The sequence below is a fragment of the Pleurodeles waltl genome, chromosome 7 (genome assembly GCF_031143425.1).
Source record: "Pleurodeles waltl isolate 20211129_DDA chromosome 7, aPleWal1.hap1.20221129, whole genome shotgun sequence".
Taxonomy (NCBI): Eukaryota; Metazoa; Chordata; class Amphibia; order Caudata; family Salamandridae; genus Pleurodeles; species Pleurodeles waltl.
In genome coordinates, this window is record NC_090446.1 from 75,080,665 (window position 1) to 75,152,753 (window position 72,089).

Below are 72,089 nucleotides of genomic sequence, written 5' to 3' on the forward strand. Positions count from 1 at the left end.
CAAATTTATACTTTGACGCACGGCGGCACAACCAACAGGTGGGAGTCATTATTTCGTGACGCACACAGCGGCGTCAAGTCGTAAAGGAAACCAATGTTAACGCGACGCAAATTACTGTGGGTCGATTTACGACAGCGCTACCCGGAAAGCGCTGTTTTTTTGACGCAATAGCGTCAAATTCACCCGTGAACACTGCCCTTTCAGCAGAGGAGAGCCAAAATGGATCCCAGATGCCACAACAGACCCCAGGAAGATGACAGCAGACCAGGAACCAGCCAGGATGATCCATACAGGAACCAGGACATTTATAGAAAAAAAAGAAAGTGTCGCTTCAGTGCAGAGGAGTAGGAAATCCTGGTTAAAGAGGTGACGGACCACCAGCACCAACTGTTCATCACCTCTAAGTTGCCAATCAGCAGGAGAGAGGCCATATGGCAAAAAATTGTGGACAAGATCAACAGTGTGGCTAAAGAATGCAGAACAGTCACCGAGTGTAAGAAACGCTGGCATGACTGCAAACGTAGGACAAAGGAAAAAATGGCCAGGAACAGGAAGGCAGCACTGCAGACTGGAGGTGGGAGTCCAGCACACCAGGAGGCCCTGGACCACATGGAGGAGATGGTCGCAGCCGTCATCCCTGAGGAGATCGTCACAGGGATTCAAGGACTCGACAGCGCAGACTACCACGAGACAACGCACATGCAGGGTAAGTCGCATGGGGAATTATAATGCAAGAATGATAACTGCAACCGGGGTGGGGCATACCTACTACACAATGCATGTAAGTCAGCATATATATGAAGTGGCATGGGTAAAGGTGCACGGCAGGGGGGCATGGCCAGCACAGACAGAAGCTGGGGCACGACAAAACACAGCACCAACAACAGTCCCATGGGGGCATCCTGTTATGACAACAATGGAGCTAAGGGAAAGCAGCGACAGATGGGAAGGCCACTACGTCAAACTTACATCCAGGCACTCGTCAGTCAAAATGTATCCTACATCAACTAGGTCCCTATCAGTTATCCAGTAGCCAAAACAACAACTGCAATGTAACTGCGACAACAGTTGACACTAACACCTCTGATCTCTGTGCAGCTATAGTAGCAAATGGCAGGAACCTCCCCGTGGAACATACATACCTAAATTAGGGGGTGAGGATGACATCTGCAACTATTTCTAGAAAAAGACAAAGGCACCAGTACACTCAAAAGCCAATGCCCATATGTTGACACATACATCAGCCAAAGTAAACAGCAATAGGACCACACAGCACTAAGGACACACACATGCTGCATACGTCAGGGTCCCTCACGTGCCTGGCTAACAAGGCAACATCACTAATGTCATACTGCTCAGACAACAACATTGAGGAGGGGACACATGCAACTGGTCACTGAAACACACCTGCACAGTCTGAGAACCAAATAGGACATTGATACGATAAACAGGGCAATCCAATTAAACACACATTACCCAACATCATCTGGAAACATCAACAATGTTTACATCCATATCACATCCTAACATTGCCATGCATAGGATATGCCACATAACAATTACATTTAGGTCAATGTGAATAAAAAGATTTTGGGGCAGGTCCTGAGAGGCAAGTGTGCTGCCAGGGCAATCACAACACCCACAGCCAGTGAAAGTGTAGTGTGGTAAGTTTTACGTATCCTTTGCGCATTAGCTTCAGGCTTTAGGCCTTTGTGCACTTTGCCCTGAATGTATTTTATTCATTTGCTGACAGCTTAGAGCCTCTGTGCACTTTGCACTAAATGCTTTTTATTAGGCTTCGTACTGTTATTTTTCAAATAGCCAGTTCTACGGTGTTGTTTTTTATTCATTTCACACTGTTTTGCCTACTTCAGCACTGGAGTTCTCCATAACATAATCACTCTGTGCTTCAGTCAAGGATACAGTCTGGTACATTGCCGATAGACGTGGTAGGAGTTTAGATTTGGCATTCCTGCGTAGGGACATTTTGTGATCACAATGACATGTTAGTTATAAAATCACTTCCTTGTCCCAATACACGCAAGAGGGAGTTTCCGAACAGAGAACCACAACTAGATGCTGCCTGCCTTGTTGCAGATGCTGAACAAGATCACAGGCCTTTGCTCAGGTATGAGGGCTGATGTCTCCCCAGTGATTTGGAAAGGCAAGCTAGAAGCTTAACATGCTGTGCTCTAAATAGAACAAGCAGAGGGAGAGTAGAAACTGTTAGGCACTAGGATAGCTTTGTTCTTATGTTTTACTCTCCTGGTGACTATTTCAATTCTACTATGTTGTATTGTTCGGGTTATTGCGGCTCACGCCTTATTATCTAAAATACAGTTGTTTTATGAAATCATCATATAAAACTTATACTGTCTTTGTCATTTGTATATGAGATCATACTGGAAATAAGAGAGTTGGTTTGGATCTGAGTGACCACGACTTCCCTGAGAAGTTCCAAAGATGTCATGCGCTCGGCTGCCTAATCATTTCTTTCCCGAGGGAGACATGAGGCACTGCTAGTTAGCCAGAGCAAAAAAAAAGATTTAGGGTGACAGAGTTCTTTACAAGTGGGTCAGACTCAGTCCCCCACACCGTTATCTATCCTGCTGCCTAGAAATCCAGTAGTCTCATTTAGGATAATGAGAGCCCACACTACAAAATGTCTCTTCATAAGAATAGATATACACGGAGGGACGAGTAGGACAAAAAGATGGCTATTCCCTAATTGGTACAAAGCAACACCTAGAGGCGATTAGGCAGACAAGTCTGAGAACTCTATATCATACATGTGACACACAGGTGGGCCATAGGCCTATAACAATGCCCATATGAAGGACAGCTGATACCAATACCAAACAAGAGCACAAAGTAAAGTCATCAAAAGGCTTGCATGTTACGGCAAAATTGTCACAACACAGGCACACTAATTGTACCCTGTTTCATTGCAGAGGAACATAGATCTCCTGCCGATATGCCTGTCCCTGATTTCCCTGATGACATGGTTGATGAGCCCATAAACATTTCCCAGGAGACCTTCCAAAAGGTCCTTGAAATCCTCCAGACCCCACCTTCAGTCACAAGGAGGAGCACAGAACAAGCAGCCATCACCATAGACCCACCCACCACCCCAATTGTAAGACCTGCCAGCTCCAACACAGCTGAGGACTCTGACGACACTGGCACCAGCTTTGAAAAAACTGTAGTTGGTGTACAGCGGGAGCTGGCCAAGGAGGTCCGGGTGGGGATGCAAAACATGGCAGCCAGCCTTGAGGGGGTGCGTTCGTGCATGACGTCATTTGCAGATCAGGCAGCTGCTATACAAGCCCTAACATCTCTCTTGCAGGAACTTGCGAAAACACAGAAGGAAATCAGCACAGCTGTAATCCAGTTGACACAACACCTACAACTGCAATCCAGTCAACGCGTGCACGAATGCAACATTGAACCCCTCAGGGCCGACCTGGCTGCCTACCATTGTGATGTGGCTGCTATTCTCAAAAATCAGCAGGCCCTCCTTGCAGCAGTACTGCCCTTAAGAACTTCACAGGGAGCAGCCCCCGGGATGTCTGACTCCTAGTCTTCTAACACTGAGGTGTGTGTTGCCCCTTCACAACCAACAACAACAAGGACAAACCAGGCAACACACACATCAGAAGAAGAAGACATGGAACAGATCACATTCTCACGGAAGAGTACCCGGAAGCAGTAGTCCCTGCACCATGGCCTACTTTGACCAAGGTCCTACGTTTTGTCAAATGCCAGTCTCACTACAACTACACTCAATTACTGTTCTGCTATCCACTGTATGACTTGTCACCATTGCCAGTGAATGTCTCTCTCCTACTATTTGCCAAATCCTGTTCCTCTGCACTGTCTGTGACATCACCCCAGCATGTCAGGAGCATCATCCACACCCCTTCTGTAGGATCACCATGTAAGAATGCACCAGAACAGACTCAGCAAACATGGACAATGGACATTTTGCACTACAGCACCTATCAATAAATAGCACTTGCACACCTAATATGTCTCTGTGTTATTTGACACATCAACTGTGCAGTAGATAACTCTAAAGTGCCTATGTGGCAACCATGTAGCTTGTCAATACAACTGTCCTGACATCATGTAGTCTGATACATCTGTGCAGTGGCCAGGATTGCATCATAGCCTTACCATCCTGAGGAGAATAACTGATGAAGGGACAAACCACACACAATCATGCTGTGTTGGACAGAATAATGCTCCATCTATAGCAATTCAAGTCAACTAATGGTGGCTGATAAATGTAGGCACCATGCAATGCTAAAACATGAAATTATGCAGCAAAATCTAAGCAAACAAAAAAAAACACTGCATCAATCACCCATTCCGAGTATACTTCCATGAAGGGAAGTCATGCTGAATTATTACACACATGATCTAGGTCAGCAATGAAGGCAACAAGACAACAGTGTCAACAACACCTCATCTACAAAGATCTCCCTGAACATCACACTGCAGTCCGACCTAATAAATTTCCCACGATAACAAGTCTGGAAGCACACTTTGTGATGTAGAATACCTACTCATCAACACAAATCAAACTACCAATGGTGGGTCTCCCAAATGGTGGATACTTACCAAGTTAGCACACGGGTAGCTGGCATGTTAAACCTCCATTTTCTGTGGTGGGTTGCATAGGACACTAATGTCATAGAAAAACATTCACCTACACTGATGTCAAGGCCATGATAAAGTAGCACTTAACGCATCATGCAAAGGGTTAACTATATGTTTATTCCTATTTATTCACACAAGAGGCAACTAAGGGAAAAGTCATACCTACACTAATCTAACCTGACTACTACTAACCCACAACTGTCCCTAACTAACCTAAGCTAAACTTACTCTACACATATAACGAAACGATCTAAACATCAACCCCCCACCCACCATTATGAGACAGGACACATGCAGGACAACACATACTAACCTACACACATACTATACTATCCTAAACAATCATATATTTTTGGGGTGTTTTTTTATTTTTTTATTCACAAACATGAATTCCAACATTGACCCCCACCCACCCACACAAAAAAGAAAAATAGAAAGAATAACGACCCCCCCACCCTCCTCCCTAACACTAACTAAGCTAACAACCTACACTAACCTAACACTAATCCCCAAAACCCAACTATCAGTACAAAAAGGAAAGAGGAGAGAGGGGAGGGGTAAAAGTAAACCATGGCAAAAGTCCTAGAGGTTGGCCCTCCGTAGGGTCCGCCTGATGGACTGAACCCTTTTCTTGATATATGCCACATCCTGGCTTAGCTTGTCCACCGTTGAAAAAACTTTTTCCAATTTACGGCTTAATGCCAGGAATGCGGCTGGGTCTACAGGAGGGGCTGCTGCAGTCTGTGTGCTGGCCGAGGGGGACGGTGTGGCAGTAGTTGTATGCCCACTGGACTGTCCTGGGTGTTGGAAATGGCTGGGTCCAGGTCTTGCTGACGAGGCAGGGTCAACTGTCCCCGCCGTTGCTGGGGCCACTTGGGGAGACCTGGTGGATGTGGTGGTGGTGGCTGTTGTGGGCAATGTAGGCCCACCCTGTGGTGAGGCCCACCATGCCCGGAGGCCCGATCTGCTTGGTATTTGCGGGCCATCCTCCTGAACCCCGACTGCACCTGCAGGATGTGCCGGTATCGCATTGCACGCCGTTCAAACTGGTGTCTCTCTGCGGCACTCATGTTTGCAGCTGTGAAGAGATAAGGCAACTATTTACCATAGGAAATGCATTGGGTGGAATTGCACAATGGGTCATTTGCACATTACTTGTACTGTATTTGTTACAGCAATGGTCACAACATAGTTCATTGAAAGTCTCAGAGGAAGTACATGTGAAGCCTGCATACAAAAGGCCATCTCACACATTGCATATCCATGTCTCTACATGATGGGTGATATCAGCCTAAACTTCTCATCCAAATAATGGCTAATGCAGCTGACATTATGGCTGAACCTCTTCCGCATACTGACTTTATCACAACCCTCACTCAATACCATTTGTAAATTGTTGTTTTCAAATATTGAACCCATGTGCCATAACCAAATGTGTACACTAGGTTCTAAACTAAGTTGCAAAAGGTCACAAGTATGTGTAACATACTGGTTGCTACAGTCCTAGGTACCCTATTCCCAATCACATGGCAGTCTTTGAGGGTGGGGTGGGAAGAACAACCAACAATCCCAGATTCAATGCACACCCATGAGTGTATAGAAAGGTCAACAAGTATTTGCCTCCACACACAACACCAATGAAGGGCTAGCAACAATTTGGAGTCAGCCAAACATTGTCCTATCCAAGGTCCACACATGTCAAAATGCACTGACTCAGGCCAACATCACATACTACCAGTGAGGCATATTTTACCACACACACAGAGGAGCAAGAACACCCATGATCATGAGTAGAATGAACACCTAGGCCATTGCACTCTAGTCCCACACACTTCTAGTTCAACTTGTGGAAGTACATGCCCCCGGAAGATCCAACCTACAGTGTACTCAGTCCATCCTCAACTAGGAAGCTGCATATTTAATACAAGCCTTTTGCAGAAGCTATCTGGGAGAATGTCAGTCTGAAATGCAGACTCAGTCCAAGCCACGTCCCAGAGCAACTCTTACATTAACCAGTGTATTCCACATGACTCATCCCACTCCCCATAGCGGGGCCGACTGGAATGACCTACAGCCCCTAAATCTGAGAGATGGATAAGCATAGGTCTACAGTAACTGAAGTGATATTTGAAATCCCACTAATGCAACAATACCAATGAACGGGCAGCGCATCAAACCTTGAATTCTGTTGAACACACAGTAGTCCATCATGCATCACTAGCAAACAATAAAAATAGCACTCAGGCCACACTCACTGTAGGTGTCGGGGTCCTCAAAATGAGCCACCTCTCCCACGGTGTACGGTGCAGGTCCACCTGTAAAGCATGGAAGGAAGAATATACTCAGACTCACTGCACTGAGAAACAATTGCAGTTACAATGACAATGTGAGAATATGACATGCGTAATGACACACTTTCACACATGCTCATACTGCATGGAAGAATTCTTAATCAACATTTACATTGGATGAGTCTCCTGCTACAGTTACACACCCTACTACACACATGCAGTGGCCAAGACAGTCATGTGGTGTCAAAGATACACCTCCATTAGTATGCCCCAACAATATCGGGGTGCATTCATCTCATCATGTGCATCCCAGAGAGACATCCAAAAGCTGGTTACTTGAGGACTGCATGACCCCTCAAACTCAAACAGGTTATGTGGTCATTTTCAACACACACCAACCAGACACACATGTGACATATGTGTGGACAACATAGCTAACTTCATGTGACGTGAAGGCACCACTCATTTATAGCATTATCATGGTTTTACTAATTTCTGTCTAGCTATGGCGTCTACATATGTAGGTATGATGTATCAACATCCCTTTTTCACTGGCAATTATGACCTGTAGAGTTCAAATAGAGGCATTAACGTGTTGCTTGTCTGACACAAAGGCAACACTACATTACATACAGCTACAGGCATGCGGTATGTGTTGAAAACATGAGCCATCTGACTGCTAGCATTGGTCTTCCTACACATTGTGCAACAAATACACATTAGGTTTCCCTAGCATTACACACAGTCAGCTAATTATCTAGCAGATTGGGTAACAATCATCACATGTCCCCACACAGCTTTCAATTATTCACATGTAATTGATTTGTACTCACCAACATGGCCACCAATCCTGATTCCCAGGTGGTCCAGCAGATCCTGCTCCCTGGATATCAGATCAGCCCAGCGGTGCTTGAGTTGATGGTCATTCCTCATGCTACCGTAGACCCGGACCAAGTGATGGCGCACCTTCCCCCACCGGACTTTACGTGCCTCCGTGTGATACCCCTGTATCACACGGCCCCCAGCTTCCAGCATGAGTGGGAGGAAATGGCAAACAAGCCAAATGAATCCCCCCCATTCCTCCTCACCCATCCTGGCAAGCCGTGGCCTACCTGACATCTTTACTATTAGAAAGGTGAAAAAATTAGAACAAAAAGTAAAAGGGGGAAATGGGGAAAGGTAGAGTAGTGAAGGAAAAAGAAAACTTAAGAAAAATAGCCCAAGTAACCCCAAATTTAAACTACCCAGAACAGACTCCCACAGACAAAAAAAAGAAACACTGGATTTGACAAAAGTATACAAAACAGACTAAGACAATATTAGACAACAAGACTATGATCACAAAAGCACAATATACAAGGTACACAGGACACAAAAGCAGTAAAACACAGGACAACACTTTTCACACAGCCACACAGTCTAGAAGAATCTGAGACTGCAAAGTGAAAGTGAAAGTAAACTCACAGTACAGATTATGTAAACAGGATATCCTATTACATCACTTCCTGCATAAAATGGCCGCCGTTTTTCTTTTTCCGCTATGCGTCATATTTTCACACATACAGATTGTGCGTCATATTTTTTGACGCATAACAGTGCACATAATGCAGAGTCAAAAGTAATTTCTTCATTGTTCCCTTACATTTGTGTGAGGCTGAGTTTACAGTTCTAGAGTAGAAATGTAATTTGCTGGCAAATATGAGAAACAAATATGAAAATTATATTTGACTCTGCATTCTGTGCACTCCTGTACGTCAAAAAATTATGACGCCCATGCTGTATGCGTGGAAATATGACGCATCATAGAAAATATGGTGGACATGTAATGCAGCTTAATAATCTATTATTTTTTATAGGAACATTTTTGACTCTGCATTCTGTGCACTCCTGTACGTCAAAAAATGATGACGCCCATGCTGTATGCGTGGAAATATGACGCATCATAGAAAATATGGTGGACATGTAATGCAGCTTATTAATCTATTATTTTTGATAGGAAATTTTTTGACTCTGCATTCTGTGCACTCCTGTACGTCAAACAATTATGACGCCCATGCTGTATGCGTGGAAATATGACGCTTTTTGACAAAAATGTCTTCATTTTTTCAAGTTGTGAAAGGAATTTAGTCATGACCAAACAGTGCTATGTGATACACATTTGTGGTTAGCTATGACACATGTCCCTTATTGGATGTATAGAAGGCATTCACACTGTGATATTAATGGTTGCTCAAAATGGTTATTAACCATATTTGTACACATATTTTGGGTAATTGCTGATGGCGATTTTGAAATGATGAATGGGATACCAGGATGTATTCCTTCTCAAAAATGTGTCCACATTTATCACGGTAATGCATTTATCTATAGTCCAAACAGGTAGTGCAATTGTCACTTACACTTTTTATGGGGCTAACCATGTCCTAATTATGATTTTGTGTATCTTATATGTGTTTTACTTTTGACATGTAGGCCACACATGCGCCTTATGCATGTGTTTACTTCACATGTACATAATTATTGTATATTTGGGGGGCGGTAGAGGTGGACTTAGGCCCCCAGCACCCTAAGGTTTGCCCTTCCAGATTTGCTAATTTATCCATGGCTTTCATTTATTCTGTTATGCTAAACCTGCAGCAGCAGGCTCATGGAAGGCCATAGGGTATGAATCACTGTTAGCCATTCAATAATCCCATTAGCCCATTTGACGTTTGCCCTATTGATTATTTGGAGCAATCTGACATACCATTTTGCACTGAAAATGTTTGCTAAATCTCGGCGTTCCTCATGTGCTGATGTCAAATAGGTTGTTGATGTATGTGGCCCTTTATGCATTACCTGGTTTAGTGGCATGTTACATTCTTCCTGCTAGGTTCAAACTGGGACACTACTGTGATCAGCTGCTTGCAAATATTTGGTTGATTGGATGACATATGTTTATATGTGTGGGCGAATGTATATCCACTATCAACTGTCTGGGTGTATGTTATCACTGTAACTTCCAGGTCTCCTCATGAGTTAGTGGCAGCTAATCTTGTTCCAATTGGGCATTGTTTGTAGCAAAAATGGAGAGAAGCCATTGAAGACATGGTCACCTACACATGGATGGTCCTACCCTGTCACTGAACACGTGTAATGAGACTTTCAAATGAGCTACATTTTTGTGCTGAGTGAGAGAATGTCTCAGGTGTCTGGATCAGGCATATGTCATTGCCACATTTGTACTACTGTTGGCCTCTGTGGATGGTAATGTATTATGAAACATCATAGCCTCTGTGCAGACATTTGTGGTGTATATTTTTTGTGTGATGAGTGTTATGTCATTATTGCTCAATGAGACGACATTCTTCTTCAGCACATTCAAACTAACGGTGGGCAGAAATGAATAGGCCAAAGCATGATGTGGTGTTTGTTATCTGTGTTTATTTACAATTGTGCAATAAGTATTGCTATAAGAAATTATGAAAAGAAATTATTTACAAGCTGTTGGCGCCTACGCACTCCAGCAGCCGTGTTTGGTTGTTCCCCCTCCTGTTGCAGGCCAGCATCCTCCTCTTCGTCGTCTTCAGGCATGTCTGGGTCTGGTTCAAGGAGGGGAATGCTCCTTTTTACACAAAAATTGTGCAATATGGCACAAGTGAGTATGATCTTACAGACCATCTCTGGGGAATATAGTAGGCTACCGCCAGTGATGTCAAGGCAGCGGAACCTTGACTTTAGGATCCCAAAGGTCCGCTCAACAATGCTGCGTGTCCTCTTATGGGCGTCGTTGTATGCCCGCTCTGCAGCAGTAGTCGGGTTCCCAAATGGTGTCATTAGCCAAGGCTGGATGCCATACCCCTGATCAGCTGAAAGAGAAACACAGAATGGGATCAATTAGATGTAGGGGGCACTCTTGTACAGACCTTTGATGGCAGTAGTTGTCTTGTGTTGTCTGTGACTCTTTTGTGTACTAATGTGACAACCTATACTTGTAGGAGAAAACTTTTGCATAGAGTTTTTTCCTTGGCTGAGCAAGTGTTTGTTAGCTAACTGTTTGTCAGCAGTATGTATTTGGATTTTCAGTACAGTGTGTCCTCCCTAGCATTGTGACTTGTGATACACGTGTCCGTGTGTCTTCACTGGGGGTGAGATGATAGTTCCATGCAGAGTTAAAACATGAAAGTGTAGTTAACACGTTCATATGAAAGTACCCTGAACATCCCATACCTTAAGACTTATGGAATGTATTAAAGTACAGGTTATTGCGACACTTACAATTTGCAAGGTGACATTTAGGCAACCACACTCATTAATGTCTTCACATTAAGCTGTAGAGTAAATTCCAATGTGTGACAGGTTAAATGGTGACTTCAGAAACATGGCTAGTGATGTGAGGACCTCAGTGTGTTCCTGGCTAGGTGTTGCTATTGTGGTGTATGTGTTGTTTTTCCTAGAGGGTTGCTGTGCAGTGTGTATATAAGTTGGATTTTTGTACTTACCAACAAGTAGTCCATTGCCATACCGTCCATCCTGGAAGTGTTGGTTGATGGTAGAGTGACGGAAGATGAATGCGTCATGTACACTCCCAGGATATTTAGCCACGATGATGCTGATCAATCCTTGGTGATCGACTATGGCCTGCACGTTGATTGAATGTGTGTGCTTCCTGTTGCGGTAGAGGTGTTCTGTTGCAGCAGGTGGCACAAGGCGTACGTGTGTGCAGTTGATTGCACCAAGGACGTATGGGAAGCCACTGATGGCGTAGAACCCCTGTTTTGTTTCCTGCTGCTTCTGCAGTGTGTTAGGGAAGCAGATGTGGAGGGGTGTCAGGCGAATGATGGCATCCAGTACTTTTGGCAGGAATGCAGAGAATGATGGTTGTGATATTCCACCAACCAGGGCACCAGTTGTCTGAAACGAGCCACTTGCCAGCAGGTGAAGTACGGCAAGCAGCTTTGTTTCTGTTGGTATGGTGTGGAGTGTCACCAAAGTGGGGGCCAACTGCTGTTCAATATTTCTCAGCAGCTGCTGAATGGCCTGCCAGTTCAACCGGTACCTCTGTATGATGTTGTGTTCCCTGAGGCCATGCAGGGTTGTTCTTCGGCGGAATATCCTCTCCTGCCTTCTGCACTGCCTTTGGGGTCCCTGCTATGGTTGTTGTAGCTGCTGTTGTTGCTGCAGGGCTCTGCGTCTACGTGCACGCTGAATACAAATCACCTCCATGTCTCCCTGTTGCTGCTCTGCTGCTCTTCTGCTCTGCTGTTTGTTCTGTGTGTTCTGATTAAATACAGGTGTGTTTGCCCCATTTTAACTCCTGCCCTGACCCAGGCGTTAAATTTTGACGCACATTAGGCTTTGTGCCATTTTTTTGCTCCGCCTCCCGGCCGAGAGTCATTTTTGCTCGGAAGCATAAATACGGCGCACGGGTGTGTGCGTCGTTTTTTGGACGGGAACGCCTACCCTGCATATCATTAACGCAGGGCGGGTTGCCGCATCCAGAAAATGACGCACATTGCGGATTTTTGTCGTCCGCGGGCTCGGGTGTCAGGGTTTAAATATGGGGCAACGTTTGCGCTGATTGTGCGTCAAAATTTTTGACGCACATTCGCCGCAAACGGAGTATAAATATGCCCCTTAGTGCGACAATATTTTTGGGTGCCCTGCCACAAATGACATCTTTCTCCTCAGACTCTCTCACCATCACTCTCCAACAGTGCCTCTCATCCCTCCATAACCCCTCACATATATTTCATTGGTTTTATAGCATTTCTCATACCAATGTAGGGTAAGGGAGCACTTCACATCACACACACGTACAGAGACAATGAATCATACATGTGGAAATCAGTGTATAGAAAATGTTAAATAAGAAAAAGGTGACTATAAGGTGTAGAATTCAAATATCATCCACACTGGTAGGCATTTTTTAGGATTGCTTGGTCTGGAGAAGCACAAGCTAAGGTTTGAAAATGTAAGACAGTGGTCAGGGTTGGGTTCACTAATAATAATGTATTTCTAACCAAACACACCCCTTTTAGCAACATTAGGACAATGACAGACTAGGGAAAAACATACCTTTCTAACCTGCATCATGCAGCTTGAATGCAGCTATTTGATGGCAGCTCATAGCTCACTGTGCTATTTTACAATTGTAACTTATGAACTGCAAGTAACAAAATGGTCTCTATGATAAAGCAGTAACCCACTGAGCTATCCCCCTAAAATACAATTGTGTGAGATGCATGGTACGCGTTCTTTGAAGCAGGCATGTTTACCCTCTGCGCTACTTTAGATGAGTCAGAAATGCCGTTAGACTCTGATCCCTCTTCAGCAAGACAAATTATCACCAGTGTTATCTTGACGTTTTTATTGTTGCAAGGTGCCTTTGCGTGGCCTTGTATATATGGCCCGGCACACTGCGCCACCCGAGCGTAAAAAAAAAATGTACGCTTCGCTGGCGTAATGTGTCGCTAGGACCTCGTAAATGAAGGCCCTGAGTTCATGCACTGAGTGCCTGATTACTACTTTGGCGGAGGGGATTGCTCTATCCCAAAAGTGACGGATATCCCGTCCGCTGTTTTACAAGTCCCATCGCATATCATGGAACTTGTAATACGGCGGGCGGGATATCCGTCACGTTTGGGATGGAGTAATCCCCTCCACCAAGGTCGTAATCCAACCCTAATTCTGCTGTGTCTGACTCATAGAAACAATAATTATGAATGAGCTCTCACCTCTGATGGACGTTGGGGATGTGGGAAATGGGGGGTAATTGATAAGAGGTAGCAGAGGTCCACCCACTTATAAAAAAAAATTCTACAAGAGAGAAAAAGGTATGTCCTCATCTGCTTCTAACAGAGATCCATATAGACTATTTGGACTGGTATTTTGTGCAAAATACACTTACAACTCTTTTTGAAATATACTTTTGAGAGTTTTATGGATTTAAGAGCTCCACTTAAAACCAGAGAATGCCATGGCCTCCCTGCTTAGATTGCATACTTCTTTAGGAATTCGAAATAGGGTGGAAGGGACATCTGTTGGCAGATGCCTCATATCTACCAAACTCTTAATCCTCCCCACATGTTTTCCAAAACTTAAACATCAAACTATGATAGTTTTCAAACTCCTGTGTGTCCCCACTGGCGCGTCTACCAAGTACACCGCTGTGTTGGTAGATCCTTGCTAATAAATAACAAAACATGCACCCTTAGAGAGATAAGTACATACATACCTGCATGCACACATGCATGCATACAAACAAGAATACATACAGACATACATACACACGTGCATACCTACATACAAACAATAAATACATACATACACATATACATGCATCCATATATACATACATTCTCACATACATATATTCATGCATACATGCATACATACAGGTATTAGCCCAATGTCCAAAGGCAAACCGATGTAGCATCTCCACCTGGGTTGAGGTGAGCAGGTTTCACATTATACTTGGAACAGCCCGTGGCGGGGGTCAGCCTTTGAGCGCGTGGGTGAGAGGGATGTTACCCAACAGCAGTTACTGCTGAGCCACAGCTGCCTGAAGAAACCAACCTTCTAGCCGCCCACGTCCGAACAGAGGGGGTTTGTCTGCACCTGTGCCCCAGGGTGCGTTTGCATAAGGTTTCCTTGTAAATCTTTCGCAATGAAGGTACAATTTCTTCATGATCTACTACACAACTGTCAACCATTCAACCATGGGAAGGTGAGAAGGTGGGAAGGTCTTGCCCGGGGGCTTGGGAAGGGCAGAAGCTGATGGTATATAAACAGGGTGCCTGATAGGTGATTGTGAGATGAGACGGACGAGGTGACATCTCCTGGTGAGTACACTGCATGGGCGATTACACTTTGGTTTGATAATCTTAGAGAGTAGGAGATTCTACACAGGAAGTTGGAGTGTAAACAGTGCTTAATTTGTGCTCTTTGTTTCCGGTGCTGAGCACCAGCACTTATTTTTGAGGGCCGGGGCTTATTCTTCTGCCTCAAGCATTTGCTGCGAGCAAAAGACACATATTGGACAGACGGAGGAAGAGAAAAACGAAAAAGCATCACAAAGGGAGAAAGTAGAAAGTTGCAAGAGTGAGCTGACGGGCAGGGATTGACTTTATATGGATTGAATTGGCCTGAGATGGCTTCAGGATTACTCCGCCTCGGTATTCCTTGTTCAAACATTTAGGGCCATATTTATACTTTTCGACGCACAACTGCACCAACGCAGTTGTGCGTCAAAAAAGTTAACGCCGGCTAACGCCATTCTGAAGCACCATGCGGGCGCCGTATTTATTCAATGACGTTAGCCGGCGTTAGCCGGCGCTACGGAGTGGTGTGCGCCAAAACAAATGACACACACCAGGCAGCGCGGGCGTAGGGGAAAATGGAGTTTGGGCGTCAAAAAATGGGGCAAGTCAGGCTGAGGCAAAATTATCGCCTCAACCCGATTTGCGCCATTTTATTTTGGCGCCCAGACGCCATTAACATGACTCCTGTCTTAGCAAAGACAGGAGTCATGCCCCCTTGTCCAATGGCCATGCCCAGGGGACTTATGTCCCCTGGGAATGGTCATTGGGCATAGTGGCATGTAGGGGGGCACAAATCAGGCCCCCCTATGCCACAAAAAAAAAAAATATACTTACCTGAACTTACCTTAATGTCCCTGGGGTGGGTCCCTCCATCCTTGGGCGTCCTCCTGGGGTGGGCAAGGGTGGCAGGGGGTGTCCCTGGGGGCATGGGAGGGCACCTGTGGGCTCCTTCCGAGCCCACAGGTCCCTTAACACCTGCCCTGAGCAGGCGTTAAAAAATGACGCTAACGCGGCTAGACCTAAGTTTTTTTTGACCCGCCCACTCCTGTGCGCCATTTTTGCACGGGAGTGTAAATACGGCGCACAGGCCTGGGAGTCATTTTTTAGACGGGAACGCCTACCTTGCATCTCATTAACGCAAGGTAGGTGTCCACGCTAAAAAATGACGCAAACTCCATGAACTTTGGCGCTAGACGCATCTAACGCCAAAGTATAAATATGGAGTTAGCTTTGCGTCGAATTTGCGTAAAAAAAAACTACGCACATTCGGCTTAAACGGAGTATAAATATGCCCCTTAATTGCTGCAGCCGCGTGTTTAAGAGGAGTCCTTTGGGAACCGGCAATTTTTTATTTACAAATTAAGCACTGAGTGTAAAAAGATGATGTGGAGGCACTCAGGATTTGTGCACCCGTGGTGGCACTCTTACTCAAACACACACACAAAAAACACATCCGGACACATCACGCACACACACCATAAACAGATAAACACCCAGCCCCCGATATGCCCACAAACACATTCACACCTTACACACGGACTCACACACCTGCAGAAACATAAACAGACCCACAAAGACACACAACACACACATCAAACTACATGTATATATAAATACACAAAAAACACATATATATACACACTCCCTGCACCTGCAAGCAGAGGCCCTGGAATAACTTCAGGTGGGCAGTCATAGCACAAGTCAGTCGGAACCAGGGGAAATCCGTGCGAGGCAGGAAAGTTGGAAGTATAAAGAACATGAAATATTTGGAGCTGGGAGGGATGTGAGATACGACTTGTTTTGTGGATCACTGGTTGCAGTACACCTCCAGAAAACAAGAGCCTGGGCGTAGCAGCGATCCGTTAGCAATCTAATGCAGGGGAGCCTAAGGAAACCAGCATCAAAGAGTGCCATAGGGGTGAAAGAACCTCAAGAGACAGGCTAGGAATCTAACCGGGTAACACCAGCCCCCACAGCCTTGCCACAGTGAAAGCTCTGCTCCATAACAAGGACTGGGACCCTGGGTGAGATCTGTCCACTCCACCATATCATGTTGACCTTTGTCAGCAAGACCTAGAAATAGACACGACAAAATGTGGGTGACACAGGTGATTGATGCACAATACTGCTACCTGTTGCACAGTAACACCCACATGTGTTTCTAGACACATTACATTGGATATCCAATGAGTTACTGCTCAACAGGAAGATAAAGATATTGATTCTGATGGTGCGTCTGTAGGGGACAGTCACAGCCATATAAGAGGATCCTTAGCCATCAATCTCTTTTAAAAGCCAGACTTAGCCCAGACAGCCTACAAGATTGCCACTCTAAGTACCCTTGCCCCAGGGATACCCCCATCCATACCAACTCTCCTACAAATCACGAAGAAACTGAAAACTGAACGCTACACTAAATACTAGCTCAGTTAGGCTGACCTCCCACCCCTTCCACTAGCTCTACGCACTCCCTCTCTACAGTTCCACCCATTGCACCCTCACCAGGGTTTGCTCCTTGGCGAGCGCTCCTTAGCTAGCCTTCTAGGCTCGCAGAACTACCAAACATACATCACCATCTCAGGTCTGGGTTGGGCTTGGTCGACTAAATGTACATCTAGTGCCTGGATATGATGCAAATGAATACAAGGGATTTTTGGAAAATATCTTGCAGTGGCTTATGCTCGTCTTCAAGACAAGACAATGAAGCCTTTAGTAGAGCCAGGGCCTGCTCAACGGTAGTCGAGTAGAGATGTGGGCTTCCCAAGTCACTGGTGACAGGGTGATAGTAAAGGCCCTAGATGACCTTGCAGCTACACTCAAGCATTCACCCATACTCATCAGCCTCTGTTATTGAATGCCTACCTGAACTGGTAACACACGTCTTGTGTAGTCTGTGTATGAGTGCATGTGCTTTACCACCCATGACGCCACCGAGCTTTCTTTAACATATATTCCATGTCACCCGGCTGGTGTTTAGTGTCATGTTTTCAATACATCTTAAGTTTCTGCCCAAACCTACAGTTTTGCGAGTGTGATGTGTGATGAGCGTCAGCACTCCTCGTGCCACACATCCTCGGTGGAGGCGGTGCCTCGCGATGCTGGGACAGAGGCTGTTTCAGAGGATCTGGCAGCCGTGGGTGGGTCTAGGGCAGTACTGAGGGGCGTGGTTAAATGGCTAATTAGCATCACCGGTCTTCTGCATATTTAAAAGTGTATCTTACTCCTCATGCAGAATAGAGGCGGAGTGTGCCGAATGTGTGCACATGCTAGAGCGCCAATGGCCACACAGAATACTGGAATTGCTTTGAGGAAGCATTTCAGGAAACTCACAAAGGTCATGTGACCCGCGTGTATCAACATCCCATTCATCGCCGCGATGAGGATTTGTGAAATACTGTTCCTGCTCTGAATGTCTCACTGTGCAGGTGAGAGCACGCGACAGAGCAGTGTCAAACGGGAAGCAGAATTAACACCGGTTGCATTGAGGCCACCTTGCATCTGGTGTCAAGTTCCCTGTGACTGGCAATAATTTCATTGATAACGCATATCAATATCTCAGGTTTCGTCCTCTCTTTCCATGGCTGAGTGCACGGTGTGCTCTGTAAAAACTTGATTCTACTGTTTGGGGTCAGGTAATTGCTGGTAAGGCTGGGGTGGTGGAGGAGTTTGGACTAAGGGTGCGGCTGTGGCAGCTTCAGAGAATTAAGGGACATATTTATCCTTTTTTCATGCGACAACGCACAAGGCACTGCTCAGCGTGAAGCGGCAAGAATGCGCCATATCTATCAAGATATGGCACCTTCATGCTCTTTCCTTAGGCTGGCGCACTGTCTGCTCAGTGCCAAAAAGGGCACATGGCACCCTGGTGGCAGCATGCCTGTGTTGCAGGCAGGATTGTTTTTGTGCAGGAAGGGACACTTTCCTGTTGTGGCGTAATGAAACTGGAGGGGTCCCTCCTGCAAAGAGCATGGAGGGGGCCCTCTCTGGACTCCCTCAGGCCAGAAGCTGTGTGAGGGGGGCCCTTGGAACTCAGCCCCCCCACCACACCACAGGGGTTGTTGGGGGCTTTTGTTATACCCCTGGCTTCCTGCACAACAACAATCCTTTGAGGCTATTTCCTCTTTCTAAGTGCGCTGCAGAATGCAGCAGGTGTAGAAAGAGGAAAAAGGAGGAAGGATAAATATATTGCTTGTCCTTACGCCTTCCCTGGGAAGGTGCAGCATTTTAGTGCATTCCTAGGTCTACCAGTCATGGCAAATCTAGGATTGCATCAAAATCCACCCATCGATGCATGGGAACACCCAATCTCCACCCATGGAACACCTTTCTGGCGCAGAGTAACGCAAGGGAGTGACTTGCACTGTCTTGTATTACCCCTGATTTACCAAGCACCACAAGGCCACGGAAGGTGGCCTTGCAGCTTATTAAATTTAGTCTAGGTTTTGCATTGCTCTTGCATCACGTTGCGTGGCTCAAGGGCGAAGCAAAACTTTGGTAAACACACAGTTCTATTTATATTTTAAGCGGTCCTCACCTGTTTCTGAACATAAGTATAGTCTATTTCTGTTTTGACAGACTATTATTTTCTTAACATTTCATTCATGATATTCTATAAAAAAATACCTTTAGTCAATTTGGTGTCCTGTTTATATTTTGGTTCCGCCCAGAAGACAGCTGACAAGATAGATCGAGACTGGGTCAGCCAATCTCAGCATTTTGTTTCAGCCGAGAGAACAACCATTCAGTGTTTGGCTTCTGAGGCAGTGTGAGGGAGGTCGTCTCGCTTACTTACAATATGCTAACCGCCTGCCTCCGCATCAGAGGTGACAGCCAGCGACAGGCAAAGGAGTTTGCATCAGTCACAAACTTCTTCACCCTTGTTTCAAGAAATTCATTGCAGCGCATACCAGGAATAACCACCAGAGGGCAGCCTCATTCAAAATATGACTCTGCAACGCAGGTTTCCCCTTCAATTGCACTCTAACCACATTTTTAGTAATAAACCTATTTCAACAACTGTGGTGAAATAACCACTAACTGGCATTTACCTGCATCATATTAAACGTAGAGTTGCACTGTCAGACCGACGCAAGGGCAAGTGATGCAGAGATGCAGGACAGGTCTGACTGTCCCTTCAAGAATTGCTGCTTTAATAGCATCCAAACAAACTTCTCCAAAGTGACACACAGTAAAGGATCTTAACTACTGGAGTCAGCCCATAGTTAGAACGTCTTGCCTGGAGAAAAGAGCCGGTCCAGGACTGTTTCTCCCTTGCATGCTGGATCTTGTAGTGAAGCATGTGGTTATGTTACTTGCCTGCCAATAGCCACATCTTTGTATTGGCTGGAGTTATAAATCTAAATGTGGCTTTCCTTGTGCCAGACTAGCCAGCGAGACCCACATTGCTGAACGGTGCAGTGTCAGGTGGGCTGGAAATGCCGAGCTACCCTGGCTCTCCAGGTCTCTGCTTACCAAGTTAGAAGCAATCCAGGGATATGGGAGGGCCCAGAAAAAAAGCCTCGCGTTGCAGTGGCAACAGTGCCACTCTTGAAATAAAAATGTGCGTGCATCTTCTGCAACTGTTAAAGCAGCCATTCTTCTGTTCAAAGTGTAGAACAAGCTGGCCACTACACAATCAGTGCAACCATGTATGGAACCATTGAGAATGGACCCCAGAACTCTTAATTGGGTGCCAGGCCTGGGCACTGGCCAAAGCCTGCTCAAATTAAGCACTGGCGTGGAGCATTTTTACGAATACCCCGCATTCCTCTATCTCTAATCTGTGTCACGGGGAGTGTGAAGTTAGAGAGGGTGTCTTGAGTGCTCTTTCCTGCTTGAGGTAAGTTTTGATTAAATTTGTAAATGTCCTCCCTGGTGCAGTACAGCAGCAGGGACCTCTTTACTGCTCTGTCTGTTCCATAGGTGGCTTTGAGGTAATTACTCACTCCTTCCTGCAGGAGGCAGCATTGGCGGGTGAGGCTAGTGCACTGAGTGGGGGTAGAGGACATAGGGTGGGGCGCAGCATGACTCTCCCCATCTTTATGGTGATCATGGTCTCCATACACCTCATCTTTAGATATTAGTGAGGCTCTTGTGTGTTTGCTTTTCTTGTGGGATTTTTCAGCTTCATTGTTTTTGGTTGATTGCACCCAGTGACTGAGCACTCCAGGCGACAGACTCATCCCATCTTAAACATTATACAACTAGCGGCAAGTTCAGGTGCCTACTGCCGGAGCTGGCTTGAGCGCTAGTGGCATCCAGTGCGACAATCTTTTTTGGCGCCCCCAGCATGACCTCCTCCTCAGATTCCCTCATTACCACCCAGCAATACTGCCCCGCATCTCTACACAGGCACTCTCTCACATGCATTTCATGTGTTTTAAAGAGCTGATAAAGGCTGGTTTTACTAATCCACTCAGCTATCCACATAAAATACAGATCTGTTCTTTGCAGCAGGGAAACTAACCCTCTGAGCTACTTAATGGCGAGACGAAACTATCACTAGACAAAGGTTCAATCTCTCTTTCTAGCAGGAACATTAATCACAAGAGTTATCTTGACATGTTTCTTGCTGCGTGAAACCCGAACCCACGAGATACTCTGCAGCAGGTCCTTTGAAATAGTGAGTTATTGCTAAACAAGGCGTCCCTCCTGAGGTCAATGCCCCCCATTCCAGGTCAGCACCCAGTGCAACTGCACCTATCGCACTTCCCCAAAGCCGGTCCTGCCCACTACAGAGATGCTGTGGATTTCGATCAATCCGCTGAAATAAACTACGTTATGTTATGTTGTCTACAATTTATACATTTATACAGTCATGCCATGTTTTTCTTCTCCTTGTAGATCCAGCGATAATTGTTAGCTGTCTGCTGCGAGAGTTGCCAAAGGCAAGAAGGAGTCCTTCACAAGTCACTTTTGCAAAGAGGTAAGTGTGAAAGCTTTCCATCAAAGGTTTCTTATTAGGAAGCAGATGTCTCTTTTCAATACCACCAATATTAGGGTGCTGACATGTTCTTTGAAAGCTGTGGAGGGAAATCCTTGCCCTGAACTCTAATGAGCGAGTGAGCCAGGCCTTTTCTATGGAAGGTTTGGGGTCCTTCCCATGAGAAAACTTTGAAAAAGATAATGTAATTGAAAGCACAGTTTTCACATAAATTTTCTAAAACGGGTGGGCACTTATTAAATATTCAAGTCCTTTATTGTGTGTGCCAATGAAAGCTGATGCTCCCCATTAGTTGACCACAGTTTTTTTCAAAATGTGTTTTGGGTCCCCCCCATATGTCAAAAATTGACTTCAATATGCCAGGTCTAGCATTTTGTCATGGGTGGTCCATGACAAATGTTACATAAATATGTCAGTGTTAGAATTACACCATTAAGGCTATCCATATATCATATATTTCACTAATGCGCACTCATGTGCACTCATTCACTTGCACTCATTCCCATTCTGGTTTACTCATTGCTTCTCACTCACACTTGCTTGCAATCACTTATTCTCAAACCCACATATTCACTTGCTCTGACTCATCCATTCTCAGTAGTTTACACTACCTCACTTTAAGTCATTTTTACTCTAACTCATTCATATTTTCCCACTAGCTCACAGCACCTTGCGATCACCAAACTCATTCTTATACTCAGTCACTCTGACTCACTCATTCTCACAGATACACTCAAAGTCGCTCACACTTATTCTCACTCACACCTCCTAACACTCTCCCCACTCAGTCTTTTTCATTCTCAGTCACATAATCTCTTACAAGCAGTCTTATAATCACCCATTCCGACTCACTCTGATTCATGTAAACTGACAATTAGTCTCACTCGTTCTCACTCTCTGGCCAACCCTTGGCCAAATTCCCCTAAACAAACAAATGTTCACATGTAGACATGCTCTCACATACAATAGTTCAGAAACACACTCTTACCCTCAAGCGTGCACACAGCATATATTTAAAAGCATTTACTCACTTCAGCTGACAGTGAAGTCCATCTCCTGGACTTCAATTTTTTTATCATAATAATAGTATATAATATTCATTATTACTTTAATAAAAATACAGTGCCTAATTTGTGAAACAAATTCAGTGTAGGTGCCTAAAATTGTCCCATGGATGATCGCACCCAGTCATTCCACTTGTGCCACTCACTTCCGTCAGTGGTTCACCGACTGCCTGATTGTGCTGCACCTACTAAACAAATTTGAGCACGCGAGTGAAATGAGAAAGCCCAGCTTCTTCCATGGGGGCTTGGGAGACCAAAGGTTTGTCATTGTGAAAACTTTGAAACATACTACCAAGAGAGCATTGTACAACACCGTTTTCACTTGCATTTGCTAAAATGCCATAGGTTTTGAAATGGCACCCTTGAACTATTTAAGTACTTTGAAAGGGCAGGTTTGTGTCAAGAGCTGCTTCATGTTTTATTTTTAACTTAAAAGCATTGAACCTTGTCAACCTGGCTCACATATTTTATGCATACATTCCAAAAGACTCATTCATGCAGGAAACTCCTGATTTGTGAAGTGAAAAATGACTTTATTTTGTCTGTCTCGCACCTGAAATAGCATCAACAGAGGTCAGTGGGGCAAATAAATTTTCTCGATTATTTTTTTAAGTGTCCCACTTTCTTCTTCTAAAATGTTGGGATGTATGTTTATGGTATGGTATAAAAACACACCGACTGACAGACCAGTATTTAGGGGGAGTTTCCAGCAGTACAAAATGGCACTCATCGTTGCTTGCAGAATTTAACAGTAATTGGGCGATGCAATTTACTTGAGAAGACTGTAAATACACCTTCATCAGTACAAACTCCCATAAAAGGAATGTTGTAGATTTGTACCCCCAAGAAGGGACATTTTTCTTACTGCATCCCACAACTTCCCCTTCATTCATGACATAAAATATCACTTAAACAAATGTTAACTGCTCAAAATTTCTTATGAAGCACTTTCTCCCCAATAGCTTTTACACTTGGACAGTTATTAAATTGTAGTGTATGTAGGATGACTTGTCCTGTAGGAAAAATCTACATAGTTCAAAACCAGAAAAAAAACAGCAGAAATGTATAAAATGATCAATTAAAGGCCATCCAGTTGAAAGCAGCAGCATATATCTAAATAGGCATTTGCAATACAATAGATCTCGCATGTGCTTGAGTTAGAGCTATTGGTGTTGTAAATGCATAACTGGACTTTTCTTTCCACATAAATTGGTAAACCTAATTCTTAATTAGGTCATCTCTGCCACATAATTCAAGTGGCCCTGCATATAACTAAAGCACTTCCATTTATCTTCTTCCTCTATCTGCAGCAAGAAATGAAAATATTGTTATTATATATTTTTAAAATAATTATTTCGGGGCCCTAGTGAGTTATGGGCAGAAATGTTTTGTAAAAGGGATGCCCCTCAAAGCATTATGGGGTGAGTTTCCGAGTTCAGCAAATATTGTGGTTTGTTGACTGTAATGCTCAGACCAGCCCAAGAGGGCACCACTATAAAAATAATATTTGAAAGAAACATAGTCATGTAAACATATAGGCCCTCATTACTAGTCTGGTGGTCACTAGCCCGCCAGTCTTGCTGATGGTGGTCTGAGCGCCTCATTACAACCCTGGCGGTCAGGCCCCTAGGGAACCACCAGCTCTGCCAGTATCGGAGATCCCGGTGATCTGGTGGTGGCGGTGGTCCTAATCCACAGGGGCAGCGCTGAAAGCAGCAAGGCCCAGGGGATTATGACCCCCTTCTCTGCCAGTGGTTTCATGGCAGTACCACTGCCATGAAAAGGCTGGCAGACTACAGGTGCGGGAGGGGGGCTGCACTACACATGCACTTGGCCCCCTTCCCCAGCACCCTCACAATGTTCACTGTCTACATTGCAGACAGTAAACATTGCGAGGGTGCTGGTGCACCCTGCTCTCTACAGCATTGCCCCGTCTTGATAACAAGCCAGAGACAATGCTGTAGGCTGTTCCCGCTAGGCCAGCAGGTGGAAACTCAGGTGTCCACCCTCTGACCTAGCGGAATACTCTTAATGGGGATGATGGGGAGGTAGCCTGTGTGGCGGCAACGTCCCCATCAGAAGTTCGGTAGATGGTAAGAACCGTCCACCAAACTCATAATGACCCCCCATAATCAGCCCCCAGAGAACATAACCACATGTAAAAACAGAATGGCAGAACATAATGTAGTGTAACCCTATTTTTAGCCTCTATAGGGCATAAGGCATTGTAGACCTGCCTGCAGACCTACTAAAATAATATTTCATACAATGCCGTTAATACACAAACTACTCCCCACTGTAAAACAAAAGTGCCAGCCATGAGAGAACTTAAAAAGACAGTGAATGGTGGGAGGGGTTATTATTTTGCGGTTCACCCAAAACTAGTGTGGGGAACTAGAGATGCCCCAGCAGAAAGAGAGTGTTGTGCTGAACATTTTGATGGTGGTTTCATTGTCCTAGGACCACCACATAGTGAGTTATGGGCAAACATGTTTTGTGAAAGGACTGCCCCTCAAAGCCTTATGGGGCAAGTTTCAGAGTACAGTGAATATTGTAGAATCTTGATTGTAATGTTGAGAACAGCCCCTAGAGGATATCATAATAAAAATAGCATTTACAAGAAACATGGTCATGTAACCATATAGTCAGTCCCTACAGGGCATAATGACATGAAAACAGAATAGCTGAAAGTAAAGCAGTGTAACCATATATCTAGCCTCTAGAGAGCTTAGTGCCTTGCACATTTTCAGGCCTACTGCAATACTATTACAAACAAGGCCCTTAAAACACAAACTATTCCCAGCTGTAAAACAAAGGTTCCAGCCATGAGAGAGATAAAAAAAATACATTGAATTGCAGAAGAGGTTACTACTTTGGGGTCCCTCCAACCTAGTGTGGGGATCCAGAGATGACCCAGACAGAAAAGCGCGGTGTGCTGAACGGTGGTGGTGGTCCCATTGTTGTAGGACCACCACAATTTCAGTTATGGCCAAAAATGTTTTGAAAAAGAAATGCCCTGCAAAGCATTATTGGGTGAGTTTCTGAGTGCAGCAAATATTGTAGTATCTTGGCTGTCATGCTTGGAACAGTCCCTAGCCAGTACCACTATAAAAATAACATTTGTACCTGGTCATGTAACCATATAGGAGTAATATTGTGGTAAATGATAGTTCTGACATAATACTTTTGTCAGATATATTGTTTACCACAATATTGTGTCAGTGATCCTGTTTTTTCATGCTTAGGGTAAGTTTTGAACAAGCTTGTACATTTATTTTCTGGTGTAACGGAGAAGTAAAAATCTCCATACTACTCTATCTATTTCAATCAATCAATCAATCAATAATTTGTAAAGCATGTTACTCACCCGCTAGGGTCTCAGGCGCTGAAAGAAGGGCTGGGGGTGGGTAGAGTGCTACTGCTCGAACTACCAGGTCTTGAGGCGTTTCCTGAAGGTCAGCAGGTCCTGTGTCTGTCGTAGGAGGATGGGGAGGGAGTTCCAGGTCTTGGCGGCAAGGTAGGAGAAAGATCTGCCACCAGCTGTAGTTTGGTGGATGCGAGGGATGGGCGCAAGAGCGAGGTTGGCGGAGCGGAGTTGACGGTTGGGATTGTGGAAGGTGGGTCGCTCGTTGAGGTAGGCAGGGCCAGTGTTGAGGAGTGCTTTGTGAGCGTGGATGAGGAGTTTAAAGGTGATCATTTTGTTGACGGGGAGCCAGTGTAGGTCTCGCAGGTGGGCTGAGATGTGGTTGCGGCGTGGAATGTTGAGGATGAGGCGTGCGGAAGCGTTCTGTATACGCTGCAGTTTTTTCTGGAGCTTGGTTGTGGTTCCCGTGTAGAGTGCGTTGCCGTAGTCCAGTCTGCTGCTGACGAGGGCATGGGTGATCGTCCATCTTGTATCGGTGGGGATCCATCTGAAGACCTTGCGGAGCATGCAGAGGGTGTTAAAGCAGGAAGATGAGAAGGGGTTGACTTGCTGGGTCATGGTGAGTTTTCATAGATGGCTTTTAGATGATCATTCACACCTTCCTGCAGGAGACAGTGGTGGTGGGAAGTGCTAGTTCATTTATTCAGAGGTGCTGTGTGCAGAGTGATTCTCCCCGTCTTTATGTCAATCCATGGTCTGAGTTTCCTGTTTGTTACCTTCACCTGTGGAATTGTGATCTCATCTGTCTTCATTGTGGTTCTTGGTGTGATTATACCCAGCACCTGAACACATCAGACCAGTTCTTGTCATTCGTAGCGCTGTGCCAGCTCGATCTGAAGGACACACTTGGTTACTGCCTTTGAACTCGTGCTCAAGTGCGCTCTACCCCTTTATTGGCATTTTCATCCATCCTCGGATATAGGGTGGGTACAATACATAAAGGTGGGGTCTGATTTGAGTAATTACCAATGACTGAGATTATTTGAAGCATCCAACCCATGACCATTTTGTTTTGTTCAGTGTAACACACTAAGGGGCACATTTATACTTTTTGATGCAAAACTGCACTAACGCAGTTTTGCATCAAAATGTTTTGCACCTGCTTGAGCCAACCGGGTGCCATATTTATGGAATGGCGCAAACCTGTGCAAAGGGTGGGCTAGCATAAAAACAAATGTCATCAGCTGGGTGAGGGTTGAGATATGGGAGAAGGGGATTTTGCACCAAAGAATGACGTTAGGCTGGTTAGAGGGAAAAAAAATGCCTCCACCCAGCCTAAAGTCATTTTCTGATGCAAAACCATCCATACCACATGACTCCTGTCTTAGAAAAGACAGGAGTCATGCCCACCACCCCAATGGCCAGCACAGAGGACCAGTGTCCCCTGGGCATGGCCATTGCACCCTGTGCAATGCAGGGGGGGCCAAGTTGGGCCCAGATGGCAAATTAATAAAATAAAAAAACACTTACCTGTAATTACCCTTCTTACCTGGGATGGGGCCCCCCATCCTCTGGTGTCTCTCTGGTGGGTGGGGGTGTTCCTAGGGCTTGAGGGGGCACCTGTAGACCTATTCCCTAGTGTTTAACCATGGAAATGGGGCCATAGGTCCCCCAACGCCTGGTCTGACCCAGGCATTAAATAATGGTGCAAAGTAAGCTTTGCACCATTTTTTAGCCTCTCCTCCCACTCGTGCATCATTGTAGCACAGGGGGATAAATATGGGGCTGTGGGCTTAGCACCATGTTTTAGATAGGAATGCCTACCTTGAATCTCATTGACGCAAGGTAGGTTCACACATCTCAAATATGGTGCAAACTCCAATATTTTGACGTTAGACGTGTCTAACGTCCAAATATAAATATGGAGATGGTTTTGCACCAAATTTGCGTAAAAAAATGATGCAAATTCAGCACAAATGGAGTATAAATATGCCCCTAAATGTGACAGGTATTCCCTGATGTGTGTCTCAAGATCACTATCGCACTAAAATCAAGCTGCACCTAACTGAACATCTTCAACTATGGGTTGTTTGTGGTTTGGTTCTGAGAGGACCTGGTTGGCACTTCAGGTTAAACTGTTACTATTAGAGCAGGATAAAGGCTGATCTGTCTCTGGGTTGGTCTTATCTGAGGTAGCATAGTGTGCAAAAAATAGAATTGAATGAGATGTGGCCAGAATAGTTACAAGTGGCTAAAATCAATTTAAGCATCCTACCATCACTTTTGAGCATTCTCTGTAACACAGAACAAACTTGCAATGTCAAATTCTTTGGAAATTTTGGGTCAAATTAATGTGGCAAAGTTCCTGCATTTATGACCATTTACACTACTCTCAATGAAGTAAATATTTTTTTGTTTCCCTCATGAACATTCCACACTGTTAGCAGGACGTGGTGGCTTCTGCAGTGGGATTGTTGATTTAACATATTTAACTCCAATAACTTTCCTAAAATTTTAAGTTGTCCACATTGTTTTCCTTCTTGTAGATCCAGCCGTAATTGTCTGCTGCCCAGTGTTACAGCCAGCAGGAGTCCTCTGGAAGCTACTTCAGTCACTGGAAACCAGTTTGTTGAGAGGTAAGTGCGACAGCTTTGGGGCGTCCTGTTATAAACACATTATTAGGAAGCGCATTCTCAGATAGCAGGGCTAAAAGAGCCTTGGTTTCCATGTTGACTGCCTAAGTCTCAGAAGAGGATCAGCTCTTGTGAGACTTGAGATAAAGGGCCTCATTACAAGGCTGACAGTCTTCAGACCGCCACCTGCGTGGTGCCAGTCAGGACCGCCGCTGCTGCGGTGGTATGACTGCCATAGTAAGACCCTGGTGGTTAGACCACCAGTACCACCGGGATCCATGATCCCGATGGGCTGGCGGTGGTGGGGATTGCAATCAGCGTGGGTGGAGCTGCATGCAGTGCTGTCCTGCTGATTACAACCTCGTTCTCTACCAGCCTTTTCATGGCAGTTCTACTGCCATGAAAAGGCTGGCAGAGAACAGGTGCAGGGGGCCACAGGTGGGCCTCTGCACTGCCCAGGCACTTGGCATAAGCAGTGCAGGGGTGCCCCTACCCAGCACACTTGCCATGCTCACTGTCTGCTGTGCCTACAGGCGACAACATTGCTGCTAGTTCGATTACGAGCCGAAGGCAATGCTGCCCCCTGTTTCACACTCGGCTGATGGGTGGAAATGTACTGCAAACTCTTTTTCCAGAGGATGTTTTTTTGTTTTCCAGGGGCATGGTTAGTTAAATCTTGTTTCATGTGTGAGCAACCCTTCAGGTGCAAAGCTTTGCTTCACAGTGTTAATGAACTCACAATTGGAATTGGATGTTACAATACGACTGTGTTGCTGATCCCATGTATCTGCATTAGGCTAGATGTCTAGCACTACTGTATCCAAATGACACTGGGTGTGGTGGTTTCTGACTGTGTCCCCTGGTCTATGCTCTTTCGGAGGGTTTGGTTTATTCAGATTGAACAGTCAGAACTGCTGTGTAAGTTGAAGGCTATGAATCTGTGCTGTCAGTTCCCAGGATCTGCCCTCTCAACTACATCCTTTACAGTATATTACTGCAGCACCCACTGGACAACCCTACAATCTTACATTGAAAGCACCTCATAGTGTAGGTCAGACACCATAGGTCAGACAACAGGCAAACATGCATGGGCAGGAATGCTAACCATGCCTCAGGTTCCAAAGGTCTTATAAAGACTGCCTTATTTTATGTCCACTCTTCTATTTTAAATACTGTGGATTCCTAAGACAGCACATTCTTGATGTTGCTGGAATTATCAAAAGATTTGTAACTTCTTGCCAATCGGATGATGTCAGATAGACTAGCGAGGATTGTTGGGTGTCAGTAATAGCGTTGCAAATTGGTTGAAGTGTTTCCTCCCTGAAAGGAAGGTTAGAGTTGGAGCAGGACAGAAATCAACTGAACTGGTAAAGGTTCCATGCCAGTGCTTAGTGGATAATGTCTGTATCAACCGCACTTTAATATTCACTCTCAAAATCTCCACCGGCTACTGCTCAACCTCAGAATCAATTGAAACAATTATGCTGGTTACATTCTAATATTGGGTTGTATGTCAGATCATAAATAAAACATATGGCCTTAAATTAATATCATGGTGGAATTATTGTTGACAAAAATATTGCTCCATTGAGTGTAACATTTCTGTTACCAACTCCAATGTGCCAATATTTCCATAAACAATGTTTAGGACACAATGTTTTTATGAGCCAATATTTAGACCACCATTTTCTGGTCACAAACCGAAATGGTGTTTGATTATCCAAAGATGGAATAGCTGCAAAAGCTGCAGGTGTTCACTGCAATTAATCAATGGATACACTAAACCTGCATGAGCTTGTATGTTTCTAAATCATAGTTCCTGTTCTTCCACACTGATTATTGTCTAAAGAACCAAAGCCATCTCTCCTTAATGATGAGATACAATGTTATGCTGGAAAAATCTTTGTGCATGAGCGAAAGACAGGTTACTCATGTTATACAATTATTCAATTAGTATCTTCTGTGCTTCAAAGGTCATATCATCACTTTGGGTCTGGTTACGACCTTTGCAGTCCCACTACTGGACCGCCGAAGCCACGGGGACGCTGCCATCACCATGGAGATGGTGGCCCGCGGACCGCATTACAATATTCCCGCCAAGCTGACTGGTGGGAACATTGTATTGCGAGGTACAGTGTTGCGGTATTGGCCTGGCCTCCCTTAAGGTAGCTGGGCCAATGACGTAGTACTACAGCACCATTCTGATGATGATACACAGTGGGGGCCTGCACTGCCCATGACATGCCCCTGTGGCCCCCTGACTGGCTTTCTGCCAGCCTTTCCATGGCAGAGTGACTGCCATGGAAAGGCTGGCAGACAGTGAGGTTGTAATCACCCAGGCGGCGTTGAGTTCAGCACCACCCTGGCTGGTTACAACTCCGGCCACTGATGACCTATTGGGAACCACATTCCCAGCAGAGATGGCAGTCCCTTGGTGGGTCTGCCTCCCAGGGTTGTACTGTGGAAGTGGGATCGCCACAGTTCCAAGGCACCCCCCACCTCGTGACCACCTCTTCAGATTCACCCATCTCTCCATTGGCCCCCTTTCACATACATTCATTTGTTTTAAAGCGCAGGTGAAGGCTGGCTTTACTAATCAACTCAGCTGTTCACATAAAATATAATTCTGTTCTTTGCAGCAGATGTATTAACCCTCTCTGCTACGTTATGGCGAGTCAAAGCTGCCCCTAGACAAAACTGCCATCTCTCTCCCTAGCAGGAACATTATTCACAAGAGGTAACGTGACATTTTAATTGCTTCCTGAAGGCTGGATGCATAAGGAACTTTTCAGCAGGTGCTTTTAAGTTGCAAGTTTTGAAAGTTTTTGCTAAACACAGCGTCCCCCCGAGGTCAGACCCCCCAATCCAGGTCAGCACCCGGTGCGGTCGACCCACACGCACCGCCATGAAGCTGGCCCTGACTGCAAGGTTGGATGACAAGCCTCAAAATGAAGCCCTTTGTATTTGCAAGAAGATCAACTTTTGTGAGAGCTATTATTAGTGCTATAACTAATGATGGCAATACAAGTTCTGCAAAACTCAACTAAATTATTTTCCTATTATTTGGCAGTTTAAAATAGTGAATTTGAAATATTTTCATGGATAACATTAATATAATGTATATTAAGTACATTTCTGTAACATTTAATATTAAAAATAAATATATGCATATAAACATAAACACAGAAATACGTGTGTATGGTTGTACATACATACATGTAATATACCAGTATTACAAAAAAATTACATTATCTAATTTTTTGTATTTTACTACTACTATAAAAATATATGTATTTTTTACATTTTAATGTAACAGAATAAAATATAAAACATCAAATAACTTACTAAAATAAAAAGAACACATTTATTAAAAATGTTATATACCTATATATATTCACCTATATATATTCATATACATATATATAATATATATATATATATATATATATATATATATATATATATATATATATATATATAAAAATATATATATATATATATCAAAACAAATCCCTTTCAGGGTTAGAATGACGCAAAAATTATACAAAAAAGAATAGAGAAATCTGGATACTTCCCAAGTTTAGGTGGAAAGCAGCTCCAGTAAGGAGCACCCTGCAACACCAGCGACACTCTAGACTTGCTCACCTCAAATGTCTGTTTATCTAGCAAAGTTTTTAAGCATATGTTCAGCACAGTGCTATCCACGCCGAGCTAGATAAGGACAAATACTTTTGCCATTTATACAGCAAAGTCTTTAAGCATAGGTTTGACACAGTGTCAACCTTGCCAAGCTGTAAAATGACAAAAGCAATTTACCACTCCAGGCACAGTATTACAGCTTTGGACTGGTAAAATACCATCCAAGCCAACCTGGAATGAGTAAAAGTAACCCACTGACGTGTTTTGCTCTCATTAGAGCTCATCAGAGAGGATTAGCTAAAAGACTTTTACTATTCACACTCAAGTCTGTACAGCACTAAAGTAATTCACCTAAACCACATAACATACTTTAATAACTCAATTAATTCACCACAAATATACAAATGCTAATATAAAAATCATATATATAATTAAAAAAAAACAAGTAAACATTTTACGTAATTTTTACATTTTTTAATTGCAAGCAAAATAAAGTTATTAATTTGATATTTAATTAAATTCCTACACTATACTCCACAAACATTGCAGCCCAGACTAAAATACAGCTAAAATAAAATAAAATAACATGATTAACATATAATTAATAAATGAATAATTATTTGAAAATGAAGTATTACTCAAATAACTGCCTGTTACCCTACAACTGACAACTAATATATAACATAAAAGACTTTGGCCCTCATTACGACCTTGGCGGGTGGCTGAAGCTGAACCTAGTTTCCGCCCACCGGGCCAGCAGGGATCTCGGCCGCAACACAGGAGCCGGCTCCAAATGGAGCCGGCGGTGTTGCGGCCGTGCGACGGGTGCAGTTGAACCCGTCGTGCTTTTCACTGTCTGCATAGCAGACAGTGAAAAGCTGCACGGGGCCCTGACAACTGCCATGGGCAGTGCAGGGGCCCCCAGGGGCCCGCAACTCCTCATAGCGCCAGCCTTTTCCTGACGGTTCAAACCACCAGGAAAAGGCTGGCGGTAGGGGGACTCGTAATCCCCTGGGCAACCCTGCAAGCAGCGCTGCTCTGGTGGATTAAAACCCCCGGCGGTGCAACCGCAGCACTTCCAATGCGGTCGTAATGCCATGGGAAGCACCGCCAGCCTGTTGGCGGTGCTTCCGTCAAAACAGCCCTGGCCGTCTTTGACTGCCAGCGTTGTAATGACCCCCATAGTTCTTAAAGAAATAACATAATTGTTATTCACATAAATATTTTAATAAAAATGTAAAAGTAATTGTAATTATTACTTAACTTCATACCGTGTACACCTACACACACAACTAAGTGCACCTAAACTATAGATTAAGAAGGATAACAATTACAATTTACATATGTAATTATCTATTAAATTGTTTATAAGTTAATAATTTAATAAACACGTTTTTCGTGATTAACTTTCCACCCTGTATCTCTAGAGCACAACAACTCACACCTAAAATATAACTTAAACAATACAACAATTACACATTTACACATTTAATTATCAATGAAACTATGAATAATTAATAATTAATAAATAAATATTTATTAATCAATTATTGCTTAATTAACTCATTCCCAATCTATAGCCCTACAAACCCAAAAACCTGCAAATAACATATAATTTATACAATATGATACTTACACAATTTACATAAATATCACCCAAATAAGATATAATAATACAAATTGAATGATTAATTATTTATACTTAATTACCTTCTCACCATGTACCTCTACAACCTTCGCAACACGCTACAACACTATAAATTACTATTAACAATTAAATTAGGAACTATAACTAACTTAAAATTACAAACTATATTCATAAATATTAACCACAGTCAAACAAACAATATAAAACATACCCAATTACAATATAACTAAAACTATTATAAAGATAATTTAAAAATTATATTTCTACAACTAAATCATTGAAAATGATCTTACTTACCTAGACTTTGATATTAATTTCAACGATATTTCTGCATCATGATATTTATGTCTCAATATCAATGCTCAATATTTCGGTGACTTGATATTTTTGATTTGATATTTTTTTCAATTACCCCGGATCCCATACTGATTTAAGAGTTCAACGAATAAACATGGTGTCTCACGAAAGTATAGGAAAAAAGATGTAAGGGCCCTTCCCAGCCCTTGCAAGCTTATTGTGGAATTCTCTTCATTTATGTACAACAACACAACACAAGGCGGCTTTAAGATCTGTTTGGGTAACTTTCTTCCCGGATTGCTTTACAACGTAAGTGCCTTTTTAGGTTTTGTGATTTCTATATATGATTTATGTATTAAGTTTATATATTATTACTGCTACCTGCAACATCATCAATTTCAGGCCTAGAATGGAAGTAAACAATTAGAAGAAGACCTAAGATTCCCTGCAGACCAGTAAGGAGTAGTAGAAATTTAAATAAACCCAGATCCAGCATTATAGTAGAGAAGATGTGTCATACATTAAGCTTTGACAAAAACATTTTCTTTTAAGGCAGCAAGAGTAAGGCTCAATAATGATAAAAATAAATATGGGCCTGATTTAGATTTTAGCGGCATTGACAAGTACTCCGTCAAGTTGACAGATACCCAACACTGTATTAAGAAGTCTGCTGGCTGATCCTCTGTCCTCATTGACAGAGTGTTTTCTGTCGTGCTGTGGCGCACCGCCAACGATTCGGCAGTCCCCTCTGCTGGCTAACATTACTCTGTTGCTATCAGGGTGGCAGGATTGCACTGAGTGCATTTAGATTTCTCAGTTCTGCTGGTGCTGTTCTAGCATCAAACTCCTAACAGACAGATTCTGTTGCAGGGCGCATACGACATTTTGCTTTAGCTGTGGCTTTTGGATGGATGCTAGCATCACAGATCTGATGTGCTTTGGCTAATTGTTTTCACGAGCATACCACACCATAAAACACACTCCATTTCAGACCATGATCGTTGGCCAGTCCACCACAGCACAACATTTTTCTGCTGCAAAAACACAACGGACATATACACACTATTGACACTACACCCACAAGCACCACACGCACAACACCCATAAGCATCACAACCACACCAACTGCCACATCAACACACTCATCTAAACCAACACTCACACAAAAGCACACCTACACACAAAACAACATCATCGCTCACAACCACCTGAATTTTACACACCTGAAAAACAACACACATCCAAAAATACAAACTAACACCACCCACATGCAGCTGCCAAACATACAGACACAGCCCAATCATCCACTCCAACTCCCTCTGCCTCAAGCAGCCAATCCCCTCCCACCCCTCTTTCCCTTTCTCCTCCTTCCCTATTCTTATCTTACCTTGCTTTGACCCATCCTACATCTAAGCCCAACCCTCCAATAAAAAGCCTGGAGGTGTCTGCTATGTGCCTAATAGATGCCCCTTCCTGAGGAGGTTACCCTTGGGCTATCAGTAGGAGGCTAGTTATGGGCAACAAAGCCAGAAGATATTGTATATTCCAAGCATTATTTACTGTTAGTTTTTGTTATATTGCCAAACTAAATTACATGAGAGAATTACCTCATTTATGATTATGATAATTTTACTTTCACAAACTTTGTCTCACCTTTATTATTCATTTACAATTTATTGGTTTTATAAAATGTAATTGATGAAAATGTGAGATACATATTCTTGCTTACATTTATAACAGTAAATACAAAATATTTATCAAATGACCTTTTTGTAAAGTCCAAACATTAGGAACAACTTCAAATATAAAGGACATTAAAAAGTGATTCAAGTATGCATCATGATAATGGACACTTATACCAAAAAATACCATTGATATTTCTATTTTTCTAGTGTTAATACAGGTGTGTTTTTTTTTTCACATTTCTTAAATGACAACATCTCACACATGCAATAAGGAGTAGCTAAAAGTAATTCGAAGGAGATTTTTAGAAATGTACGGGTCCAGAGAAAATGTAAATGAACAATTCAAAAGAAAACAAGGTAAACAAAAAGCTTACCTTTGATTCTGGTGACAACGGGGTTGGTTTGCTTCATGGTCAGGGAGCAGCAGCAAAGGAAAGACTTGAATGACCAGGTTCATGATGGATACAGAAGTGCAAATTGAAAAAAAAGTAAGTTTCTGTCATATATCCCTTCACAACCGCCAACTTAGGTGTGGAGGTTTACCCATCACAGTTACTTCGACGGACAGGCACCTCATGATTGGGCTGGTGGAAATATTGGCTGGATTCGCTCCAACAGCCGATTTTGTCTATGATGCCGTTGGTGCATGTTGAAAAATCTGGTAGAGATGGCACTACTCAGATGGACAATCATCCATAGATCATCCAGAATTTAAATTCAGTGGGTGGACTGCCTAGTATGTGGAAGTTTCTAAGTGAAGTAAAGTGGCAATTTGAGAGGTATGGAGTGATAAATCCTAGCCCTAACAAAATACAAGACCTAACATTAGTTTTCTTAAATGAAGGTAGAAATGGCATAACCTTTCTTAACACTTCAAACTACGTGCAGATAGAAACCAGCTAACTGATATGATTCTTAAAACTCATTTGGTATCAAAAGTCAATCCCAACTGATGATTTAGGGACTGGCATGGAAGGGCAACTTAGATTAGAATGCCGTCCTACATCAGACCTTGCTGAGGTGGTGTTTCCAAATGCAAGTAAGTATTGTCTTTTTGCACTAGTTAAGACAGAGAGCATTGACATCCACCCAAGTGGGAACATGAGTAACAGTGTATGTAATGTGCGACTGATTCTCTGCTACCTCAGGTAGTTATACGGTCAACCGGCTGTCATCTACATAGGCATAGAAGTTCAATCCAAAGAATCTCATTAGAAATGCAAGTAGGCATAGGCGAATGTAATTGTTGAGGCCAATATATTACAGCTTGGCAATAACAGTATGCAGGATCAGCCCACAAGGCACGCTAGTATGAAAATATGGCAATAGTCTGGGAGCGTGTAAGTTATCGTTTCAGTCTTGTGTGCTCCTCAAGGTGATCTTCCGTCTCAAGTTACAGAGAAAACATCTATTTCTATTAAAGCATTTGGGTGTCATTGGCCACAGTTCTATTATGGCCTGGCAGAGGAACTGGTATTCTCTCTCTCTGTAAGATAACCACTTAGGGTGAAACTTCATCCACTACAGAGTCACGTACTCTGCTTAGGAACAATATATTAAAATCAATTGTGCGCATGAAAGGAACCTTGGTCACAAGTCTCCTGAGCACAAAAACATACAATGACAGTTAGACGTGATAAAATTAGATGAATGATAGGAAATTGATACCGTGTGGGTGACTTCTAATCCCACCTATCTTCCAGGAATTTGATATACCAGTAAATCTGGATTCCTTCCAGTTTTGAAAACACAGTTTTTCTTAGGCTGAATATCAGATAACATTTAGCTAAAATATTTGAATCATGTTTTGCCATTTCTTTGGCTGCATTCTACTCTGCATGCGCCTTGGGTCTGCTGAATGTCTTCCTTACACTTTTCACAAAAGTTCTTCTTTACCAACACAAGACTAGTTTACTATTTTTTTTTTAATGGAATATTTTTTCTCTTTCCAGCTCACACAAGTTTCTTGAAAATTAAACAATTCCCAACATTTGTTCTCCATAGTTACTTCACAATTACTTCTTTGTTAAGTGAGAAAGAAGAAAATATAAGAATTGTTATTGTTATTTAAATTATTTTCTTATATGCAACTGGTAGAATTACATTTACTGAGGAAAAATTGTTATTGACCCATACTGTGTTTCTGTTATGAGTAAGTGTCAATATTTTCACTGTTAAGGTGGAACAGGACAAGGTTTCTGGTTCATCCAGTGATTACCTCACACCATTACATAAAAGCTATCTACATACTTAATAATACACCTAGAAATATGCAGTGCCAAACTTCATCTGTGGTGCCTCTAAATTATTGGTAGACAAAGCTCTTTTTCCAAACAGAGGCACGGAATGTATCCTTTTTGGTAACAAAAGGTGTTATTTGCGAGAAGAATCAATGATGTGAATTTGCGCAAAACGCTGCCTGATGTTTCTCTACTGAGTGGCCTTTGTTTTACGTTACAGGGTCAAAGAAAGGAACACGTTGGAAACTCTGTAACTGACGATCATGAACACAATCACTGTCTATGAGCATGCCAACTTCCAAGGACTCCATAAGACTTTTTCTGTAGATATTCAAAATCTGGTAAATGAAAGCTTCAATGACTGCATCTCCTCTGTGAAGATCGTCGGGCGGCCCTGGATCCTGTACGAGCATATAAACTTTCAGGGACAGTGCCTACCTCTAGAGGAGGGAGAGTACCCAGGGCTCAGCATGAATGATGGGGCATCTTCTCTTAAGGTGATCACTGATGATCTGAGAAATCCACAGATCACAGTCTATGAGCATATCCATGGAGGGGGCAAGGCATTAGTGCTGACTCAAGAGACCAACCTAACTTTTGGGGACATGCAGGATAATATATCCTCGCACAGGGTCCAGAGTGGAGCATGGGCTCTGTACGAGCATATAAACAGAGGTGGAAGGTGCATTGTAGCCAGGGCCGGAGAATATTTGGCAAATTACCGTGATATTGGTTTCAACGATCAAGTCTCCTACGTGTATCCTCTGCAGCAATAATTGTTTCATCCAGAACACAAAAGATGGTCACACTTTCACGAGCCAATTATCCATCTCTGTCTGAATTCTTGTGGGCATCAGAATATCAAATTCCCGGACTGGCCTCTGGCTACAACTGCTGCACTTGTTGACATTTGTAGGGCTCACGCCACTTTTATGGCACGTATTGACCCACCGCAGTGTGCCAGTCTTTCATAACTGATGGGGCAGTGCAGATGTCTGAAAATGGTTTGTACCTTGAAGCAGTGGCTAATTCCCCCGAGCGGTCAATGTATGTGTTGAGGGCACTACATGGCCAGAGATTGAACACAAACACATTCACTTATCTCAAATGTTTGTGATTGTATTGGTGAATACATGCACTAAACAAGGGTGGCTGGATAATCCCGAAAGACACTTTTGTGCACAAGGTCCCAACGAGTGAAGTGAAGGTGCAGACTTCAGTTGCATCATTACTGTGCTGCAGTACCCATTAATTAAGATATTTCTATGTGCCGGCCTAGGGCCACCAGCACTGAGTTTGAAGTTCCTTGTCTGTTTTTCTTTTCTAATATACTGCAGCTGAAGTTGATACATGACGTGAGACTATAGATATAGTCAAATAACACAAATCACTAATTTCTAATACTAAGGGGAATGTAACAAAGATAACTCATGTAATAAGTAAGGATTTGTTTTTTTGATTTTGCTTTACTACGCTAAGGAAAGCAAGTCAGCGTTGAGGGTTTGTTTTCCTGCACGATTATTCTTGTAATGCCTTATGGCTAAATAAACTTCAATTAATAAACACTTCTAGTGTGCGTGTGTCTCTTCTTTCCCCTTTTACTGGAAGCCTTCACTACCCACATCATAATATTGAGAAGTGTTAGAAAGGATAGTTTGAGGAGCACTGTTCCTTGTCAGCTCTCAGTGATGGAAGCTTCCAAGAGACAGTGACAGTCTAAGAAAAGGAAAGATGTCTGTCTCCAAGAATAGCGCTCCCAGGCACTCTGTTGTAATTGTATGCACTCCTTACACCTTATTATTCACCCACCGTCCACAACAGTCCATACAAAGATGCACTAGCAACCAGCTTCCAAAGGTCCTCGTGTGCCTGCACATGCATACTCATTCACATGCATATACTTGCAAACACAATAAAGAAAACCCACAACAATACACAAAGAAATGCACAGCTATTTACATTCCCAGTCCACAAACACATACACACTGACACTTGTACCGAGAAACATACACACATATGCTAAACCTTCTATGACACAAGGAGACATACAAATATATAAACAGTTATACACAAGGCTGCATACTACTATTCAAATCCACACAAACACTCAAAATACCATCGTACACACACAGACTAACATATACCCAGAAACATAAACACAGAAAAGAATAAAATAAAACCCAGACAGAAAACACAAAAAATCGTAGAACTCTGAGCAGATTATGGTTTGGATTTTGTAAAGACATCTCCTAGATCAAGAGTCTATGACAACAGCTGCTAATGCTGGGCTTGAGTAACTAAACTCTTCCCTTATTGCAGATCATCGCTCGATTGTTTATGCAATGAAAAATGCATCTGATCTACAATGATTTTTGTTCAGGCTATACGTCCTGTTCTAGACAGCCTCGTAACAGTGTTAAAACAGTCATAGGATTGCTTTTAGCCACAGGAAACGGAAATCCTTAGTAAACCAGGTGCTCAATCCTTGGAGCAGGAGAGAATTTAGGCAAAGAAGAACAAACGGCATAATTTACAAAAAATAATTTCCTTGGATAAGATGCTTCTAAACATGGAAAGTGGGCCCTGAGTAGCTTCGATTTTTCCTAATCCTTAACCTCTTAGCTGCTGGGCCGTCCCCCCTCCCCCCCCAGTGCTGAGCCCTTTTTTGGCTATTTGGGGTAGTTTGCGCTTATGCCTTGATAACTTTTTGTCCACATAAGCTATCCACGCCAAATTTGAGTCCTTTTTTTCCAACATCCGAGGGATTCTAATGGTACCCAGAGTTTGTGGTTTCCCCTGGAGGAGACCAAGGAATTAGCCAAAATACAGTGAAAATTTCGTTTTTTTCAAAAAAATGGGAAAAAAGGGCTGCCGAAGAAGGCTTGTGGGTTTTTCCCTGAAAATGGCATCAACAAAGGGTTTTGGTGCTAAAATCGCCATCTTCCCACCTTTCAGGAGCAGGCAGACTTGAATCAGAAAACCACATTTTTCAACACAAATTTGGCATTTTACTGGGACATTCCCCATTTTTCCTATTTTTGGTGCTTTCAGCCTCCTTCCAGTTAGTGACAGGAATGGGTGTGAAACCAATGCTGGATCCCGGAAAGCTAAACATTTCTGAAAAGTAGACAAAATTCTGAATTCAGCAAGGGGTCATTTGTGTAGATCCTACAAGGTTTTCCTACAGAAAATAACAGCTGAAATAAAAAAATATTGAAATTGAGCTGAAAACAACAGCCATTTTTCTTCATGTTTTACTCTGTAACTTTTTCCTGCAATGTCAGATTTTTGAAAGCAATATACCGTTACGTCTGCTGGACGCTTCTGGTTGCGGGGATATATAGGGCTTGTAGGTTCATCAAGAACCCTAGGTACCCAGAGCCAATAAATGAGCTGCACCCTGCAGTTGGTTTTCATTCTATACTGGGTATACAGCAATTCATTTGCTGAAATATGAAGAATGAAAAATAGGTATCAAGAAAACCTTTGCATTTCCAAAATGGGCTCAAGATAAGGTTTTGAGAAGCAGTGGTTATTTGCACATCTCTGAATTCCGGGGTGCCCATACTAGCATGTGAATTGCAGGGCATTTCTCAAATAGACGTCTTTTTTACAGACTCTCTTATATTTGGAAGGAAAAAATGTAGAGAAATATAAGGGGCAATAACACTTGTTTTGCTATTCTATGTTCCCCCAAGTCTCCCGATAAAAATCCAATTTTTTGACAGAAAACAGAGGTGTTTTTTGCAAAGTGCCTACCTGTAGATTTTGGCTTCTAGCTCAGCCGGCACCTAGGGAAACGTACCAAACAAGTGCATTTTTGAAAACTAGAGACCTAGGGGAATCCAAGATGGGGTTTTGTTACCCAGAATCCTTTGCAAACCTCAAAGTTTTCTTCACATTTCGGTGACAAAAAGTTCTGGAATCTGAGAGGAGCCACATATTTCCTTCAACCCAGCGTTCCCCCAAGTCTCCCGATAAAAATGGTACCTCACTTGTGTGGGTAGGCCTAGCTCCCGCGACAGGAAATGCCCCAAAACACAACGTGGACACATCCCATTTTTTGACAGAAAACAGGGGTGTTTTTTGCCGAGTGCCTACCTGTAGATTTTGGCTTCTAGCTCAGCCGGCACCTAGGGAAACCTACCAAACAAGTGCATTTTTGAAAACTAGAGACCTAGGGGAATCCAAGATGGAGTGACTTGTGGGGCTCTGACCAGGTTCTGTTACCCAGAATCCTTTGCAAACCTCAAAATGTAGCTAAAAAACACGTTTCAATCAAATATGCATAATCAAATAGGGCAAGTTGACTAAAGGATAACATAAAGTCCAAAAGGGGCAGAAGACTTGGACAGGAATATGAGGTGAGAGCAACTATTTCAGATTTGTTCAGGGAGTATGAAATGTCATCTCGATTACTTCATACATTTAAGCCAAAATGTAACACGTATTCATTGAATGCAACTTTACAATTTTCTTACAGTACTCAGGATGATTCTAACAGTTCTCATATGAGTTTCAAATTTTTCTGTCTTGTTCAGCAGCTAGAACAAATATTGTTATAGTTTGTTATTAATCAAGGCTTGTTCTCTGACCTTAATACAATAGGACATTCACCAACATATCAGCAAACTAGGATTTAATTCAGGTTAAAGGGAACGGAATGAATCAGTACTTTTCCTCTGCTGCTGCAAAAATGGAACTTCAGGCCTAGTCTAGCTAAGAAAACCTAATTACATTTTAATGCAGTTAATACACATAAATCCTATTGAGCATCTTACAATTTGAATCAAATATGCAAAGTAAATTATTTAATTGCATTCATTATGTACAACATCAGTAACAGTCTAAAAGTGTATTTGTTTTTCTGCACACATGTAACTCATGTTAATAAATTAAGTTAAATCAGTATAAGTAAAAATAATTCATGTTAATTTAATACTTATAATATATTTTATTTCTACTATTTCACTAAAATAATGATTTTGATATTAATTCATGTCAGTAATTCACTTGAATATGAAGGCACAGCTTCTTTTCATGATAAAACGCGATGTTCAAAACGAATAGAGGTCACAATGTAAGCCAAAATTAAAACGTGCAAATTTGTACATTTCATCTTAATTTCTCTGTTAGGCCTTTAAATTGAAACTTGTAAGTTGCCATATTCTAACTTCTATGGCACTAATGTATTAGTAAAAGTTGATCTTTACCAACTACATCAATTAACAATTCTACTTTACAATTTACTTTGAACAAAGAAAACGTTCACAATTACATTAAACTGTGTGTAGGTACACTAGATAAAAATTGAAAGTGTATGAACAAACATTTTAAAATTGATTCATCATATCACAATTAAAATTCCAAACACTAAAATGATTGACAATAGATTATTGGGTTTCTTGGTCTTTACATAAAATTTACAGAATAACAGAGACCACTGTACTACTGTCACAGCTATTTTTTGTGACAACATAATAGAGTAATACTTTTTACATTGCTGTTCTATCTCTCCAAACCTCCAAACTATAACAATCTAACATATTTTCCTACTGCTCGTAGAAATTCATGATTTCATTAAATATATAGAGGTTGATATTATGCACATATTTCTTTAATGGTATTTAACTCAGCAGCAATGATGGAACCATTACCTTGCAAAGACTACAATTTCATAAAGGAAACACACCAACTATAAGCCAGAGCACACATTTGTAGGTCTCTCATATGGATAATTGTTAGGTTTCTGTTGTAGAACAGCTAGGGCCAGATTAATAGTTCAGGGGATGGGTTATTTCATCACAATCATGACGGATACCCCATCCACTGTTCTTCAAGTGCCATTGGATATAAAACACTTGTGACATGGCAGATGGTGCATTCATCATGTTTGTAACGGAGTGACCCAGCCGCTGAACTCCACATCAGGCCCTAACTATGGACCCTATCAACAATTATAGTGGCTTTGTGTTTATGCCTCGCTACCATTAGTTGCCTTTCATGTCAATCTTAGGGCCTGATTATGAGTACCATACCTACAGGGAGGGAACCATTGCAAAGCTGGAGTTCTCCCCCACCCTATTACAATGTTTCCACTGTTCTGACCAGCAGAAACCTCTGTATTATGAGGTTTCTGCCGGTCAGCCCGGGAGAAACAGTGCGGCGTCATTGGCTTCGGCACCTTCAGGGAGCCGAGGCCAATGCTGTCGCACACAGCACCCTTATAATTCGGACTGTCAGCATAGAGATAGTGCACATTACAAGGATGCTGGGCAGGGGCACCCTACATTGCCCATGACATGCTCAGTCATGAAAAGGCTGGCAGAAAGGGAAATTGTAATCAACATGGCAGTGCTGAACTCAACACTGCTGAGGCTGACCACGACTTTGACCTCCGCCAACCCGTCGGGATCCATGATCCTGACGGTGGCGGCAGTCTCCTGGTGTTCTGACTGCCAAGATCATAATCTGGAGGAAGGACTGCCAGGATTGCAATGGTCTGACCTCAACGAGTTTGGCGTTTCTTGGACCGCCAAACTCCTAATCAGGCCCTACGTTTCTTGCTTTTTATTCGATAGTGTTTATGATTTTACCATTTAAAGGGTTGATTGGATGGATTGGGCTGTATGTAAGTCCTAAAGGATGAGAACCCTATGCTCTAAGTAAATCTGCACAGGAAAATCCACTCAGCACAGGATTCAAGGTGCAAACCATGAATGTATATTTAAAATTAAGAATCATTACATAAGGCAAAATGCAAAAAGTTAGTCAGGCAAATAGGACATGGGGAGGATCACATAAAGTTAACTACTTTCAAATATTCTACTCTGAAAAGTATTCTGCTTCTAAGGAAAAAATGAAAATCATTTGGGCTCAACACTTATTGTAGCTTTTTAACAGTGGAAGATCAAGCCCCAGCATAGTGTAAAGCAACACCATGGGATGTACTAATAAAGTTGCAGGGAAAAAAAAACAATTGCATTCAGAAGTTTTATTACATAAAACAGACTTTTGAGTAGCCCTCCCAAAATTATATTTGTAGTAGGACTTGTATTTGAGATACAAGGGGAAGTAGAATTGCAATACCAATCATAGCTGCTTGAAATTATGAATAAGTAAGTTCTACTTGCAAAGACATCATCCCTCCTCATCAAAACAATATGTATGTTTCTCCGGTAAGCAGTAAGCTTTCTCTGCAAGCTTGTAAATTTTTACAGCAAAAGTAAACATTGCCAGAGAAGAGGACACATTTGCTCTATTTAATGAACAAAGGAGAAACACTGTATGTACGAAAACATGCACACATGTAATTTCTAAAATACACGTTTTCAGTGAAACTAGGCCAAGGCCCAGTAAATTAGTTTTGCGGCCTACTTAAGGTACATTAAACACACCCTAATTTATTCATTCTAATTTCACTCCTACAATCCCTAACTCTGGTGGTATAAATCATCACAAACCACAATAGACTGTCCATAACTCTCTGTTTTTTCTTTCTCATTTCTTCCAAGGTCTTTAACTCATCAAAAATATTCAACTTGATATCTTTCAGTTCAATGTCGTCTCTCTTTCTTTTCTTTTCTGTCATAATTTTCTTCTTGCACCCACAATTTATCACATTTCTAAAGCATATTTTTTCCAAAAATCTAAATATAAGCATGAGACCAATTAAGCACATCAAAATCATAATGCTGGAGGTTCATACTCTACACATCAATCCTCCTCCCACACATCAAAAAATGTCGTCATCCATTGAAATTTCATTTCCAATCTCACTGAACCATTAATCAACAATAACCCCCATACGAATTTTTTTTAAAAACTTTGTATCACTCGAAATGTTAGTTATAATATTAATATATTGATCAATCATTTTGCTATTATCTGGCACATACATACAGCGCTACTGGAACTTTAAAACATGAGACACTTTACCTTCCTATCCAAAGCCCTTCTATCTTGAATCAACATTGCACAAATAACTACCACGTCTTCATGAATTTTGGTTAATTCACCTGCATTATAAGCAATAAAGGAAATCAGTACAAGAAAAATATCCACTAGCACTTGTCCAAAACCCTGTTTGACTGTTCTAAGACTATTTTCTCTAATTTCATTCACATGATCCATGACTCCAGGGAAGACTAAAGATAAATAGCAGTCACCTTCCTATTGTATGGCCAATTAATATAAGGGGCACGATTATGAGTGTGACAGTCTCTTGACCACCACACTTGCAGTGGCCAGCCTGGATCACCACCAATCTGGCGGTCCAATCGCCACATTGCAACCCTGGCGGTCGGACAGCCAGGGAACCGCCAGCTGCGCCAGGATCTCAGATCTCAGCAGCCTGGAGGATGGTGGCGGTCCTAATCTGCCAGGGCAGCAATGCACTCAGTGCTGCCCTGGGGATTAAGACCCCCTTCTCCGCCAGTGGTTTCATGGCCGCAGCACTTCCATGAAAATGCTGACGGAGAATGGGTGCAGTAGGCCTCAGGGGGGCCCTGCACTGCCCATGCACTTGGCAAGGGCAGCACAGAGGACCCCTGACCAGCAGTGTCGCTATGTGAACATTACGAGGGTCCTGGTGCACCCTCCAAGTGAGAGCATTGCCGCTGGCTCAATTACGAGCCAAAAACAATGTTGTAGCCGGTTTCCCACTAGGCCAGTGGGTGGAAACTCAGGTTTCCACCCGCCAACCTAGCAGGAAACACCTAATACCTCCAGCGGGGAGGTCGCCTCATAGGCAGCAGCCAACTTGTCGGGAGTTTGGTGAATGGGCTTTCCCATCTGCCAAACACGTGAGAGGGCCCAAGGTGTCTTTTGACAAACAATAGAAATTCCTCTGGGTATAGGCTCTTCACACTTCATATATTCATCATCAAACAAACCATTATACCTTCATTAACGTTTTCTTGTCATTTCAAATGTTTCTGATTTCTCGGATACCACATGCCTGATACACAAAACTCTTGTCCTGTTCAAGTTTGCGTCTAGGATATATCTTAGAATTTCTACATCCCTGTTTAGCTTCTTCATACAAATCAATCACTTTATCTTCATTCAAATATCTACTCGTTTTATTCTTCTCTTATTAAATTCTCTAATAAAATGTTGTTCTAGATTAGTCAATAGGCACACTCTATTTTTATTCTAGTTTTTATCTTAATGAGTCTTATTTGTTTACCTAGCCTAATAATAGAACCTAACTCCCCAATATTAAGATCAAAATTTACATAATTTACATCTGTCACACCAAGAGCCGTTCAGCTGAACTCACAGGACGTCTGCCAAAGAGAAGATCTCCCTTGATGTTAATTTTAGAATCAGAAGAGATGACTATACTGATACCTAGCCTTCAAAGTGAGAGCGGTTGGAGAGAAAGAAAGAGAGGGAGAGAGAAAAAAGAGAGAGAGAGGGAGAGAGGGAGAAAAAAAGTGAGAGATATGGTTCTGGTGTACTGTGAGCCTCCATGGAGTGCACTCTGTCAGCCAGGAGAAACACTCTCCAACAAGAACATCATTTCAGACAACCAAACACAAATGTTTTACAATTAGCCTGAGGTGCAAGTCCTTAATGAAACATGCCAAATAAGAAACAATAATTCTGAAATCTTTATCTGTCCTTAGCGATGAGTCACTTCATACAACTAGCCCTTTTAATTTAGCCAAGGCTTTCTTATTCAAACCCAAATTTCTAGGGTGTCCTTGAAGAAAAAGGTGATACCAAAACTAGAATGACAGGTCCATGTAGTAGTCTGGAACAAGTGGAATTTTAAACTGCGAAACGGTGATCAGAGTCAATGTGATGAGGGCACTACAGTGCCAGATGAACCACCAGGTTCCGGGGTTCAAGATTGTTAGAAGTTGTCTCAAAGTTAAGGTATGGAGCAGCTGAACAAAAAAGCAACAAGCAAGTATATCAAGCAAACTTGGGGACAGCAGGAAACAGGAGCTTTCTACTAATCTGCACAACATGTTTGTTCGAACAGAAATTCCAAGCATGTGCACTTAGTTAAGAAATCCTGAAACAATGCCCTCAAACTAAAGTATATATCATGCCTAAATAAAGTGCAAAGTGGAGTACGTGGCACCTACCCAAATAGAAAACAGTGAAAAGTACATAGGGTAGTGTAAGGCACCTGTTCAACTAGAAAATAGAGGCAACAAAGGGAAACAAACAGCACAGGCAAACTGGGGTGTGACAATTTCCCCCCTCAAAAGCTATCTGACCGGATGTGGCCTATCTTGATGATGAGCATGGAAGTATCATACCAGACAGGAGGCATGGACATGTGATGCTGGATCCCAGTACGTCTTTGGGGCAGTAATATTCACAGTTGATCAGATGATACATTTTTACGTTATCACTTTTTGGGTCTAAGGGCCTCATTGTGACTCTGGCAGTCGTACAAGCTTTTCACCAGCTTTTTCATGGCGGGGACCCCCACCATGAAAAAGCTAGCAGTAAAAGGACTCGTGATCAGCACTGCTTCACTGAACTTACCGCCGCCGTGGCTGAGCACAACTTCGACCTCTGCCGCCCTGTCAGGAGCCATGGTTTTAGAGCAGGGTCGTAATGTGGTGGTGGGACCGTCTGGCATGCAGCGGTGTCACCGCCACCGTGGGCTTGGTGGGCAACAGACCACCAAACTCATAATAAGGCCCTAAGATTTTTTGGACCTCATTCTAATTTTGATTGTCAACCATCACAGGAGGAGAAGATGGTTCGGTATGAGTACCTGATCAGTAGGGTTTAAGAATGGATAAACGAAATAACGGGTGTAAGGTGAGTTTTATGGTTACCAGATTGATGATTTTTGAAATTGGGTAAGAATCAAGATAATAGGGGATCATAGGTGGAGCATAAGAACTAAGAGAAAGACCACCAGTAGGGCTAGAATGACCATGGCCAGGAAGACATGGACAAGAATGACCAGAATTAGAAGACCTAATCTTCGATGACTGGGGTCACCAAGGACAGTAGGAACCACAATCCTAGTCAAAGTAAGTCAGATGCACACCAAAAGTTAATCTGTGCTCACCCTCTTGTAGCTTGGCACACAGCAGTCATTAACCTATCGGTGCCCATGTTAAGAGACCGTACACGCCAAACATCCGTTTGCTGGAAGTTGGGTGCAGGCAGAGCGCGCCGGTGGGGGGGCATGTTTAGTATACAGAAATGGCACTCATGTACTCAGAGAAAATGAAAACACCTTTCATATATCGTCATTGGTGCTAGAAAGCAGATTAATTATAGAAGGGGAACAACTGTAGCGCCTTGAGACCAGCACGGGTGAGTAGCGTGCTTTATAAATGTTAATGATTTGATTTGATTTGAATGATGCTGTTATCAGCAGTTTCTTCATTTTCTTAATAGGAGTGTTCCAATTATTACATCAAAAATACAGGGGATGTAGAGGATTAAAGGTCCAGTGTATACCCTCCAATGAAAGTTACTAATACTGCAATACACTGTTCCTAGGTCACTAGGGAAGACAGGACGAGTGCTCTGGAGTCCTATTTAATAGGAGCAAGAGTCCTCACACACCCAAATGGGTGTCATGCTTCATCATTGGACAAGCTCCTCGTCAGACCGGCGCTGCAATGTCTGACGGGCACCACCCTTCCGGGGGGCTCTTTGCCGGAGATCTTTTTTTCGTTGATGCCACTCTATCCCGCAAATGAGTAGGGAGAAAGGAAAAAATAGGGAGAGTTCAAAGAAAGGGAAATAAAATTGGCTCAGGACCCTTAATGAGTACTTAACTTTATTCTGTCTATATGGGGTGAAGGCCAAGGTTAAAAGAAAGAACAGAAGAGTGAGATAGAGATAATGCTCTGTCACTCTTTAACTATATGTCTAATAACGGTGGGTCAGACAATTATGGGACCCACCTCAAAATGGGTCGACATGTTTAGCGTCTTTGTGGTCCATATGGATCCAATGACGCTTCTTCAGGACCTAGTATAAAAACTTCTCCAACTATAAGCTAAATTAGCTAACTTAAATCAGAGCTGACAGTCAAACAAAATTTTTTTTTATATCGTCAGTCACTTACTTAAGTCTATTGTGACCCTTAGCATAATTCCTATTCGTCACCCTAGAAAAGATTAAAGCATTAATTGTATCTCAAAAATATTCTTGATTCAATTGCTGCAGAATGTATGATAAACTGTGTGGCACACGGTGATAGTGCTGATGGTGACACACTCATGCCTAATAAACAGAGATATGCTTACCCTCCCACATTGAGTTAGGGCTTCATGGGTTCACGCGGGCCATTGGCCAGGTTCAGTTAACACACTGCTAATGGTAAGGAAAAAATAGATAAATAAGTCAGGGAACACATGTAACTTAACAAAAAAGTGTCAGGAATTCCACCCTTACAGAACAGGTAACAAATTCCACTATTATGGATAGTGGGGGCTGTCCGACGATGCTTATCAGGCGTTTAATAATGCTAAAAGCCTGGCAAAAGGCCCATCAGGTAATCAATTCAGAGTGTTTAGGATTTATATAACATAAAGACCTCTTCTATGTATCTACGTTCGATATCTCTGGTTAGAAAACGATACATGCAGCAAACAAGTTAACAAAAGTGAGTGCATAACTTAGTCTTCCAATAGAGCGCGTCCAGGGGTAGGTGCAGCCGTCCACTGCCAGGCTCTTCACAGTAAGTGTTCCGTCGTGCCGACTTACTTTAATTTTTTCATGACACTGGTTTACGCTCGCATACCGATCGAACTGGTGATATTTTGACTACCTGAAACGCCGCGTAGCTACTCTTGAGATTTGCCCTTCGTCCCTGTTTCACAAATTAAGTGATTTTGGTTTGTCTCTATTGGAAGACTAAGTTATGCACTCACTTTTGTTAACTTGTTTGCTGCATGTATCGTTTTCTAACCAGAGATATCGAACGTAGATACATAGAAGAGGTCTTTATGTTATATAAATCCTAAACACTCTGAATTGATTACCTGATGGGCCTTTTGCCAGGCTTTTAGCATTATTAAACGCCTGATAAGCATCGTCGGACAGCCCCCACTATCCATAATAGTGGAATTTGTTACCTGTTCTGTAAGGGTGGAATTCCTGACACTTTTTTGTTAAGTTACATGTGTTCCCTGAATTATTGATCTATTTTTTCCTTACCATTAGCAGTGTGTTAACTGAACCTGGCCAATGGCCCGCGTGAACCCATGAAGCCCTAACTCAATGTGGGAGGGTAAGCATATCTCTGTTTATTAGGCATGAGTGTGTCACCATGAGCACTATCACCGTGTGCCACACAGTTTATCATACATTCTGCAGCAATTGAATCAAGAATATTTTTGAGATACAATTAACGCTTTAATCTTTTCTAGGGTGACGAATAGGAATTATGCTAAGGGTCACAATAGACTTAAGTAAGTGACTGACGATATAAAAACATTTTTGGTTTGACTGTCAGCTCTGATTTAAGTCAGCTAATTTAGCTTATAGTTGGAGAAGTTTTTATACTAGGTCCTGAAGAAGCGTCATTGGATCCATATGGACCACAAAGACGCGAAACATGTCGACCCATTTTGAGGTGGGTCCCATAATTGTCTGACCCACCGTTATTAGACATATAGTTAAAGAGTGACAGAGCATTATCTCTATCTCACTCTTCTGTTCTTTCTTTTAACCTTGGCCTTCACCCCATATAGACAGAATAAAGTTAAGTACTCATTAAGGGTCCTGAGCCAATTTTATTTCCCTTTCTTTGAACTCTCCCTATTTTTTCCTTTCTCCCTACTCATTTGCGGGATAGAGTGGCATCAACGAAAAAAAGATCTCCGGCAAAGAGCCCCCCGGAAGGGTGGTGCCCGTCAGACATTGCAGCGCCGGTCTGACGAGGAGCTTGTCCAATGATGAAGCATGACACCCATTTGGGTGTGTGAGGACTCTTGCCCCTATTAAATAGGACTCCAGAGCACTCGTCCTGTCTTCCCTAGTGACCTAGGAACAGTGTATTGCAGTATTAGTAGTGTTCCAATTATTAGCCATGCAGGGAACCCCCTCTAAGCTAGTGTGACCCAGAAAACCTGGACAGAAAGAGCACATCGTTCTGAATGTTTTGGTGATGGTCCCATTGTCCTAGGACCACCACAGACTGAGTAATGGGCAAACATGTGTAGTAAAAGGAATGCCATGCAAAGCATTATGGGGTGAGCTTTCCCAGAGTGCAGTGAATATTGTAGTATTGTCTCTCTCACTGTGTAGGAAGTGTCACTGTTGAGGATTCAATACCCGTGTCAATTTCATGCCATATAAAGTTTAAAAGTTTTCTACAAATGTACAAAACACACACATACAAGACACAACTATATGTATTTACTGATTATGTAAAATAAGGAACAAGTGAAGGGCAAACACGGAAAACGAATGGGCGTGAACACAACTGCTTACTGACACGAGAGGCAGGAAACAATTAAAAAATAGTCAGCCCAAACAACAGAAAAAGAATCCATGCGTATTTAAACTAAATATGGCCGGTGCCCCTGAGCCAAGAACATTAAGTGACGTATCGGCTGCCAAACCAGTTAGGAGGCAGCAAAGAAGAGCAACACTGCTTCAACCTATGGTAAGCGGCAGGCAGAGACAGGCATGAGAAAAGTCCTTTACTCATTCCAACAGGTCTTGCAGACAGCACATACAAGATGTCTAAGCACAACCTAAAAAAGAAAAGGGGGTAGGGCAACGGTACCCTGACCCTTTAGGTCTGGTGATAGGGTGCCAGAGGGACCGCCGCAGGGCTAAAAAGCTTTTTTTGTTTTTGAATTTTTGCCCAGATGCGTGGAGGATCCAGTGAAAATTGTAAAATAAATGAAGTGCAGGCTCCCGTGCTTTGTCCCGTGCTCTGTTTTTCTTAAGCCCCCGGATGGGCCAAGTCCTAAAGGTAACTATAACTCGTCCCCCTGCCATGCATAGTTTTTTCTTCAAATATTTTGACTGCTAATATTTCATGTATATTTTTTATGACATTGTAGAAGTTGTCATGAGTGCTGTAATATCTGGGGTCATTAGCAGTGCATGGCCAGGGCTCAAGTTATAGTTTTTTTTTTTTAAATCTGTTTATTAAACTTAAAGTCAAACAAGGTCTGGGCATAGCAGTACATTACATATACAGGGAGTGCAGAATTATTAGGCAAATGAGTATTTTGACCACATCATCCTCTTTATGCATGTTGTCTTACTCCAAGCTGTATAGGCTCGAAAGCCTACTACCAATTAAGCATATTAGGGGATGTGCATCTCTGTAATGAGAAGGGGTGTGGTCTAATGACATCAACACCCTATATCAGGTGTGCATAATTATTAGGCAACTTCCTTTCCTTTGGCAAAATGGGTCAAAAGAAGGACTTGACAGGCTCAGAAAAGTCAAAAATAGTGAGATATCTTGCAGAGGGATGCAGCACTCTTAAAATTGCAAAGCTTCTGAAGCGTGATCATCGAACAATCAAGCGTTTCATTCAAAATAGTCAACAGGGTCGCAAGAAGCGTGTGGAAAAACCAAGGCGCAAAATAACTGCCCATGAACTAAGAAAAGTCAAGCGTGCAGCTGCCACGATGCCACTTGCCACCAGTTTGGCCACATTTCAGAGCTGCAACATCACTGGAGTGCCCAAAAGCACAAGGTGTGCAATACTCAGAGACATGGCCAAGGTAAGAAAGGCTGAAAGACGACCACCACTGAACAAGACACACAAGCTGAAACGTCAAGACTGGGCCAAGAAATATCTCAAGACTGATTTTTCTAAGGTTTTATGGACTGATGAAATGAGAGTGAGTCTTGATGGGCCAGATGGATGGGCCCGTGGCTGGATTGGTAAAGGGCAGAGAGCTCCAGTCCGACTCAGACGCCAGCAAGGTGGAGGTGGAGTACTGGTTTGGGCTGGTATCATCAAAGATGAGCTTGTGGGGCCTTTTCGGGTTGAGGATGGAGTCAAGCTCAACTCCCAGTCCTACTGCCAGTTCCTGGAAGACACCTTCTTCAAGCAGTGGTACAGGAAGAAGCCTGCATCCTTCAAGAAAAACATGATTTTCATGCAGGGCAATGCTCCATCACACGCGTCCAAGTACTCCACAGCGTGGCTGGCAAGAAAGGGTATAAAAGAAGGAAATCTAATGACATGGCCTCCTTGTTCACCTGATCTGAACCCCATTGAGAACCTGTGGTCCATCATCAAATGTGAGATTTACAAGGAGGGAAAACAGTACACCTCTCTGAACAGTGTCTGGGAGGCTGTGGTTGCTGCTGCACGCAATGTTGATGGTGAACAGATCAAAACACTGACAGAATCCATGGATGGCAGGCTTTTGAGTGTCCTTGCAAAGAAAGGTGGCTATATTGGTCACTGATTTGTTTTTGTTTTGTTTTTGAATTTCAGAAATGTATATTTGTGAATGTTGAGATGTTATATTGGTTTCACTGGTAATAATAAATAATTGAAATGGGTATATATTTGTTTTTTGTTAAGTTGCCTAATAATTATGCACAGTAATAGTCACCTGCACACACAGATATCCCCCTAACATAGCTAAAACTAAAAACAAACTAAAAACTACTTCCAAAAATATTCAGCTTTGATATTAATGAGTTTTTTGGGTTCATTGAGAACATGGTTGTTGTTCAATAATAAAATTAATCCTCAAAAATACAACTTGCCTAATAATTCTGCACTCCCTGTATTTAGGTGAAAAGTCACCTATCTTCTATCGTTTGTACATTGCACAGTATTGATACATTTCAGTGTACTTGCTTTCCATGAACATACAATAACCAATAACATTAGACATGCTGAATAGTATTCTTAGGTATGTCTTTTGACGTCCATAATGATAGTGGGGGCGTGATGTTGTGCTGATTCCGAGGGCTACAATTCTGTGTGTATTTTTTTGGTGTAGAGGGATGGTTGTGTCATGGGACTATCATTGGGTAAGTGTGGTGTGGGCTAGGCCTAGTGATGTAATAGTTGGGGTCCATTCCTAGCAAATTCAGTTATTGTGTGTAACTTTATGGATGGCGTGTTTCAAGTTTATTAAAGGGCATGGTTCATGGGGGGTATTTGTCATCCCTAGATTCAATTCTAACTACAAAGAGATCCCAATTGTCAGTCCCACCTAGTGATTGACCTCTATGCTGTGATTGCCTCAGAGTTTGAGCTTCCGCCAATGTGTAGCCATGTAGGTCGCGAAGCCATATAGAGTGTGGAGGGGCATTTGGGGCCTTCCAATGTGTGGCTATCAGGCGTTTGTATGACACGAATGCTAAATCTACAAACTTGTGGGTGTGCTTATCTTTTTTTTCCCTGTATCGTATATTAAGTAAGCAGGATTCTGGAGTCTGGGTGAGCTGTTGGCCTGATAGGTCTATGGTTGTGTTGACGATTTGGTTCCAGCCAGTATTGATCGTGCGACATTCCCAGACCATATGGTAAAAGGTTGCAGCGGGGGCAGCGCATCTTGGACATATGGGGTTAGCTCCTGGATATATTTTATGGATATGAGCTGGGGAGAGATAAGCCTGATGCAGATAATTAAATTGCGTATATCTTAATCTAAAGTTACATGATACGGACTTGATCGAGGTTAGGGCTGTGTCCCAAGATTTTTGTGCTATTGGTGTAGGAAGAGCGGAATCCCAGCGGAGTTTGACCTGGGTTAGAGCTTTACAGCTTCTTGATAATAGAATTTTATATAATTTAGTGACAGTGTGTTTTGCCTCTCCCATAGAAAGTATTGTAGAAAGTAGGAGGGATTCATTTGGTTCGTTTTGACCACAGCCCCAAGTGTTGCGTAGGAGATTGTTAATGGCATTGAATGTCAGAAAATCCCGTGGTTGCAACGCCCCGCAGCTGTCAGATCTGCGAACTTGATTGCTTTAGATTCGCTGTATAGGTCTCCTACATAGAGGGTATTAACCGTTCGTAAGTCATGATGAGAGGATAAGGCATGGAGGCCCGGGAGCTGAGATATTGGAATCAAGGGAGAGTAGGGGAGTGATGGCATTTTGCCTTGTACATATCTCTTCCAGCAATGCCTGGCTGAGCTAAGCAGAGGAGTATTATGTCGTAAGTGAGGGAGACCTGTCAGTAACCATGCCAATATCTGTGCAGGGGTTGTGTAACCCAGTATTGCTACAACCTCTGTATTGGACGGCTCATTGAGCCATTTGGTGACCCATTGAAGTTGGGCTGCTGCATAATATAGCTCAAGGTTCGGCATACCTAGGCCGCCTTCCTCTTGTGGATATTGCGTGGTGTTTAGAGCTACTCTACGCCTGTCCCTGCCCCAGAGTAAGTCAGTTAGCAGAGAATGTGTTTTGTGGAAAAATGAACGCGGTAAGGCCAACGGGAGTGCCGAGAAATAATATAAAAATCTCGGTAGTATTAGCATCTTGACTATTGCTATCCGGCCCATGGGCGACAGAGGCAAGGAACTCCAAAATGCCAAGGAGCCCCGGGTGGAGCGGAGGAGCCTGTCTAAGTTACCTTCTCTTAGATCTGCTATAGAGTGATACACTTGGACACCCAGGTATTTGAAGGTTTGGTACGACCATGGTAATTGATGTATGGGGGATGATGTTTGTTGTTCAGGGGCAAACCAGTGAGGGGAAAGATACAGGATTTAGACCAGTTCACATGTAAGCCGGACACCAGAGCAAAGCTATCCAATATATGCATTATCTTGGGCAGGGAGTCAGAGTAATTGCGTAAATATATCAGGGCATCGTCTGCATACAAAGAGATTATATGATATGTTTCGAGCTCCTTTATTCCCCATTTATGTGCATTCATCCTGATCTTAATTGCAAGTGGTTCCATAGCTATTGCAAATAGCAGTGGTGATAGTGGGCAGCCCTGTCTGGTTCCTCTGCACACAGGGAAGGCTTCCGACACTACCCGGCCGGTTTTGACTCGGGCTGTTGGTTTGGAGTATAGTGTTATGATCCAGTCAATGAAGCCGCTCCTGAATCCGAACATCTTAAGGGTAGCGAATAGATATTCCCAGCCTAGCGTATCAAACGCCTTCTCAATGTCTAGTGACACAGTCACACTTTCTGGGTCAGAGGTGTTGTGCATGATACGAATTAGGCGCCTTATGTTAATAAAAGTGTTTCTACCCGGAATAAAACCCGACTGGTCTGGGTGTATCAAGTCAGGTAGATGGGGGAGTAATCTGTTTGCTAAGATTTTTCCAAGAAGTTTGCAATCTGTGTTCAGCAAAGAGAGTGGTCTGTATGATCTGACGTCTAAAGGGTCCCGACCCGGTTTTGGTAGAACCACTATTAATGCTTCCCTCATGGAGTCTGGTAATTGTTTTCTGTTGCGTGCTTCATTGAACACCTCTAGCAGAGGTTGCAACAAGTGAGTGCTTTGCGAGTTATAATATTCTGGCGGTAGGCCATCTGTGCCAGGGGTCTTGCCTCGTGCCATCTGAGAAAGGGCCAAGCGAAGTTCTTCAATAGTAATGGGGCCATCTAGTATATCTGCGTTGTTGACGATGTTCGAGTTTTGGGGAATCTGAGTTAAGAATTCTGCAAGTTGCTGTTCTGTGGGAGGTGTAGAAGATTGGTATAACGTATAATAATATGAGAAAAAGACCTGGTTGATATCAGTTTGAGTGTTGACCACTCTCCCTGTTTGTAGTTTGATAGCTCCTATCGGTGATGATTGCGGCGATTGGCACACCAGCCACGCTAATAGTTTGCCCGATCTGTCCCCCTCAGCATGTTGTCTCATTTTAAAATGTCTATAATTGTGTTTACCAAGGCTGTCGTCAGTTTCTCTGTATTTTGCTTTCAGATATAAGTGTTTCTGGTGATGTATTATTTGTTGAGACTTCAATCTCTGCTCTATGTATTTTGGCTTCCAATTTTAATAATTCTGAGGACAGCATTTTCTTAATGCCCACCGATGCTGCCAGACAGTGTCCTCTGACTACTACTTTATGGGCATCCCATTCGATAGCTCGGGTTGATGTTGTATTTTTGTTTAGAGAAAAATAGGTTGTTAGGCATGTGGTCAATTCTGTGTTAAAGGGGGGATCCGTCAGGGCGTCTGGCTGTAGGCGCCATGTTGGAATGCGGGCATGAATATATCCCCACATCAGTATGGAGTAGTGTGGATTATGGTCTGATATGGTGCGTGCCAGGTAGCTAGATGTAATTACCTTTGGGATTATGTTAGATGTAGCGAAGAACATGTCTAGTCTAGTATAGAGTTTGTGTACTGGTGAATAAAATGAGTACTCGCGTATTGTGGGGTGGGAAGTTCTCCATATTTCAGTGAGCATGTTATTAGCAGCCCATTCTATCAGGTCGAGCGATGCTCGTTTAGTCGGGGCGTGTTCCAGTGGGGGGATAGAACGATCTTTCAAAATATCCAAGACGCAGTTAAAGTCTCCTCCCCATATGGCATCTATTGCAGGGTCGCTGAGCATGCTACTGCCTATTGTTCCTAGAAAGTCGCGTTGATTTGTATTAGGAACATATACGGTTATCAAGGCTAATGGGATGCCATCTAGGGTACCTTCTAGAGCTACATACCGTCCATTTGGGTCGCACTGTTTGTGGGAAACAGTATACGGAACCCCGGGGGCTATCCATATTACAGTACCTCTGGCATATGACGAAAAGGTGGTCCCAAATAATTGTCCTTTCCACTTTGTTTTAGTTAATGCCAGCAAGGATTTATCTAAGTGGGTCTCCTGTAGCATGGCTATGTGTATTTGGTGCCTCCTAAGATATGTGTAAATCCGTTGTCTTTTGCTTGCGGAAGCCATGCCCTTTACATTCCATGTTAAGGCTTTATATTGTGTAGTATATTGTTTATTTTGTGATGCCATAGGGTTTGAGTAAAATATTCTGAGGGGATATCGCTCCGGATTGTGTAAGCCCAAATTTTCTTTATTTTTTGGTATCTATGCCCAACAACTAGCCCTCTAGCTACTGAAATGTGTGCCCTGCTCCTAGGATTTACATTATGGTGTGACGTTCTATAATTATTGCATGTCGATATACATAATAACCAAACTATCCATTCAACTATGGCTACAAGATCTGCTATTTTTGACGACAATAGCAGGAGAGGTAAAAACAAGGGGATAGACAAACTTGTCTGCTTGGGATAACAGTCTATATAGTGTGGAGGGTGTTCCATGGTTACGGGTATTGGAGTGATTTTAGATCCGGCCTATTTTGCGTATATAGGTATCATTGTCAGGGTCGAGCGGCGGCGGATCGGACACACAGGACAGAGAAAGCATCTACATAATTGTAAACGACTGCATTGACTAAACAGCAACAGGTAAAGAAATGGTATCCTGTATATGGGATCAGGTATTTAACAAATGTCGTCTGCTGTTCTTGGTGTGAGGTTTGGGCCTCTCTCAGTTTCCGTTGAGTCAGAATTTAACTCTAGATCAGGTTCAGCTTCTGATTGTTCAGAAAGAGATGTCGGTGATACGTTGGCAAAACGCTGCGCAGACTCCAGTAGTAGCGATCTTTCTACTCGTGATTGTTCAGGGGAAGGTTTGTTACCTTATTTACTGCGAGGTTTATGTTTGTTTCTCAGAGGTAGGCTTTTGACATTAGGAGATAGAGGATCAGCTAGTCCTTTTGCGTGCAGCCATGTCCATGCATCCTCAGGAGTAGTGAAAAATAGGGTACGAGTGACGTCTTGTACTCGGAGTTTAGCGGGGAACAGCAAGGAATATTTAATATTGTGTTCTCTGAGACGTTCTTTGACCCGGTAGAATGAGTTTCGTTTTTTTTGTACCTCAGCTGTGAAGTCCGGGTAGGCGGTTATTTGCGTCTTCTCAAAGTGAATTGGGTTTAATTTCCGGAATAATTGTAATATAAGGTCTCTGTCGCGGTAGTTCAATAGTTTTGCTATGAGGGGACGTGGGTAGGCGCCCGGTGGAGGGGGTCTGCCCGGAATCCTGTGGGCTCGTTCTATTGAAAAGAAATTTGGGATATTGTTCTTCAACATTGTTTCAGTCAGCCATTTTTCGATAAAGAGTTCTGTATTTGGGCCTTCGATGTGCTCTGTAAATCCTACAAACCGGATGTTGTTTCGTCGCGACCTGCCTTAGGCTTCTTCAGCTCGTCGCTTAAGTGTCTCCACTTCTGTTGTTATGGCGCTTAGTTGGGATTTGACTTCCGAAATAGTTGGTTTGAAGTGCGACGTATCCTTTTCGAGTTCGCCGAACTTTTCAGCTAGCGCCTGCTGATCCGTACGAAGCAGGTTAACATCTTCTGTAATTGAGCCAATTCTTGCTTCCAGAGTTGTTTTAGTTTCCAATATGGCTTGCAGCACTTTTTCGAATTGTGCTGAGTGCGTTTGCAATGTCTCTTCCATTTTCTGAAGGGTTTGGTATGTGTCTGTGGCACCAGGTGCTAGAGGCGGGTTAGTTGGACCCATGGTTTCTGGGGGTGCACGTGGGGTCTTTGGTTTACCCATCAGATGGTTCACGTTTAAAGGTATTGCCAAGCTCCGAATTCAGCGTTGCGCTATTTAGTTTTGTCACAGAGGCTAAGTGCTGCAGCGTCGGGGGCTCACCGCCTACACTGCATAAGCGCTGAGCCACGGCACAGAGTCTGCAAACGACGATTGGCCTCCACCTTTCCCTATGTTACGCACTCGCCAGCCGGGACTACGAAGGATTGACCCTATTTCCTCCAACCTCTGCGCCGTTTTGGTATCGGCTCCTTTTCGGCCTATCTACTAGGCACTGTTTTTCTTAATTTGTTCCTATTGTGTTGATCAGGCTCGCTCACTCTCTTAAGTTTCTTCAATCTACTGTGGTTAAATCGCGTTGTTTTTGGCCCCTTGGTAGCAGTGTTACTATGTGACTATCGGTTTTTCCAGGCGTTTATTCTATCAGCCAGGGTCGCTTCCGACCTCTAAAGGAATAAAAGAGATCTGTAGGGCACGCTGTTCATGCTGTCCAGATTCCCTCCGTCGGGCGCGCGTCTGGACGGGGGCCCCAGGGATTCGCGTCTACCGCCTCTTAGGAGCTCTGTAGTCAGCACGGTTCTCGCCACCTTTGTTTTTCATTACAGGAGCACTCGAGTGCTTCTCAGCATAACCTTGCTGTAGTGGAGGGCGCCGCGAGCGTCTCTCGGGACTATCGCGGGTTAGATTTCTGCAATGACTCCCTCAGGCCCATATGCGTTGCCGCCTCTGCGTCATTGGTTCCCTATCTGGTGAGAAATAGTTTTCTTCTCCATGGTGGGCCTAGACGATTTTTTCTGCAGTATCTCGCTTTTGCTACTATTTTGGAGTTCTGTATCCTTATAGCCAGCGCAGCTCCTACCGCCACGCTTTTTCGGGCCTTAAGCGCTCGGAGGTTACACAGCTCGATCGCGCGGCGAGGGAGGGTGGCACAAGCGTCTCTCGGTTCTGGTGTGTGTTATGTGTTCTGGGCTGTTCCCTCGGGTCTGCATATAGTGCCCCTCGTGTTCCGATTTTAAAAGTCTTGCACCTACTATTTCGCGGGAGCTCCACGTTATGCAGGCAGCGCGGTCTCGGCTGGCTTAGCTTTTTAATTTTGAAGCACACGGTGCTTCACGTCGCGTTCGCACGTCGCGGCAGGGCACTGCCGGCATCCCACGGGCCCGGCGCGGATCTCTCGTCCCGGGCAGCTCCCCCGGGTCACCACCGCCGCTCCGTCTGCTCCGCAGCTAGGAGGGGGTGTTTTTTTTGCCTCCGCCGTGGGTCAAAGCATCTCTTTGCAGGATCTTGATTATAGGCCGGGTCGGAGCTGTGAATTATACGTCCGACCCGGTCGCCATCTTGGATACGCCCCCCAGGGCTCAAGTTATAGTTATCTTAGGGAATGAGTTATAGTTACAACTGTAACTCATAACTGCTGAATTTTTATTGTTTTGTACAAGCAAATTCTATGTTTTTTCAATTCTGTTTCCTAACTATAACGTCCCTGTAACCTTTGTTTTTTTCATTGAATTGCTATGCTTTTTAATGTAAAGTTATTTTAATTACTATACGTTAATCCAACCACTGATAAATTACTATGCGTTAATCCAACATTTGCTGAGCACTGCGGACGTGTGCATCAATGGTTAGCCGCATATAACCACACAAGCATGTGTCATGCTTGGCCTTTGGCAGTGCATAACTGGGGTTGACCACTGGTCCTGATCTGCAGCCAGACCCAGCCAGACCCTGTGGCCAAGCCCCTATAACCACTCAATACTGTGTTGTTTTTACCCTCTGTTTCTGCCTTTCTGATTTTTTCTTGCCTGTGCCTGTGGCTCTCTATCCGTTTCTGCACTCTGTTTGTGATTCTCTGCCCGTTTCTTGCCCTCTGTTTTGGCCTTTCTGCTCATTTCTTGCCTTCTGTTTGTGCCACATTGCCTGTTTTGTTTCTAGTTTATGTCCCTCTGTTTGTGTCTCTCTGTTTCCTGCCCTCGGTCTGTGCCTCTCTGTCCATTTTCTGCTTGTTTCTTGCCCTCTGTTCGTGCCTCTTTGCCGGTTCCTTGCCCTCTGTGTCTACCTCTCTTCCCATTTTCTGCTTGTTTCTTACCCTCTATTTGTGCCTTCTGTTCGTTTCTTCCCCATGCTTGCTTTCTGCTTATTTCTAGCCCTCTGTTTTGCCTTCCTGCTCATTTCTTGCCCTCTGTTTTATCCCTCTCTGTCCATTTCTTGCCCTCTGTGTTGTGCTTCTCTCTCCTTTTCTTGCCCCATGTTTCTGCCTTCCTGCTCATTTTTTCACTCTGTTTCTGCCTTTCTGCTTGTTTTATGCTAGTTTTGTGCTCTCCGGTTCTGCCTTTCTGCATGTTTCTTGCCCTCTATATGTGTCTTCCTGCTCATTTCCTGCTGGTTTCTTCCCTCTCGTTCTACCTTTCTGCTTCTGTCATGCCCTGTGTTTTAGCAAGCAGGGAGCTGCTTTATATAAAAGCTCCCTGCTTGCGGGAGCAATATTTTCATCTCTTTGCTCATACGCATATTTGTGCCCAGGCGGACAGATGAAAACTGCACTTTCTGCAAGTGAGAGCACAGCTCTCACTTGCAGAAAGTGGAGTTTGTTTGCTTTTGCTTGGTAGGAGCTGTCAACTCACATCAAGCAAAAGCAAACAGCTAGGTCCTGGGGGTGGGCACCCTAGAATATAGCAGGAGCTGTCCCTGGGGGCTGGTGGTCCCCTGGACCATCAGTGGCTTCTCATGGGGGTGGCGTGACCCCTTCCACCCTCAATAGCCCTGGGGAGGTGGTGGCTCTCAGGGACCTGGGGTCTGCAACAGACCACCTATCTGTCTTAAAATATTTGCCCTGGGCAGGTGGCTGTCCCCGGGGCTAAAAAGGGGCTGAGCGTCACCAGCATTCAATTTTAGTTTGTGCCCCGGGAAGGTGGCGGCCCGAGGGGGTCAGGGGGAAGGGCAGCCCCGCATTAGATTGAGAGATGTACCCCAGGGAGGGAGCAGTTTTCGGGGCTGCAGGAGGTCCAGGGGTCCACCCACATTAAATTTTAGTTTGTGCCCCAGAAAGGTGGTGGTCCCCAGGTCTGCAGGGTCTGGGTGGCCCCCCACACACATAATCTTTTTAGCCCTGGGGAGGTGGCAGTCCCTAGGGCTGTGGAGGGGTGGGCAGCCCCCCCCCCATTACAAATGGCACGGCCCCAGGACTTGGCCCACTCTGGGGCTTCAGAATTTACAAGAGTGGGAGCCCAAGCTTGTTTTGTTTTTCATTTTTGTGTAGCAAATCCATGATTTTCACTAATTCATGGCAGACAATTAAAAAAAATTCTTTTTTTACTTTGCTGGAGCCCAAGAACAAGGCTGGGGGGGGGGGCAGGGTATTCCTACCCTAGCCCCTTTTCTTATTTTACCATTTTTTTTAGAGTCCCAAGATGGCTGCCAAAACTTTCTGGTTGAAGTGTTGGCAGCCAATCAGAGCTGTGAATTTCCCTGCACGAGCTCGTCATTATTCACAAATTCATTAGGAAAGATCTGCGGCCCTAGATATATTTTATTTCCACCCCTTAATATCTCAAAAACTACTGAACAGATTTACAACAAATAGGCAAAATCATTATCTGCGTACCTGAAGCTACCTTTCTGCGAAATTCAGCGTAATTCTGTCTAGTGGTTTGGGCTGTAGTTGTGTTCAAGGGTCCTATAAGAATTAACATGAGAAACACATTATTTTAATCTCCTTTTTCTCAGCCCCTGCTTGATGGATCACCCCGAAACTTTCCATGCACAACAAGATTTGTTTGGGCACTTTTATATGGAACAATTTGTAAAGATTCGTCAAACGGTGCCAAAGATATAAGCAAGTCAATAAAATGCTTTTTCTATGGAAACACGGTCCTAACTATAACAACCGACTGGCGACCACCAGTAGGTAGTACATAAAGTGCCTGCTCTGAAATAGGAGAAATAGGAGAAATCTCTAGAGGATTCCACCCACAGATATGTTTGAAATTTCTTGCCTCCCTGTCCTGCCCATGGTTGTCAATCAAACGTGTGTAAAACCCTATGTGAGTATGCTGAAGCAGATTTTTTCAAATGCAAGTGGGTAGGAGACACCTCCATCCCTTATTAAGTTAGGGATGGTCCATCCTTCTAACACCTATCTCTCCTTTGTCTCACTGTCTGGGAGTAACACACAAAGACCAACTACTAGCTACAACTAATCAAGAGACCCAAGATACAGGCTGTGGGCATCAAATGGTTAGGACACAAAAAATGTCACAAATGCCAACAAAAAAATAAACTTTATTGAAGAGAAATTTTCAGACTTGTGACTTAAAAACAACTTTACTATTAAAGAGGGTTTTAAATTTTAATTCTTTAGAGACCAAACTTGAAATTTCTACCTGCTCCCAATTGAAAGTTATCACTTATTAAATGTAATAAAGTAACACAATGTTATTCTATGGGAGAGGTAGACCTCACAATAGTGAAAAATGAAATTAAGTGTTTTTCACTACCAGGACATGTAAAACTTAAAATAACATGTTCAACTTTAAATTCACTGCACCCTGCCCTGTGGGCTGTTTAGGGACTACAGTAGGTATGACATATATTTGCTAAAAAGGAAGGTTTTGGCTTGGCAAAAGGTTTATTTTGCCAGGTAGGAACGGCAGTTTAAAACGGCACACACAGGCTGCACTGGCAGGTTGAGACATGTTTAAAAGGGTCATTTAAGTGGGTGGCAAAATTAGTTCTAAGACCCACTAGTAGAAATTAATTTACAGGCCCTATGTACATGTACTACCACTTTACTAGCAACTTATAAGTAAAGTAAATGTGCCAGTTGGGTGTAAGCCAATTTTAAAATGTTTAAAGGAGAGAGCACATGCACTTTAGCACTGGTTAACAGTGGTAAAGTGTGCAGATTCCTAAAAGACAATGAAAACGGGTTCACAAAACAGGATGGTGAAATCAAAATGTTTGAGGATAACCCTGCAGAAAGAGCAAACTCTAAGAGGAAGGGATGTTGCAAAAGGAAGCATGATTGCACGGAAATGAGTAAAATAGAATGCAGGATCATTTTCAAAAATTAGAAATGTTCTACCTCCAGTATGCCAATGTAAATCTTGAACACTTGAGGGTTAAAGGTAAAGGAAGACAGTAAAACCTCTTGAAAGATGCAGTCTATCGAAACCACTGGTTAGTATTACCTGATGGGTCGGTCCAGTAGTGCAACCCGCTGAAAGCAGCAGCTTCCCAAAAATACCAGGTAATAATAGTCTGTAGGGAACAGGAGAGGCTTAGGCACAAAACACTAGAAGGCACAGCTCAGCAAAACTACTTATTATTAAGTGTCACGGAAGTCCAGCCATGTGTGTCAGCTCATTGGAAGGCCACCATTCCCCAACCTACCAATTTAATAGCATCTGTGAGGTTCACCCAGTAGAGGTGTATATGTAACAAACTGGAAGGCACATCAACTCAATACTAGAAGTAGCCCTAGTATAATCCACTGGAGCTAATTATGAAAATGTACCTTTGCAGTATTACTAAGCCTATAAGGCATGTTAGTACAATAAAAAATGGCAATTGTGAAAGAGTGCATTTTTTTTCAAGCCTGTGTGCTCCTCAAGGTCAGTGATGGCCGCTGCACTCTGGCTGTGGTTTAGGGGATGTTTTCTTCTCTCTTTCCTTTTCAACTGTGAATGTTTGTAGACCTCCGAGAGACTGGACTTGATTTTATGGTTGATAAAAGGTTCCAAGGGTAAGTGAGTACTGTGTCCAGGGGATCAGGATAATGATATGTCCTGGGATTAGGATTTCAGCAAGTGTTAGAAACTGGGTCTCTGGTTGGCAGTGACTTTGCACTCTGTCCAAGTAGGGACCCTCACTCTAGCCAGGGTAAGGAAATTAGACTCCTAAGACAACCCCTGCTCATCCCCTTGGTAGCTTGGCACAATCAGTCAGGCTTATCTCAAAGGTAATGTGTAAAGTATTGTCCATCACACACAGTAATATAGTGAATACACTACAAAATGGACAGCACATCACATTTAGAAAATCAGGCAATGTTTATCTAAATCAAACAAGACCAAAATGACAGAAATCCAACATACACAGTCAAGTTATGAATTTTTGAAGTAAAAAGAGTCTTACTTCATAGAAAATAATGGAAACATTGTTGTTACACAAAGTACGTTGTTTTCTGAACGGGGGCACCTCCGATCTACGCGGGTTCACGTTGATTTTGATGCCCAGTGACAATGCGTGAGAAATCCGGTCACACGGTCATGAAAAACCATGCCGTGTGGGGTTTGTGTCGATTTTAGCAGCCAGAAGCGGGTGTTGTGTCACAATTTTCCCCGCACGGTTTCCTGCTTGTGGATTTCAGTCCTTGTTCTACCAGTTTCACCTTTCAAGGGCCCAGGGACTGGATGGGGCACCACTTGGCAGGGCAGGAGTCTCAGCAAAGAGTCCAGATGCTGGCAGAGGAAGTCTTTGATGGCCCTGAGACTTCAAAACAGGAGGCAAGCTCAGTCCAAGCCCTTGTAGACACTTCACAAACAGGAATATACCACAAAGTCCAGTCTTTGTCCTCTTTCAGGCAGAAGCAGCAACTGCGGACCAACCCAGCAAAGCACAGTCACAGGCAAAGGGGCAGTACTCCTCCAGCTCTTCAGCTCTTCTCCTTGGCAGAGGTTCCTCTTGGTTCCAGAAGTAATCTGAAAATCTGCAGTTTTTGGTCCACTACATATACCCCTTTCTGCCTTTGAAGTAGGCAAACGTTAAAGGAAAGACTCTGTTGTTCACAAGATCCTGCCTTGCCCAGTCCTGGCTCCAGACTCACACCAGGGAGTTGTAGACTGCATTGTGTGAGGGCAGGCACAGCCCATTCAGGTGTAAGTGACCACCCCTCTCTCCACTCTAGGCCAGATGGCCCATCAGGCTATGCAGGCTATGCCTCAGCTCCCTTTGTGTTACTGTTTAGTGGAGATTCACAAAAAGCCCAACTTCCAGTCTGACCCAGACAGGGAATACCCAAGCAGGCGGAGTCACCGAATGGTGTAAGCAAGAAAATGCCCACTTTCTAAAAGTGACAATTAAAAAAACAACTTTGCCAAAATATGTATTTTTAAATTGTGAGTTCAGGGACCCCAAATTCTATATCTCTATCTGCTCCTAAAAAGAAACAGCACTTAAAAGTTATTTAAAGGTAGCCCCCATGTTAACCTATGAGAGATATAGGCCTTTAGGACTTGTAAAACACATAAGTACATGTCCCACCTTTAACATACACTGCACCCTGCCCATGTGGCTACCTACAGCCTACCTTAAGGGTGCCTTACATGTATAAAAAGGGACGGTTTTGGCCTGGCAAGTGTGTATACTTGCCAGGTCGAACTGGCAGTTTAAAACTGCATACACAGACACTGCAGTGGCAGGACTGAGCCATCTTTGCACAGCTACTCATGTGGGTGCCACAATCAGTGCTGCAGGCCTACTAGTAGCATTTGATTTACAGGTTCTGGGCACCTCTAGTGCACTTTACTACGGACTTACTAGTAAAATAAATATGCCCATCATGGAAAAGCCAATTACACATACAATTTACCCAGAGAGCACTTGCACTTTAGCACTGGTCAAAAGTGGTAAAGTGCCCAGAGTACCAAAATCAGCAAAAACAGAGTCCAGCGCACAGTGAAAACATTGGAAGCAGAGACAAAAAAGACAGGGGAGACTTCGCCAAGGATACCAGGTCTAACAGCAAGGCTTGTGAACCAGTGGAAACAAAAGTGTACATAGTTCCCAGCAGAGTGAAACAGGCCTCGATCACAATACAAACAGCTCAATTGTGAAGCTAATGTGCCAATAAATCATTGAGGCCTATAGGTAGAGTTTTACAACAGTGAGGCATGTGGATTCATTCAAATAAGGTCTCAGCCAATCAGAGTGTGGTGTTACAGCCTATGATCCTGAAACAAACACAGGATGTGCAGGATTAGCACAGACCACATCCTTTTATCTCAAGCAAGAGCAAGTGGCTGCCTCTTTGAAACCTTCTTTGGTCAAATGATTGCTTCTTGCAAGTAACAGGCTGACCTGCAGAAGCTTGCTGACTATGACCCTCACTCTAGCCAGGGTAAGGAAATTAGACTCCTAAGACAGCCCCTGCTCATCCCCTTGGTAGCTTGGCACAATCAGTCAGGCTTATCTCAAAGGTAATGTGTAAAGTATTGTCCATCACACACAGTAATATAGTGAATACACTACAAAATGGACAGCACATCACATTTAGAAAATCAGGCAATGTTTATCTAAATCAAACAAGACCAAAATGACAGAAATCCAACATACACAGTCAAGTTATGAATTTTTGAAGTAAAAAGAGTCTTACTTCATAGAAAATAATGGAAACATTGTTGTTACACAAAGTACGTTGTTTTCTGAACGGGGCACCTCCGATCTACGCGGGTTCACGTTGATTTTGATGCCCAGTGACAATGCGTGAGAAATCCGGTCACACGGTTATGAAAAACCATGCCGTGTGGGGTTTGTGTCGATTTTAGCAGCCAGAAGCGGGTGTTGTGTCACATTTTTCCCCGCACGGTTTCCTGCTTGTGGATTTCAGTCCTTGTTCTACCAGTTTCACCTTTCAAGGGCCCAGGGACTGGATGGGGCACCACTTGGCAGGGCAGGAGTCTCAGCAGAGAGTCCAGATGCTGGCAGAGGAAGTCTTTGATGGCCCTGAGACTTCAAAACCGGAGGCAAGCTCAGTCCAAGCCCTTGTAGACACTTCACAAACAGGAATATACCACGTTTACTACTGTCAAATGATTGCTTCTTGCAAGTAACAGGCTGACCTGCAGAAGCTTGCTGACTATGAAACTAGTGCAGTAAAGAAAGATTTTCTGGCTTCTTATTTCTATCATTTGTAAACTCAAACAAGACAAACTGGACCTGATGCATTAGTAATGTGGAGAATAACATCAGAGCAATGAGCAATTCATTGGCATTCATGGTAGATGCAAGTGACAAAGGAATACAATAACATTAAAATGCTCTCCTCTTAAACATGCGGCTCCTGCAATTACATGTGCGAACATGGAATAGTGAAACAGCGTAATCCTGAAGCCACCTCGGGCCTCTCCGATACATTTACAGCCACTCCCTGCCCATTCAGCTTTACTCTTGATTTCTCTCATTGTGACGCTTTTTTGTTTTTCTCTTCCTTCGTCTTTCCCATGTGTCTTTTGCTTGCAGTAAATGCTTGAGGCAGCAAAATAAGTGCCGGCCTTCAAAAATAAGTGCTGGTGCCCCGAACCGGAAACCACAAGCACAGATTAAGCACTGCTGCCTACAGGTGTTTGCAGGGCACAAGCCTAATTTATGACAAGTATTGACCCACTGCATTGTGCCAGTTTTTCATAATTGATAAAACAGGTCAGATGTCTAATTGGTTTATACCTTGAAGAGTTGGCAGCGGCTAAGGGCCGGATGTAGGAAGATTCCAATTTGCGAGTTGCAAATTGCGAATCGCAAATTGGAATTTAGGATGGTGTCCCTGACACCGTCTGCAACTAGCAAGGGGTTCGCAAAGGCCCACCTCATTAATATTCATGAAGTGGGTCTCAATTTGCGACCCCCTTGCGAGTGGTGGCATTCACAGGGATGGTGGCCTGCTGCGGACAGCAGACCACCATGTCTGTGACTGCTTTTTGATAAAGCAGTTTTTTTTTTTTGTAATGCAGCCGGTTTTCCTTAAAGGAAAACGAGATGCATTACAAAAATGAAAAAGAAAACATTTTTTGTTTCATTTTTTCAGAGCACGCAGTGGTCCATATGAACACTGCGTGCTCTGAAAAAATGTTTGCAGTTCCATTCCCATGGGACCCCTTCCCTTTGGCGAATCGGTTACCACTCATTTCAAATGGGTGCAAACTGCGATTGGTTTGCAACCGTGTTCGCGGTCACAAAGCAATCTGGTATTGCACTGCGACTCACAATTAGCAAGGGGTCTCCCCTTACTAATTGCGACTTGCAAACCCGTTTTGCGATTCGGTAAGCAGGTTACCGAATCGCAAAACGGGTTTTGTGCATTGCATAGTGCAGTTTGCACGTCGAAAACAGCAAAAATCGCTGTTTGCGACGTGCAAACTGTTACCTACATCTGGCCCTAAGACACTAGAGATGCCAATATTTGATTCTGGGCCACTGCACGGCCAGACATTGGACAATGAAAAACATGCACTTCTTTCAAGCATTCATGTTTGTAATTGTAAATAGAGAGACACAGTGAAGATCACACATTTGTGCACAAGGTCCCAACGACTGAACAAACTAAGGTCCATATTTATACTTTTTTTGCGCCGCATTTACGTCATTTTTTGATGCAAAAGCAGCGCAGGCTTACAAAATATAATTGTATTTTCTACGTTTGCGACACTTTTGTGTCAAAAAATGACAGAAATGCGGAGCAAAAAAAGTATAAATATGGGCCTAAAGGTGCAAGCTCCATTCGCATCATCATTGTGCTACAGCATCCTTTAATTCCAATATATTTAATTGCAGCTCTCCTGTCAGTACTGAATTTGAAAGTCCTTGTCTGTTCTCCTTCTTCAATGTTTAGTTTCGTTATATTGCAGCTGCGTCTGGTACATGGAGAGTGTCTATATTCTCATTTTAAATCTAGCCAATTCACTGATTTCTAAACATCCTACTATCAAAGTAAAGTTAGCAAAGAAAACTAATGTAGTAATTCAGAATTAATTTTGTCTCGGTGTTTTACTCCAATAAGCAAAGTAAGTGACCATTCAGGATTTGGTTTCCTGGATGATTATTTTCGTTATGCCTTATGACTAAATAAACCTCAGTTATATTCAGTTCTAGTGTACATGTGTCATTTTTCATTCGCATTGGAAGCCTTTGGTTTTTTTCTGATTATAATAATAAATACATTCACTCTACTGCGAACACGGATCATCTGAAGCTTATTGGTGAATGTCCCGTTTCTGCCAAACATTTAACCTTTATGTGTCTTCAGAGCCTACACTTTCAATTTGTTACCAATGTCAATCGCATCCCGAAGGGATACCCGTTGTATCTAGCGCCCATTACAGCGCTCCTTTCGAAGGAGCTAGATTCACGCTTTGAATTACAAAAACATGCACACAGGCAGAAGTTTTACCCTAATATGAAGGTTGTCCATAGACAAACCGGCATAGCAGCCAGTCACTCATTTCACATAGTACTTGGAACACCTTGCGATAGAGATCAGCATTGGAGCCTGAGTCCAGATCGTGCTCAGCCACTTCTACCTAGACCCAGCATCCTTTGTCCCCTGCTGCCTCACCCATT

At 43.2% G+C, this 72,089-nt stretch overlaps 1 protein-coding gene across 2 annotated transcripts; it reads left to right on the forward strand.

Moving 5' to 3' along the window:
* Positions 1 to 14,746: 14,746 nt before the first annotated feature.
* Positions 14,747 to 39,833, forward strand: LOC138303670 (epidermal differentiation-specific protein-like). 2 transcript variants are annotated; one of them, XM_069242980.1, is made up of 4 exons: positions 14,747 to 14,776; positions 21,599 to 21,680; positions 28,673 to 28,762; positions 38,489 to 39,833. In XM_069242980.1, the coding sequence occupies exon 4, from the start codon at positions 38,532 to 38,534 to the stop codon at positions 39,042 to 39,044; it is 513 nt and encodes a 170-aa protein (XP_069099081.1). In that variant the 5' UTR covers positions 14,747 to 14,776; positions 21,599 to 21,680; positions 28,673 to 28,762; positions 38,489 to 38,531; the 3' UTR covers positions 39,045 to 39,833. The 2 variants fall into 2 exon arrangements, with proteins under 2 accessions (XP_069099081.1, XP_069099082.1); XM_069242981.1 differs by lacking the exon at positions 14,747 to 14,776 and adding an exon at positions 18,155 to 18,180.
* The last annotated feature ends 32,256 nt before the right edge of the window (positions 39,834 to 72,089 follow it).

Coding starts and splice junctions, on each gene's coding strand:
- LOC138303670 (XM_069242980.1), top strand. CDS start 38,532: ATGAACACAATCACTGTCTATGAGCATGCCAACTTCCAAGGACTCCAT.